We start from the raw sequence: 58,967 nt of genomic DNA on the forward strand, positions 1-58,967 counted from the left end.
CAACCAGAAGAAGAAGGTTTGTGACTGTGGATTTATCCCATCAGTGACATTCTGCAAAGTGCAAATAGATAAATGTTAATACAAATGATAATTAGCACATAACATTCTTTTCAAATGAAAAATGAAGATTTCACATAGGCTGACATAAGGTTATTCCCATCACTATATCAAAGTGAAGCCAAAATTATTCACAGAATTCAAGTCAAAGTAAATACCTAACAAATTTAAGACAAATTTATAGTAAAAAGCTGCACAGCATAACAGATTATGCATGTAAATATATACTCACTTAAATTTACTGTTCATTCTTTTACCCATTGCCCATAAGAGCAAAATTAAGTAATCGTTTCAGGCAAAGGTGAGACTAACATAATATACATCTGTATACAAGGTATCAAGATGCTCTTCTTAAGGTAAGGCCATTAACTAAGCTTTAGTTGTAGAAAACAAATATTTGGATAGATATTCCTTAAAAATAACAATTACAAAACCATGATCAATGCAAAATGAACAAGTCTTATCCCACCAATTAAGGTCACTTGCAAGGATTGCACAATGCCATTAGACTCTATCACAAGCTAACTCTTCATATATATCCTTCACCAACAAATCCTCTTAAATAACTTCCTTAAGTGTTCTTCTTCTCTCTATCTATCTATATACACACACACATAATATATATAATCTTTTCATAGAGCTAAAAACCATTATCAATACAAAAGATAGAAACCAAGAAACTCCAGTAGAAGCAATCAAGACAAGCTCTAAGCTAAATAAAAGCACTCTTCCTGACTATCACTGCAGAAACCAGATTCTAGCGGAATAAATATTATGAATCCAGCAGGAGGATGCACCCTCTACAACTCTACCTGAGATAATGACCAAGTTATCACAGGCCTCAATCCCAACTAGTTGCTTGTGATTAACACTACATACGTGTATTAATCCCTAAGGAAATCAACCACTTCCCATTCTTTAAAACTAAATAGAACCTGACCTCTGATCTCAATATATCAATCTTCACAGAGACGTTGACCGCTTGATAGTCCTCAGTCACCTACAAATAGCTAAGTTTTAAAATATATCCAATAAATTAGTAAATAAACAATGACATTATAGTTAAAGTTGCAAACCCAAAACTCAAAGTTGAAGAGATCATGTGATGCACAAAGATGAAATCGCAAACCCTGCACCAAATAAAGCCATAGTAAGTTTTGCTCCTTCAAATGATAGACCAATGCTGAAATTAAATGCCTTTTTCCACCCAGGAAGTTTCTCACCGTCATTCTACAAACCAGGATAAGTGAATAAACAAAGAGTGATAAATCCCCCTTCCTAATCTTCAAAACTATAAATGGAACAAGTGATACAGGAATAAAGCTCACAATATACCCTATGTACCTTAAAGCTTGCGCATTGCATCAAGCAAAATGGACAAGAAAAGTCCTCAGTCACTGCACTTAAAAAGAGTTGGGAAAATTCAATCAGTATTGCCCGGATCTAATCCCTTCAAGTAATAAGTAAATGCAATTCTTCTCCACAACACTTTCAGCCACATGATGCAACCACAACATCAGTACACGGTAACAAAGACAAAAATGATGAGTTGCTGACCAAATAGTTTAATTGCACTTTAGAAAATATAATTATTGGAGGCAGTGATAAGATGCAATGCAACATTGAACCTTACCAAAGAGAACAAACAATATCCATACCTTCAGTCTTTCGAATCGTGTTGTAACAGTCCCTATAATTGAATATCACAATTCCAGCTCTTAACCTACACACAGTGCAAAAGAAACAAGAAAATTTATAACGTATAAGATAAAGCTTGATTTACAGGTGCTCTTTCATTAACAATACATATATTAAAGAGTCATTCATATTAACTCATCACCAGCATAGAGAAAGATAGTTAAGAGTTAAAGTAGAAAAAAGGAATAGGTACCTCTTTTTATGCCTTCCTCGTAATTTGTAGCGCAGACATCTCCTAAGAAATGAAGGCTGCTAAGAAGATTAATCATAAATCAGAAAGTTGAAAGTTCTAAGAAAATTACACGGATATTCTTGAAGATGTACAACAGCATCTAGGTAAGTACGAAGAGCAAGGTGCCTAGGAGAGGTATCTATAATAAGTAAATGGATAAATTTGGGCTCTAAAAGTTTGTGCCATGAGAATATACCTAAGTGAAATACGGGCCACCCTCACAAGTTTAAATCGTACGGGGTCCAAACATAAAAACATGCAAAGTGCGCTAATAATGTCAATACAAATTTCTAATTCAAGTATTCAACGACAATATACACAAGAAAAGAAATACAGGGTTCTGCTCTTCAATGTGAGACACGCTTTCTAATTATGGCGATTAAAAGTAGCATTCCGATTGTCCCAGCATAAATTATAAACAGTAAGTAGAACGCATTATATTACATTATGAAGAGAACGGCGGGAGAGAATATTGTACAGTTCAACAGGCTTGCAATAAATTAGAAGGCTCTCATCAGCTGCGGTGTCTTCCTCAGTAGAATGGTGTACAGGAGAATTTTGACGGCACATGTCCTCCTCTAAAATAATTATAACCTGCAGAACATTATGTATATTGAGATGAGAACAAGTGAACCTTAATGCCTCGTACATATCGTCACATACTTTTTCCAGAGTTTCGGTCAATCATCAAAAGAAAAATACCCCGTCATCTATTGAGAAGGCTACGTTGATACATAAGATTGTTCACAAAATGCAGAGATTAGCAATTAAAAGGGGGAAAAGCAAAGATAAACACAATTAAGTATTTGGTATGGAAGAATGAAGGTTTCCGTTTTGCCCTTTCATGATCATAAATTAGTCCAGGTCAACCCTCCCGAACATTCATATTAACAATTCAAAGATCGAGCTGATTTTTCCGCTTCCTGGTATATTTCGAAAACAGAAAAGGCGGAAAACGGAAAAACGAAGGAGACAGACTTACAGTATGAAAAACGAGGAGACAAAAAACGCCGATGAGTTGTTAGTCGTCGATGTTGGGATCTCGCGGGGAAGAACAAGAGCCTCAGTCGTTCAAGACTTCAAATCTGGAGGCCTAGAGTTAGACGACAATCCAGTCCAGCAATAGTATAGTGGGCTAAAGTCTGGGCCATAATGATGGGCTTCAGCCTGGCCCACAATAAGATCTGGAATCACAGCCCAAGTCCTTCTTTCATAACGGCCTGACCGTATTTATATTATAAAGTTGACATGACAATATCTCTGTCAAATACTACTAGGAGGGTAATTGGGTAAGAATAAAACAATGATTTCAGAAATACTTTTACGGTATACGAAGTAAATATGTGGAAGAGTTTATCTCGATTTGCGAAAAAATACTTATGGGATTACCCAAACATCTCCTAAGATTAGATTTAATAAAAGAAGCTAGTTTCCCACAACAAAGGCCAACCATCCAACTAGTTTTCCATGTTGCGAAGCAGAGGGAGTATACATTAGAGATGTGCATGGATTAGACTAAGTCGGGTTTGTTATCAACCTGAAGTCTGGTTCAATAAAGACCTCAGGCTGAAAAAGACAGCCCGAGGTCTGGTCCAATCCAGTACCAACTTGAGGTTGGTTGGACTGGACTTGGTCCTCTAGACTGCTTGGACTGGATCTAAATTTAATTTTTTTTAAAAAAAATTTCTTTAATAGGAGGCAAGATTGTAACTTACCATATAAAATTTTGCATATATTTTAATCCAAAGTTTATCAATTTTGATCATTCCCTTTCAATTTTCCAATAATGTCATGTTTATTTATTAATCCTCATTGTAGTAAATATATACACATGCTTATTGCTCAAGAAGTTAATAGATAAATCTTGATTATTTGAATAGATAAAAAACTAATATAAAAAATTAAATCATATTAAAATTATATAAATAATAATTGAAAATTAAAAAAACCGGACTGGACTGGACTAGACTAAATGGTCTGAAGGGCCAATCCCTAGTCCAGTCCAGTCTATCTAGTCTTGTTTCGTACCAATTTTTTTATAATTGGACTGAACTGGATTTGTTCAGGTTAGACCAAACCATATCGGACTATCGGGTTTCTACAGAGCCCCATATATATTACACTCTGAAAGAAAGCAGCTGGGAATAAATGAATAAATTAATTAGTAGAATTGTACTCGGCTTCGCTGACGAAGAACAAGTAGGTGAGATGACTGATCAATCTGGGTCAATCGTCTCTCCCAGCACACATAAGTCATAACGGACCCGCAATCATGTTCACACAATTATCAACTTGACTTTTGAGTTTTTATATTAATATTTTAATATGGCAAAAGCAAGTGTTATGAAAATTATAACAGATTGGCGAGCCAAAAAAAAGAAAAATTATAACAGGTTTTTTTGGGGAAAGTGGGTATAGATCCCAATTTGAAAAATTTATTTGGGCATGGTCCCTAGAAATTTGTGAAGAATAAATGTCCACAATGCCCTTGATGAGGATAGATTGCATACACAAAAATTTTAGTTGCATTTGAAGGAAGATACTTTGCACGTATAGAAGTTCAGTTGCACTAACATATTTTGAATAAGATAAGAGATACAGTGCATAAAAAGAATTTAGTTGCACTTAAAGAAAGATATTTTGCATGTATAAAAGTTTAGTTGCACAAAAGAAGTTAAAATATATTGCACACAAGGGAACTTAAATTGCAGTAAAGGAAAAATGATTTGCACATATGGAAGTTCAATTGCATGAGAGAATGGAAGTTATGTTGCACAACTTCTCTTGTGCAACTGAACTTCCATCCGTGCAAAGCACTTCCGTCAACTACAATTAATTTTATTTATATGCAATGTATCTTCTCTTGTGCAACCGAATTTTTACACATGCAAATCTTGTGTAACTGAACTCTCATATGTGCAAAGCATATTCCATCAAGTGCAACCAAGTTTCTTTTTGTGCAATGTACCTTTCCTTATGTAATTAAATTTTTATACGTGCAAAGCATTTTTCACTTAATGCAATTGAGTTTCTTTCCATGCAATCTATCTCCTATTTTATTCAAAATATATTATGTGCAACTAAATCTCTATACGTGCGAAGCATCTTGTTTAAGTGTAACTAAACTTCCTTATTTATTCTATTCAGAATATGTTGTGTGCAAACAAACTTCCACCCGTGCAAATAATCTTCCTTTAAGTGCGACTAAGCTTCCTTATGTGCAATCTATCTTTGCTAAGGGCATTATGGTCATTTCTTGAGCATATTTTTTGTCTTGAAGGACCTCAATCTTTCACAAAATTGTAGGGACCATTCTCCGGTAAAGTTTTCTACGGGGATTTATCCCCAATTTTCCCTTCTTCTTTTTTTTGGGACTATTCTTCTTCTTCTTTTTTCCGTAGTCAAAATATTGTTCCAATTTCTTTCCACAAATTCTTTGGTTGATAAATGGGAAGGGAACAACATTTAGCTTTCTGAATATCAATATCAATGTATTCGTGCTTGGCCAGTATTTTTGGATATCAATGAATATGTGTGTGTTCCAACAAATTAGGTTATTAATAATTAGATGAGTAATAGAGTCTTATTTTTTAAACAAAGTAAAGTGTTGGTTACTTCGAAAAATCTATGAAGAAACACTCAGTATCTGAAAGTTTTTTTGGCTTGTATACACCTAAAAAGTTTACTTTCGTAACAAAAATATCTTGGTCGTTATCTATCATTAAGTTTTACAGTTAAATTGTGTAGTTTAACTGGTGTTTTTTAACAGTTATTAACACAAATAACAATTCAGAATAGACATGCTAGGAGAAAAATTCTAGGGCATATAAAGAGTTAAAAAAAAAATTTCAAGCGCTAGATGCTCTTTGATAGATACTTTCTGATTATTTAAGCACTTTATCTTTTTTTTTAAAAAAAAAGTCCTTGCAAGGCATAGATTTAGTATTTTATTTATATTTAATAAATTTATGAGTTTCTCTTGACCGAAATTTTATAGTCATGCTTGCAGGTCACACATTGTTTGCATAAGAATAAAATTAAATTAGTAAATCTCAAGAGCCAAGGGCTAAAAGTCATGCTACTTGTTTTTTTCAACCTTAAAAATCATATTATTTGTGGCTTGCTATGAACTGTGATTTTAAGTATTATACATATGACATTATATATCGATGATTGGCTAAGTGAACACCTTGCACCTCATGGCTTCAAGCACCACATGGGCATTTCGATTTTTTCACCAAAAAAAAAAAAATCAGGTCTTAGAAGCTACTCCCTTTTGGTCCAAAATATAAGATCATAAAATAATTGATAGTTTTTCACTTTTACCTCCTGTTATAAGAATGAGAGAGTTTAAATGCAAGAGAAAAAGAAAAAGGAATTTTTTTTTAATTAAAGATAAAATAGGTAACTTTAATCAATTTAAAACACACTAGATGATTTAACTAACATTCCTTAATTTGCGAAAAACAACTTAACTAGGATTTATAATTTTATAAGCGCCTTATATAAATGAATATATAAGGCCCTTATATTGGCAACAATATAATATTTTAAATCCATGGCCTAGTGGGCCATGTAATTTAGCTAAATTTTTACTTGAACCAACAATTTGAGTTAGATCAATTTAGGGAAATTTTCTCCACATAGTACCTAAAACCAAACCAAATCAACAAGTTCAACTGGAAAATCAGTGAACAAGCCAATAGTCTGATCTAGTTTAAGTGTTAAACTGGTAAGAAGTCCTACTAGTATCAACTCAGTCAAACCAATGTGAACTCATGAAACTTGATGATGAACTGGTTTGGATAATTATGTTGCCATTGATTTTATTTTTGCTCATCCAGATCCAAATATTTTAGTAGTTAAATATTTGAATGAATTTTAGTGATGATTTTTGTATCAATGGTTATGAATTTTAGTTATTTAAAAATCGTAAAGATCAAAATTCTCAATATTATTATATTTTGTTATTGTTATAATCAAACTATTCTTTCCTTGTATTTTGTTATTACTAATTATTAATGTTGTTATATTTTGTTATTTTCAATTAAATTTTGTTATTTTAATATGACTGGTTCAATCCCGAGTTGATCTCGATTTGACTCGTTGACCTTTGAACCATGATTTAGTGTTTGATTTAGTTTTTTGTTCCTTGATTATCCGTCAGCCATGGCTTCACAAATAGAACAACTGTTTAGTCATATTTGTTGTTGTCATTTTATTTCTATGTGGAGTCCCCGATTAAAAAAATGAAGCACTATATATTTTTTGGATGAAATGCTTAAATATTTCAAAAATATCCACTAAAAAGCACTTAACATCTAAAAGTTTGCAGCTCTTGGATGTCTTGAAAGTTTTTTTCCTGAGCATTTCTACCCTGAACTATTATTCATTGTTAAGTTTGACCATTAAAAACACTGATTAAACAATATAATTTAACAACAGTAAAACTTAAAGACAGATAATGGTCAGGATATCTTTGCTACAAAAATAAGCTTTCAAGACACATAAGAGCAAAAAAAAAAAATCCTAAGTACTAGGTGTTCCTTCATGGATACTTCCAAAGTATTCAAATATGATTTTTTTTTTTGGCCAACAAAGGAAGCACTATATATGTAGCATAGGTAAGAAAAAACGCAATGCATAGGTTGATTAATATTAAATTTGGGTTGAGATAAGTTAGATTATTTGAAATATAAAAATAAAAGAAAGGGATGGTTGAAAATGAAAAACATATGGTTGTTTGAAAATCTACGACGCGTTCGCGTCTCATATTATTGTCATCATCTTTAATTACGTGTCAATACCGTGTCTGCAAAATGGGAGCGAAGTGGAAAACGAGTTGAACCAAATTAGGACTATGATAATAATACAAAATAACTCTGTTCAGGTCGAAGGTACCGCGTATGAGTCTTTATTAATTAATTAATTAGTAGTAGAATAAAAAGGTTGGTTAAGAAGTATTGGTTAGTGGCTGGCCCAAAAAAAAAAAAAAAGCAGTATTGGTTAGTGGTGGTAAATATTAAAATCACGTTTTGAAAAATAATGAGATTAATTACGGCTTAAACAACTTCGAAGTCAACTTAATTAATTAATTAATTAATCGGTAGAGTCAGATCAAAGAGAGTGACTACGCACACGCATCCTTGGCAACACCAATTAGATGAAATACCAAAATTTTAAATACATAATTATAATTATAATATATAATCACATGATTCATAATTTCATATACATAGTTCGATTGAGGCTACATATGTTTTAGGTAATAATAAATAGGAATAATATAACTTTTAGTCTCTAGAATTTCTCTTTATTATCGATTTATTAGCAGTCCCTGAACTTTAATTTAGTAATGGACATTATAGTTTAAGGTAAGGGTTTATAGAAGTGGCTCAGAGAATTATAAAAGAATCAGTTTATATGTTGTATTCCAAATGTATATGTTCTAATTTGTTTTATCATGCGGCTAATAAATAATAATGATTATTTTCAGTTTTTTTATATTATTGGTTCTTTTTTTTTTATCCATACAAACTCATACATGTTTGTAGAGTTCACAAAGGTAATTGAGAGAATGTCTGATCATATATACCATCAATTGAGATTTTTTTTTTCTGATTTGTCAATGAACAATTAATTAAGATCAAATTTAACCATTTTATTTATAAACAGCAGATACAGCTTATGGGATAAAGAGAAGAGATAATCCTATTCATGTGTTTCAACTCATTGTGACTATCCATTTTAAATATTAATAGGTTGAATGGATGAGTGAGAGGGAAACATTTACGATAGTAAATACTACCTCCGGTCCTTAATATAAGACCCTATTTGACTTTTATTTTGGTCCTAAATATAAGACTCCAATTCACTTTATCTCTCATATTTATACATTTTTTTTCAAAGTAACCCTTCTAACAATGGTAATTCTAGTCAATAGACTTGATTAGCAAGAATATTTTAGGAAAGATAACACCTATTTAGGACAAATAACTAACTCAACTTACTTCTTTAATCTCTTTAAATTAGCCAACTGTCTCTTATAATTAGGACCAGAGGTAGTATTATTTTACATCTGATGAATCTTTTGGATAACTGATTAAGTAGTTGGCATTAGAAATATTTTCTAACCAGTTATAATATTTTAATTAAATAACATACTTTGGAAGATCAATTCAAATATGTGATCTTTTATTTAGACAAAGCTAATTACAGTATTTAACTGATATAATCAATCAATTAATTACTCATTATTTTAATATTATGTGACAGTATTTGATTCGGCTAAATAATCTCATTAAATATCTTTCGCGAATAGATTATACTTCGATCAGACAAATTAAGGTACGACCTAGAATTCTCTTTGTTGCATTAGTTGATAAATTAACTTAATTTGAAAGAATAATAATTAAAACTAGCTAGGGCTGGTCAAAAAACAAACTAGCTAGGGTAAAAACACAAACATGGAATAAACAACACCATTCTTCTTGCTCTTTGACTCTAACTAGGTAATAATTAAGCAAAATCATTGAATAAGCTAAACTGATTAAGAAAAGTCACAAGATTAATGAGAACTTACCGATTCATATTCATAATATATATATTTATATATTTATATATAGTAGCTATGGCAGACAATTTGGATTGTTGGTGTTCATTAATAATGACCATTAATTGAGAGAGAGGCCGTAGCACGTTTAATTTGCTGAGTCGCTTTAAGTAGTGCCCTAGCTACCTTCTTTCACAATGGAAGTATCATATAGGAGTATAATATATGGTGGGTGTGTGGCAAAAGTGGCCGGAATAATGCTGGATGTGTTTGAGTGCACATAAACTGATAAGGAGTTTTCGAATTAATTAATTAATGATAATGATAAATTGGTGATGCCAATTGCACACCCGGAAGTGGTGAGAGTGGTAGGATTCCAATGATATATCCATTCGGTTTTATATAATACTACCTCATATTCTTAATATAAGATATCATTTTATTTTTATTTTGGTCCTAATTATAAGACCCCAATTCACTTTGTCTCTCATATTTAAACATTTTTTTCTAAGATAATCTTTCTAATAATGGTAGTTCTAGTCAATACACTTGATTAGCAAAGATATTTTAGAAAAAACAATACCTATTTATTACAAATAACTAACTTAACTTATTTTCTTAACTTCTCAAATTAGTCAACTAGCTCTTATAATTAGGATCGGAGGTAATACTAGTTCTTCTGGTAACTGGCTAACTAATTTAAATAAATTAATAAAATTAGTTAAATTAGTTATTTATAATAAATAGGTGTTGTCTTTTTTAAAATATTCTGCCTAATCAAGTGTATTGGTTAGAATTACTATTATTACAAAAACTACCTTTAAAAAAATAGATAAATATGAAAAACCAAGTGGACTGGGTCTTATATTTATAATCAAAATAAAAGTCAAACGAACTCTTATTTATAGACCAGAGATAATATATTAGTCTTATTTATAAGTCACATCATTAAATTTTTAACATCAGCATATTGATTTATCATTAATATATTATTATGTAGATTACATTTTCTTAAACAGTGTATATATTAAATAGAGATAAAATTGATAAATTGCTAAATTTTAAGGTAGAGTTATAGGGTTTAAGACTTTTCTTAATTCTAGTAAAACATGTTCAAAGTAACTTATAAATAAAATAATAAGAGTATAATAATTTTTTTTAGGAATAGCTTGTTTACATTTATAATAGACACTAATATTCTATCTAAAATTTTTAATACCACTTTTTATTTTTACGATCATAATTATTGGTTAGTATTGCATTAATTATCTACACTATCTTCCCCTCACACAACTATTTTTCTTGTGGATATACAAGATGTTGATAAAGTTGTTCATATCTATTATGATAAATGTTCCAATTAGAGATGTTTTGCTACTTTTACTGTTAAAATGCGTATGTACACTTATTGGTATCTTATAGAAAACTTGGATGGAGGAGTACTGTATGTTTAAAAGCTTTGAGCACAATTTTTTCATGCGATGGTGGCGAGTACAATTATCACCCGCCCACCATTTTTTAATTCGGAGAACGTGCATCAATATAATAATTAACTATTTCTTTTTGTTCATAAAATCAAAGATCAAATCATCACTCCAGCATTGCGTGCTTATCTTCTAAAACCTCATCATCATTTGCTTTTGAAACTACTGCTTTCACTTTTTATTTGCATCCATTACTTTATTCTTGCGAAAATATTCTAGAATAAATTGATTAATTAATATTATGTTTTATTCGGTCATTTAGAATTATACTAGTATATTATTTCAGATTATATTTGAATATATTTATCATGTGCCTTAGAAAAACAAATATGAGATATTAGGATTGGATTGAATTAGTTAATATCCTAAGGTTAATTTATTAGCTTATTGTACATTTCTTATTCAACGATTAATAATATTCTAAGACCTTTATTTTTCTCAACTTTCAATCCTTCAAATTGTAACAATTTTAAAATGTATTAAGTGGGCTTAATTAAATGTATATGTGTGTACATTGTATTTAGCCATATACAAGACAATTATTGTAATCTCTGTGAGATCAAACCCGAACTCTTGTACTTATAGTTTCTTCTCTTTCAGAAACAAAATTTGATGTTGGAAAGTCAAGTATAAGATTATGTTAAAAAGGAACTGAAGAGAAAAATAATCTCATATTGAATAAAATTGAAGTCAAATATAAAATATAAAAGGTATATAAATAGAATAACCCATAACAAACAATGCTTTAAAGTTTTGAAAAAAGATATATTATATGCATATATTAGGACCAAGGTTGATCTAGAATTCTAATAAGAGTATATTTTTTTAGGCATGTATAGCATATTAAAATATTTTGTAGTTCATCTAGCTTTTTGAAATATTTTTTCAAGTATATCTAACACCATAAAATATTTTGTTATTCATCGAGCAATCTAAAGTATTTTTTCAGTTGCACCTAACATTTTTAAATACCCTAAACTCTAAATTAGGGTGCTCGAAGCATCCAAAAAAAAAATCATTCAATGTTTTAGACGTACTTGAAAAAATATATATTGGATGAATCACTAAATACTTTTGGGTAAGGCTATTCACAACATGAAACTAGACCAAGACAAGCCAATCCAGATAAATAGGGACAAGACAAGATTTCCGTCACATATCCCATCTCATCTTGTAAATTTTTATCCCATGTCCTATCCCATCCCATTCCATCCCAAAGCCGATAGGATCAGGACAGGACACGAGATAGGATGGGGCGTCCTGTTCCTTCTTCTTTTTTCACTATCCATTATACTTTTGGGCCTGAATCTTTTTTTTTTATTTTATGTTGTAATGTTTGTTTTCATTGGGCCTTTGTACGGAAAAAAATTATGTAGAAAGTTTAATTATGTAATGTAAAAACAATATTGTAAAAAAAACTATAAAACAAATACTATATAATAGTTTTATGAATTATTTTACTGAGAAAAAAAATTTGTTGAGATAATGGTGCAACTTAAAAGATGAAGAATACTATAAAAATACTACTTCTGGTCCTAAATATAAGAGCTGGATTGTATTACACTACAATCCAATTCTTATATGTAGAACCAGAGGTAATAACTATTATTAACAAGTGAATTGAATAATCTAACAATAATTATTAACAAATAAATTTTTTAGGAAAAAAATACTTGGGATGGGACAACCCCCGTCTCGTGTCACATCCTGTTCTAGTTACTGTTTTGCCCTGTCTCATAATAACTATTATTAATAAGTGAATTGAATAATCTAACAATAATTATTAATAAGTAAATTTTTTAGGGAAAAAAACACTCGGGATGGGACGACTCCCGTCTCGTGTCACGTCCTATTTTAGTCATTGTTTTGTCCCATCCTATAGTTATTATGTTCCAGTTCCAAATTTTTTTTTGTCCCGTCCCATCCCATCCTAAATTGATTGGCACTCAGACAACGTCCAAGTAAAAAAAGCAAAAGGCATTCAATTTTCAATTTTGAATAGTATTGTGTAGTGCAACGTCACAACGACTTTTTGAAGCGGAGAGTAACAGACAAGGAAGACAGAAAAACAAAGAGAGATTTGGCCTTTTGGTTACCACCATTCAATGGTATTTGATCATTAATGGAGGAAAAAGGTGTTGGGTACAGTTCTCAGCATTGAAAATGATGTTCACATACACTCCCTTTCAAACTGTATTTCTTTATTTTAAGATCTCTTTTATATTTTAAAATGGGAGTACTTAAATAACTTGAAAATGAATGAGTATTCAGCATCTATAAAAAGTTTTTTTTGACTTTTATATATTCTGAAAGTTTTATTTCACGACATTTCTGTTATGAACTATTATTTATCATTAAGTTTGATTGTTTAAGAGAAAAGTTAAATTGCATAATTTAACAGTTAAACTTAACAGAAGATAATAACACCCACAAGTATGGGTTGAAAAGCATCTCCCTCTATAATGTTAGTATCCTAAAGTTTTGAATTTATATACACAAATATCAATCCTTACGTGAATGATTGGTAATAAATGAGTATTGTCTTTCATAAAATAACATTGTTAATTATGTGCATTAGAATAAAAACCTTTTAACATGTCTAATCAACCATTTGGAAAAAAAGGAATAAATATGAAAAACAATATAAATTAGAGTCTTATAGTTAAAATCAAATTGTATTTTAACTAACTCATGTATTTAAGACTAACATATCTTAGAGAAGCTTTAATTTGATTAGACTTTCATTTAGAATGGTCCCTCGGGATCCCGCTATAGACTAATACAAGGGTTTTTGTGCTTTTTTTTATTAATTTTTCTATTGTAATCTGATGTTGGAGTTATGTGGAATTTTTTTGGAACAAAAAAAAATCTTATCATCAAATACACGTATTTCTAATTTTATTAGGGAAGAAAGTTGGTAAAACGGTCAAGTTAATTTCAATCTTACTCTATGCCACTGACCCTTAAATTATTATCTCAACTGATTTAATGTTTGGTTTGATTTTTTTTCTTGAATTTTATAGAAGAACCTCTTTCGAATCAAATTATATTTGTTCATAGCATGTTATAACAAGACGCGGAGTATGGTTAAGCACTCGAACCCAATAAAAATTGCGCTAAATTTCAGCCAAACTTTGACTCATCTAATTCAAACGAGAGAAAGCCAATTATTAGATACTTGCAAAGCAAACCTAAATTATCATTTTAATTTTAGGTACACAGCAAAATTAAAGTTCAGCTGTGTCGTGCATGTTCTCGACCAAAAAAAAAACGAGGACTAGGAAAATAGCAAATAAAAATAATTATCAAATAAAAGAAAAATAAAAGAATGGAGAAGAATATAGACCAGAGCACAATGGTCACAGCATACGGCGGCTTCGCGGTCAAAAGCCCAACAAGCGCCTGCTGAAAAATATACACCCCGAACATAAAAGCAGCCTTATTTTAAAAACAAACGGACAAATTACGTAATCCATCGATTTTTTTCATAACAAACAAATAATTAAATAATATAAGGATAAAATTTAGTTAAAATTAATTATATATGTAACTTATTTTCAAAAATACCTTTGTCTATGGAAAGAAAGTGAGTGAGCAAAGAAGATAAATAATGTAGTGAGACATATTATTGGGAGTAAAAATAAAAAAGTTTTATTAAAAATTTAAGACAAACTATATTACTGCCTCTGATAAATAAAACATCATTTACTTTATAAACTAATTCAAATTTAAACCAAGTCAAGACTCCAATTGAAGCTCCCGACATAAAGCTATCTTTCTTGTACAAATAATATATGAGAAGTGAGCGTGTGAGTGCATGGTATGACTTCAATTAAATGGAATATTCAATGCTACCAAATCTAGCTCATACATTCTGCGTAAACGCGTACAAATATATAAAAAAATAATACTATTTTCAGTCCTTAATATAAGACTTTATTTAACTTTTATTTTCGTTTTAAATATAAAATCTCAATCCATTTTGTTTCTCATATTTACTTAATTTTTTCAAGATAATCCTTCTAATAATTTTAGTTTTAGCCAACACACTAAACTAGTAAGAATGTTTTAGAAAAGACAATACCTATTTATTACAAATAACTGATTTAAATTTTTTCTTTAATCTCCTTAAATTAGTTACCTAGCTCTTATAATTAGAACCGGAGGTAGTAAGACATAATTTTTAGACCAACAAAGAAGAAAAAGATATTATTTTGCCGATGAAAGTGCTGACTTGTTACAACTTGAAAGAAACGTACGACTGTATATTTATCCATGGGAAATTATTTTAATTACTGGTTTATTTGCTATATTTATAATTGAGGTAATGGTTCATGCAATGAGAATTGTGAATATACTATGACATGAATTCAACAGAGAACATTATTTAATTAAATGAAAATATCTGGCATGCAAGCCTAAGGAATTTGAGGGTTTTTTGCCTGAGCCGCAAGGAATTGACTCTTGAATTGCTCAACTTTCTGTGTGTTCAATGTTCAAAGTTTTTACGACAAACATTCCACCTATGAAATGGCCAATTATATGCTAGCTCGGATGATTAATATAAGAAGAAGTAGATGGCTAATTTATAAATATAAAAAAAAATTAGTTGAGTTAGTTATTTATAATAACTAGATGTTTTCTTTGCTAAAATCTCCTTGATCATATATGCGTTTAAATTTCTCCTTGATAGTAATTTTATAATATGTGTAATTATCATAAGAATTACTTGAGGATAATTTGGCTAAATATTGAAGACAAATGGTTTGAGATTTTAAATTTAAGATCAAATTAAATCTCTAACTAGCTCTGATATTAAGGACCAAATATAATCCTTTTTAAGATATTTCAAAGCATATATGCACACAATCATACACACGTCAAAGAGCTTTTTTTTTTTTTGGGAAGCCAAGCATTACTATTCAAATATACATATTTTCTCATACGTGCAGGAGCTAATTGAATAATTTGTTGACTCCGAATGGATTTAAAACTTCAATTTATTTTATTTCCTAAATTTATTATCCCTATTATTACATATGTTAACCTGAAAGTGGTTTTCATTGTAAATGATTAAAGAGAGTACCTTTAAAAAATCACTACATATTTTTTCTCCAAATAATCAATATAACTAATCTTTTTAATATGTATAATTTAATTATCTATTATATTTATATTTAGAAGATAACATGTGATATTTTTATGTGTGTGTGGGTAAACGGACTTTTACCAAATCTATTTGGAGCTGGGCATAAAAGAAAATTCCTTTTTTGGAGATGGCCCCAGCAACTTGATGCCGTGATGAGTCTGACCTCAAAAAAGTTTCATTATTGCGTCACACGCGCACATATAGGAATGTTTACATATTCAACGACAAATATTTAAAGAAATTCCTTATTAATGTCTCCTTTTTTTACTTCTGTTGGACCAAAAAATTGCGTGTAAATTTTGATTTACACTTAAAAAATTGCTACGATTTTGAACCGGGTGACACACTCGCACACAGGACATTGTTCCTAATTACTTCTAATCTTAGGTGGAGAATGTTGATATTTTGTTAATATTGTAACAGTAATGTTGTCTTATATTATCATGTTTTTAATATAAAAGTTAGATAATTAATTTAAAAATATTAAAAAAATAAGTTAAATTGGTTAATTGTAATACATATGTGTTAATTTTATATTTAAAATTTTATATTTAAAATTAAATCTGACACCACTAATTATAATTAGGTCAGGGCAGTATATTGGGGAATGGCAAGTGTCAATTGTCATTACTCACCCCAAGTAGCAATTTACTATTATCACATTAGAGCTTAGTAACGTCAAGTGACGTAAATCTGATGGGCAAAATGGTCAATTAGTAATCTACCATATTCAGGCGTCTCAACTAGACCGGAATGGTAACCTATTTTAATGATAACATAATCATTAATGCGAGTTTATTTGCAACAAAAATTAAGGGAAAGAATTATTTTCACTACAAATTAAAAATTTAAACGAGTGGTCATATTTTTTAATTTATAAATTTATAAAATATCTGTTCGCAAGATCCAAAACTCAAAAAACAACAACCAGTCGCGGGGGCTTATGGACCGTACTCGGATTGACTTCATTTTTTTGATCCAAAAAAGTCAAACCGCATAATTTCCAAACAGATTGCTCTGACATATTTATTCCCTCAGGGACAAAACAGTCAATTCTGCCAAAGCGAGTGACGCCGTGAGCCCGCTGCGACGCCCTTCCCCGCAGACTTTCTTGGAATGAGCTGTTCACCAAGAAGGAGGTAACATTTATTACTCCGTTTCGGAGAAGAGGTCATCATCAACGAATTTCCTCATTTACCCCTCTATCCGCTTCTATCGTATTATTTTAATCCTCCCAGCTTCGTAATTATCTCAAAATTCAGTGGCAATCCTAGAACAACAGTGTTTAAATACGTGCCTTGATCATTTCCTCTCATTAGTTGGTTTGGCTTGTTCAAGTATTGACGCTGTCCTCCCCTGCTCTCTTCTTTTTCTTCTCTCCGAATTTCAAGTTCAAGCACACAATCGAAGTCTTATTACATACAAATCTTTACGATGTTGCAGGTCAGTTCAACTATTCCATTGCACAACCCTCACATGTTTCAGGTCAGACGTGCTAGCTTTCGATGCCAATCCTCTCCGTTGAATCCTTCGACGAAACCGTCGCCGCCGTCTTCCATCGACTCCACTTGCTTGCACCTCGCAAACCTCGACAAACTCCTCCAGAAGCAGCCGTCTCCTCCGATCACCCAATTCGAACAACAACAACAACAACCACAACCAAAGCCTTTCCAGAAGGAAACTGACAACGAAAAGAAAGTGAAGAACATAATTGAAGGCCTCAGTCTAGCGAGGCTATGGCCAGAAATGAAGGCCACAGAAGAGATGTCTCCGAGGCACCTCAACCGCTTACAGCGTCTGTTATCCATGACGGCAGAATATTCCCCTCGGAACGTTCTCGGAAGCCTTTGGAGGGAATACCACGGGAGTAACGATTGGAAAGGACTCCTCGATCCGCTAGACGAGAATCTCCGGCGAGAGGTTGTACGGTACGGCGAGTTCGTACAAGCTGCTTACCATTCGTTTCACTCCGATCCCGCCATGTCACCGGAGGAGCCGCCCACGCCCCAACGGGTCGTTTTGCCGGATAGGTCCTACAAAGTCACGAAGAGCCTCTATGCCACGTCATCAATCGGGTTGCCCAGATGGGTGGACGACGTGGCTCCGGATCTCGGATGGATGACCCAGCGTTCCAGTTGGATCGGGTACGTCGCCGTTTGCGATGATAGGAGAGAGATCGCAAGGATGGGACGGAGGGACATCGTAATATCTCTTCGCGGGACAGCAACGTGCCTGGAATGGGCCGAGAATATGAGGGCCCAATTAACTGATGTCTCACCAGAGAATGATGATAGCTCAGCTCCGGCCCAAGAAAAGCCCAAAGTGGAGCGTGGGTTCTTGAGCCTGTACAAGACCCCAGGGGCTCACGTCCCAAGCCTAGCAAAATCTGTGATAGAAGAAGTGAAAAGGCTCACGGAAGTGTACAAAGGCGAGACACTCAGCATCACGGTGACAGGTCATAGCCTCGGTGCCGCGCTGGCATTACTCGTGGCCGATGAGATCAGTACATGTGGCGCTGACATGCCGCCGGTGGCGGTAATCTCCTTTGGCGGGCCTCGAGTGGGAAACAAGGCATTCAAGAATCAACTAACAGCCAAAAATGTGAAAGTATTAAGAGTCGTAAATTCTCAAGATGTGATTACCAGAGTTCCTGGCATGTTTGTGAGCGAAGAAGTTGAACAAAAGCTAAGGAAGTCTAAGGTAGGAGAAATGGTAGAAAACATGGGGTTGGGATATACGCATGTGGGAGTAGAGCTGAAAATAGATACGAAGATGTCGCCGTATTTGAAGCCGGACGCTGACATGGCATGTAACCATGACCTAGAGGCTTATTTACACCTGGTGGATGGGTATCTGGCATCAAATTGTCCGTTCAGAGCAAATGCCAAGAGGAGCTTGGCGAGACTGATGCAAGATCAAACATCCAATATGAAGAAACTATATACTAGCAAGGCAAACGCTTTGAGTGTAAATCTTGCCAGAAAAAGCTCTTTCTCTATGCCTAGTTGTTTACCTAGTCCATCTTAAACTATACTATAACCAATTAAATGTGAATATACAAGATTTCACTCATATTCTGTGTTTTGTCTCTTCATTTCTGTACCTCTATCATACCCAGATATCATGCTTGAAAGACATATTAAACTGCACAAAACTTAAAGCATATGCAGACTTCAATTCTATCAATACAATATCAAGCACACAAGCAAACGCTATAGTTTTTCCCTCCCAATCAATGAGTATCTCAGAGAGAGTTACTTTCAATAGTTCTGATGTTTGCTTCTAGTTATGAGGCACATTTGCTTTTGCTTGTTTTCAGTTAAAACATCCTGAATGTGTTCTTAAAGCACCTATACCTGGTTTTAGTACATATAAAAATAACTAGACCATTGCACACACATCTATTCATAACTAATCAATAATGTGGCTGGCAAAAAAACAAAACTAATAAATAGTGTGATTTTTTCATATACTACCTCCGATACTGAGCCAGTTGACTAATTTGAGAAGATTAAAGAAGTAAGTTGAGTTAGTTATTTGTCCTAAATAGGTATTTTGTTTTCTAAAATATCTTTGCTAATCAAGTGTATTAACTAAAACTCTTATTATTAGAAGGGTTACTTTGAAAAAATATATATAAATATGAAAGACAAAGTAGATTGTGGTCTTATATTTAGGACCAAAATAAAAGTCAAACAGGGTCTTATATTAAGGACTGAACGTAATATTAATGTATTTATATATGTATCTACTAAAGAAGTAGGATTGTGTCGGTGATTTGGGCAGAAATATTAGAATTCAAACAATGCAATTTTGGTGCGGAGTTGACACTTGATTAAATTTCAATTGAACATTTCAAGATGTGACTGTATACATGAAGAGAGAGAGGAAAATAACCCTCCAGCCTCCAACAACCAACCAACCTTCAACTCATGAAGGTGTGGTGAGGATGACGTTGAAAGCGTAAAATGGCCAATAATTCAAAACAAAGTTGAGACTGACTCAGTTCCCATCTTTACATTCTTATCATATGCCTTTGTCTCAAAGGCTTCTGCTTTTGCCATTTATCATTTTTCAATGAAATATTGCTTTTTTTCAAGTCAAAAGGAAAAAATAAAAAGAACAAGAAAAGAAAGAATACTCATTTCAAAGGTCGATATTTTTGTACACGGAGACTTTTCTAATTTTGTAGAAAATCAATACCAGACTTTTGAGGAATGGATAGAAGTCAATTGAAAAAATAAATATGATTTTTTAAATATCGTTATCTCAAGTTTTTTAAGATCTGAAGCAAGTGTTTCTTTGAAATAGGTGCATTTACTATTTGACCTAATTACTGACAATTGCATGAATCAAGTGGGATTAACGTATAACCAGACAGGAAATAGTCCCAAATAGTGACCGCTTTAACTTGCCTAGAATGATATCCACCAATGCGATTACCGGTGATACTCGATTCATCCAACTTTTGAATCTGCTAAGAATATTTTGTTAAATATTTCGAAGATATTTTTATAAATAATGTTTTATATCAATGACTCTAGCAATTGGCAGATGAAAAGGTCTAAAGACGAAGGGCGATGCCCTAAAAAGGACGAACAAAATAACGAGTTTGGGAGGACTAGAAGATGGGGTTTCAGAACAGAAGGGAGGAAAAGCTAGTTCAGCGCGATGCTTGAGCATTGGGGAGGATCTCATTTAGCACCCGTCAAGGACTTTATTTCCAGCTATCTCATGTAACGTTTAAAAACTATGGTCCCATTTAGTATGATTGAAAATAAAAAGTAAGGATTGAGATTGAGATTTAAAAAAAAATATTCAAAGAGTATTTAGTATTAGTGATTGCTTGTTATTTGGGATTGGGTAAATCTATATACGTGGAATTGAAATATATCATAGAGGGATGTAGTATTCTCCAATTCCACTTACATGGGAGCGTAATCCTATGTAATAAGAAATCATTTGTACTAAATATTTTTTAATGATTTTTCTCAATCTCAATCGTAATCCTTGGCCAGACCTATACCCTTTTCAGGGTAAGGTAAAATTAATTTCTAAAATGAAAAGACAATAATAAACTCAGAGAGAGAGAGAGAGAACGCAAATTCACATGTGGCCGGGGATGCTCAAGAGGAACGAGTTGATTTAGTGTTCGTTTGCTTCACTGAACCCTTGGCAATATAATGAAATGCAATACAATGCAATGAAATGTAATGCAATGATGATTACATAAGTTTGTTTAGTACATCATTGAAGAAAGATGATGCATAGGCATAAAAACGTTTAGTTGGATTATAAAGAACATAAGAATAGATAAACATAATATATCAAAAGAGAAAATTGTCCTTATTTACATATACAAATGTATAATGATTTAAAGTTCTCTATTTTTTCTCCAAATATACATGATAACCCTATCCATATATATATAATAATAAGTTCAAGCAAAAAAAAAAAAGAGAGTATATAATACACAAACAAATATGATAATATGTATGTATGCTTTCCCATTATCAAATTCTCCCTTGCAACCAATTAATATGTACATATATATATCACCAAATATGTAGCAAACATTCAACTAAAGTTTAGTAATAATATGTAGCAGTGTGTGCGATTGCCAATAATAGATAAAAACTTCCATGAAAGCAAAACAAAAAGACCATCAAAAACTGGAATTTTAAGAAAGAAAAAGACGTGACTTTCATTGTAAAAGAAACATAGCAGGGTTAATGAATGAAATATTAGTCCGGCAATGGACATAATGGCAGCAGCAACAAAATGATTGCTGATAAAGATGATAACAGCAGCAACAGAGATGACCAAGTAGCGATGACTTCTGTTCCGAGGTGCTAGCAGTAATGACAAAGACGGTAAGAGTAGCGGCAAAGAGAATGGCTGAATGGACAGGCTATCAATAGGGTTTATCTATGGGCACGTTGGTCAATTTTAAAAATTACAGTGACAATATTGTCTTTTTAGCTCAATTACAAGAAGTATGCATTTCCATTCATCAGTTTTAGTAGTATAATCCAAATGCATTCATTTGATGTAATCAAGATTACAAAATATAATCTCTTTTACATTACATAAGTCTAACCAAATGTATGAATCAGCCCATTATACAAGGATATGTAATCCTCTCTCACGAAATCCAACCAAACAGCCTCTTGGCTTCCACAAAAATTAATTCTATTTTAGTCCTTATGAGTCCAGTGAAATTCCGAACTGTTTTGTGGCTATTGAAAATTGCATTACTTTCGTGGAGGGCTACATAAAATTCTCCCTTAGCATTATGTTTTGTTACATGAAATAAGGATAGATTTTGTGTCTTTGACGGCCTTAATTTTATTGCTCAGTGAACAATGCAACTTCTTACACTAATATTTTATGTTAATGACAAGTTAACAAATGGAAATTGAATTTTGAAAACTAAAAAGAGGCCTATGCATTGCGACTTCTACTTTTGGAGCGGACTTGTGAGTTTCCGAAAGACTTCAATAGAAAAGACGTCCCTATAATCAAGATAAAATAAAAGGAACAATAATAATAATAATAGCTGATGAATGTTTTATAAACAAAGTACTGCATTCTAATCCGGACGACTGAAGGAAACAAAACCACAATACTATTGAGAATTTGCAGAAGCTAAAATCAACTTGCCGCTGTTTATTTAAATACTGGACTAGAGCTATTCAAATTAAATTGCACAAGCTGCTACTACACATGTAGAGAATGGGGCAAAGAATAAGGTAAATACTGCAGCTTACCAATTCCTAGTTCTGTACAAATGTATTTTAAAATCAAATACATTGAAAAGAATGGAAGTTTTAACAACGAGCTAAATCACAAAAAGCAAAGCTTGATGAACAAATTCTTCATATGATGAAAGCATGATGTGAAACGAACTAGTTTTACATGCCACGCAGACACATAAGCCTTCGCTTCAGACCACCAATACTTGCCCTCTCTAATTGGAGCAGCAACCACTCTTCTGATTCACAGGCTGTCCCCGAATCTGCACTGTTGGAGGCCTGGCATTGTTCGTTGGTTGGCTTGCCATTCTGTGCAGAATGAAACAATCAAGGACGACAACACAAACACACAAAGTGGTCAAATATCCAGAAAATGTTCTCAGAGTATTTACAACTCCTATTGGAAAATATAAATCTTGAAAACCACACACCAATGACTACCAGAAAATCAATATGAGAACACATAATAAATCACCTGTTTTTAATTTCAGCAGCCATGGCCATGAAAGCCTGTTCCACATTGGTGGAATTTTTAGCACTAGTTTCCATGAAGGGGATCCCAATTTCATCTGCAAATGCCTGAAAAATGAAATGAAATGAAATAGCAAGCTCAAACATCAGACAAGAATAATAGAGCACCTTATAGGATTGCGAGGCTTCAAAAAATGAACCGGTCCACACAACGTAGTAGTTCAAGGATCAATGGTCAGACTAGTCATAATTAATCTAATACATTTCTAATTATATATCTTAAATTAGGTGTAATATTTTATAAAATTATACTTTACAAAATTAAATTTATAGGGCAAGTTTAAATAATTTTTTACTTTTTTGTTATTAAATATTATTTCAACAGCACATAAAAATTGAATGGCAAGAAGGTAAGAGGTTGCGTTCTCTTCAATCTAGCAGAAATATTATTATTGGCCTTCAAGAATATAGGAAATAATTATGAGATGTGATATTTATATAGTATATAATTATTTTAAAATTTATAGTTTCATAATAAATATACATATGTCTTACGCATTTCCACACTAGTTTTTCTTTTTCAATGCCTAAACGTATAGATATGCATAAAATATAGCTTAGAAACATTATTTGAATTTTTTTTAAAATTAAAAATTAAAAAATTTCTGACCGGTTCATATGAATTCCTGCTTCACTGGTTTTCTGACGGTTCAAATCAATTCCTGATTTTATCCCATTACTGACCAGACCGTAGGTCCATTCCTGGTTGAACTAGTCAAGCTGGTCTGGTCCAGTTTTAAACATGGTAAGATTGTCTTTTGTTTTCTATCTAGAGTAAACCAATGAATGTAAAATCACCTTTGCAGTCTCATAGGACACGACTTTATTTGCCGTGAGGTCACACTTATTTCCAACCAGAAGCTTGTTAACATTTTCACTGGCATAACGGTCAATTTCATTCAGCCATTGTTTGACATTGTTGAAGCTCTCCTGGTCAGTAACATCATAAACAACCTGCCAACACAAAAGGAGGATCACCAAGGTCACCCAAAATCCAGAAAAAATATATCTAGATAAGGAACAGTTTGAAGACTCACAATAATGCCATGAGCCCCTCGATAGTAGCTGCTTGTGATAGTACGGAAACGTTCTTGACCAGCAGTATCCCACTATGTAACCAAAGAAATGCAAGAAACCTCTCAATAATAATTAAACTGAGAACAGTACATTGGAAAAAAAAAAACATAAATTTCTTCCTTTCTATGGCCCCTGACTAACCAATAATTAAAGGCAAATCCCTCCCTCCCAAAAAGTAAAAGACCCCCCCGCCCCCCCCAAAAAAAAAAAAAAAGATTTCCATCAGGCTGTTTAAACACAATTGGCAAACAGATGCAATTTATAATGAGATAGTGAGCACAAAAAAGATTATTAGATGTCAAAAACAATCAAGGGGATTTTTTTTTTTCTTTTAATGAAAAAGGGACAGTGATTAAATTTTTTAACATCAGAGTTACCTCCAAATTGTGTTTTATAAAAGTAACTGACAATTCAAAGTCAATAAACATTACTTGGATTCTTCTTAAAGCAGAAAGACTTGACAGTAACTTCAAAAGGTGTCCCATCAAAACCAAAAATGACTAAGATTTAAGCTTAGAATCCTTTGTTTAAGCACCCCAACAAAAGTTAAAATTCCGAATAATATCAACATTGTCAAGAACTTACAATTTGAAGTTTAATAGTCTTCCCGTCTTGCTCAACAGTACGAATTTTCTACAGAAGATAGCACAGCAGATAATTGGTCACAATATCTGTGTAATTAATAACATGAAATTGAAGCTTCATGTTAAATATAAATGCTTACAAAGTCAACACCAATGGTACTGATATAGCTGTCAAGGTATGAATCATCCTGGTAACAATAAATTAAAATATTAGCAAGTATATTTCTTTCAATTCTCTGCAGGTGTGTGAAAGGAGTGTGTAAAATTTAGATTATTATAGCAACATACATCAATATGTAATACCACGGCTCTAATATATTATGGTTATCATTTTCAACATTCGCAAACCTTCCATTCTCTAATTCTTACAGCAGAGTTCAGCTTTTATAATATATAAGGTACAGTGGACAATTCAATTAATTTTTTAATTGAGAAAAGAAAAAGACAACCATGCCCATAGAATTAATTAGAAAAAGTACAAGCAAAAACTTACAGCAAACCTCAGAAGGAGACATGATTTCCCTACACCAGAATCTCCAATAAGCAAAAGCTTGAACAAATAGTCGCTGCAGTGAAAAATAGTGATAGTCCGTTCAAAGAGAGAAGACATCAAAGAAATCACTAATCCTTTTGCCAAACAAGGAACACTAGCACAGCAACACAAAGAAGCAAATAAGCATCATAGAAAAGAACAAAATTTGACTGCCTTAAAGATGGCACATATTCTGCTATGAGTTTATGACAACATTCATAGAACATAGAAGATTGCAGGAGAGACTAAAGGCTTTAAACAGAAATGATTGGTCTGTTTTCTTGAGGTGTTGACAGGTAGAACATGGTGTTGCTAAAACTGACTTTGAATTATTAGATTGATTATTTTAAGGAGGACCAAATGTTGTTAGTTGGATGAATTTCAACAATCACTGAATCACCTTCTTTGCACCAGTGGAAACTGATAAACCGGATGAAAATGATTTAAAGTTAAGATACCATGTCACTAATTATTGTCACAGAATCGGAAACACATGGACAAGACCGTAACAACTTTTATAAGATGGACATTTAAGACTCATTTGGAATGACTTATAAGCGGATTTTCAATCGTGATGATTTACAGAATAGGAAACTTGTATCCAAACAGGCACCTGGCTATTATGTTTTTTTTTTTTTTGGATCTGCCACTTTGGCTATTACTCCCTCTGTCCCTTTTGTAAGCAACAACTACCATCTCCCTCTTATCCCTAAATATAAGCAACATTCGTAAGTTGTATCTTAAATTTTTGCAACAAATTTCCTATTTTGTCCTGATTAATTATTTATCTTAATATATTTATTATCTCATTTTCCAAACTATCATCTCTCTCCATCACACATTCTTTTTCTCTCATAACTTTTTTTACTACAATAATTTTCTTATTGCCTTTCTCATACTCTTCCCCCCATAAATAAGGCATTTTCAAGAAATAACTTTCAATTTCTATACTTTTATTGTCTTTAACCAATTTTAACTAACTTTTTGATCAAGTCCAAATTGCTTATGAAAAGGGACGGAGGTGTTTGTGCATCAGTGTGTTTTTCCAACATCACTTGTTTTCTTACTAGATGAATTTTACAAAATTTACAAACATCACTCAGAATTATGAAAATTTAGTTTGCTCATGGACAAGTTCAAATCTCCAACTACATGCAAACCCAAGCCATCCAGTTTTCCCCCTTTTCCTTCTTCTTTTCTTTCTTTTTGTTCCTTTTTCTGTGATTAGCTATGTGGTTATGCCGTGTATATACAAACAGGTCACTCTACAATACAAAATTCCCAAACGCGGAAATACCTATTGAAGAAGACATGTATAAATCAGATCACAGAAATATTTATATAAAATTTCCCAAAAAGCAATTCAGATGTGCCAACAGATCTTCCAAATGCCAGATCCAAATCAGCAAGAAAAGTTCAGAGTCAGGATCTATACACAGACGGAAACAAATATAATAAGCCACGATCAAAGGGGGGGAAAAAACCTAAGAAAACAAGACGGATCTAACAGAGCTTGAAAAGGTGGGGGGGCCTAAACGGAAATTTTTCAGAATTCCGTACTAAAGTTAAGGACTTACTATTCAGGATTCATGGCGGAGCGAGGTTGAGAGCGGTGTGAATTTCAAGAAACAGAGAGGAGTAAGGGGTAGCCGGCGAGGAATTTGACCGAACTCTGAGACAGTCGCCGGAGGGAATACAGAGCGAATGAAAAAAATGAGCGAAGGGAATGCGTAATAAAACGAGTCAGATGTAGGAGCTGAGTACGATTCAAGGGTCGGAGTGTGATGACGTGTCAACTTCAACTGTGCCTTGCCACGTGTATCCCACTTGCCCATTGGTATGCTTCTCCCATCCTTTTATTTCTTTTTTAATTAAATAAACACAACGGGCATTTATTTTAATAAATATAATTTTGTAGTATTTAATATTATCAGGTGATCAAAATTTAAGTATTATCAAATTTTCTAGTAAAAAAAGTATTATAAAATTTAAATGAAGTTTCATTTACAATTTCTAAATTATCAATTGAGGTCATTTCCACTTTCAGTTCTCTACCATCCACCATGCTGTCCCCATTTTTTTTCCATAATTTTATTTTTCATGTTTTTGAAAATGTCCATTTCCCACCGTTTTAGAATGTGTTGACGTATAATCTATATCCAGAGAATATAGGATCCATGATAACTGATAAAGCCGTTTTAAATAACAATGAAAATTTGAAAATTAAACATACGAGGTTTCTTAGCAGATTGAGTTAATGATTAAAAATTAACCAATTTGATTAATAAGAAGTCAATGAGTAACATCTTCAGTTATCAACCTGATTTTTTTTTGTTAGTTCATATTCTCATTTAAACTTAATCCTCTCATCCTACTTATAAGATATAAAAGGTTTATTTTCCCTATTTATAAGTCATCTAATTAAATTTTTAGTAACAATATACTTTTTTATTCTTTGTTATTATAGAATAAGTGATTATTTCTTAAAAAAGTGTATATATTAAATAAAAATAAAATTTTAAAATTGTTATATTTTAAAAAAAATCAATTTAAAGTTTTCTTTAATTTATACGAAATATGTTAGAAATCCCTTGTTAGAACAAGTACTTCCAAAGCTCTAAATTAAAGAGAGAGAAAACATCTTTTGTTATTATAACGAATATAATAACATACGCATTCTCATCACGTGGATTTGAAGCTTTATGCATTGTTACTTTTGATTGTTATCTGATAAGACAATAACAGAGGGGGGAAACACAAAAAGAGAAGCAGGGTATGATCTGAAAGCAAGCAATTGACTGCCTTTATTGATAAATAATACTCTTCCGGTTCTTAATATAAGATCCATTTGACTAATTTGATTAGATTAAGGAAGTTAGGTAAGTTAGTTAATTATGAGAAAAGGGACATATTTTTCCTAAAACACCATAATTATCTTTCTTAATACCCCATTTCCCTCTTCTACTTGACTATAGTTAAGGGAATATCCATAGGGGTAATTTAGAGAAAATTAATAAATATGAGAAATGGGTCTTATATTTAAGACCAAAACTAACTTACTAATTGGGTCCTATATTAAGGACCGGAGGAGTAAATTAATAATAATAATAATAAAGGAAGAAGATGGAGTATGCTGTGTTTCAATGTTGCTTCTTCTTCCTGTAACGAGAGACGTGTACGTCGCCACTTCTGCAAATGCATACCGGATAGAAATTCTGATCATTACAATAGTCTAATATGATAAAACCGGTGCTTCCAGGTGGTAGATTCAGAAGCCAACTTACCCCAAATAACAATAACAAGATGTATGATCTATATCATATTATATTATAGAGACTGACTAAATTTGATGCAGTTACTAGAAGTTGCTCACAAGGGGGTCACAAGTAAAATTTGTATGTTCCAGCAATGGACCAAGCCTAACAAGTTTAGGCAAAACAATATTGTTCCTAACAGAGCACACCACTGGGTTGTCCCACTGCAGAATAGACCCAACAAGGTTTGCACGTATGGTCAAGGGAAACACACGGGGCCATCTCTCCCTCCCATAAGACCTAAAAGCTGCTTCAATTTCAACATCGTTATTTTCAGACTTTATTGCCTTTGCAAGCTTCGTAGCAAGAACCACAGAATCCTCAAGTGCACAACAGGCACCCTGACCAAGGTTCGGAGTCATGGGGTGCCACGCGTCTCCCACCACCACCACCCTGCCGGAGGAAGCAGCCGGGTTCAGGCCTGGCCATAGCCACCGGTCTACCAGTGGAGTCCTACTTACCGTCTCATCTGGGCTGCATTCCATTATGTTCATAAGCTCTGAAGGCCACTTTGCCACTAGTTTCTTCGCTTCCTTCTTTAGCACTGATGGGTCAGTGATTCTTGGACCTGATGTTTCAGATATTATTCATAAGAACCAACAATTTTGTTTTGTACACGAATGAATGGTTTCAAATTGAAGTTTTGAGGTAGGACCTGGAGACGGAGAATTGAAGCAGATGAACCAGTAAACTTTGGTGGGAGAAACAGGGACATATCCAGCACGAAGTCCTCGTCCGTAGATGTAGTTGACATTTGGGCCAAAGGGCTGCCCTTCTGGATAAAACCCAAGCCCACGATATGCACAGTGGCCCGAGTATTTGGGCTCGGAGAAGCCCATCCGTTTCGCAATTGGCGATCGAATCCCATCACATCCTATTACTATCTGTTTCGGTCACACGGAAAATCAAGTTGCAGAAGATAGAAAATCGACGAAGGACGAAGAGAAAGGGAAAGAAAACGATGAGAAAGACCTTTGCCAGAAGCTTGGAGCCATCGACGAGGTGCAACAAGGAGTCACCGTTTGGAGTGGATTCAATGTTCGATAGCTTTGAGGAGAATTGAAGGGCGTCCTTTGGGAGCTTCTCGCTCAAGGTTTCCAGTAGTACTCGTCTCTCTACTGCACGGACCTCTTGGCTGCACATTGCGTCGAATGAAACATTGTGCAGTGATTGTTTTGATCTTCAATAATTTCAACATGAAATTGAGAGATATTGTGATATAGATTGAATCCGACGTAATACCTTTGATCTTCTTGTTTGAAATTGAAGGCGCGAAGCTCCCTTCCATCCTCCGACTTCACCACCATCCTGCACAGCTGATATTATGAACAAGTTCAGCTGAAATAATCTGAATTATTCCGCAATAATTGTACCGAAACAACAAATTCATCAGTACACAGTACACACACATGATTCTGGGAGCAAGAATTTAAGACGAGGGGGATTGTGTGAAGATAGATTAACGTACCCTTGAATTTCTAAGAATTGGGGTCTGAGATCGTTGGCTACTCCGATGGCATCAAGGACCCTCCATCCATTCTTGAAAAGAGTGAGGGAAGTTCCAGTAGTTCTTAAGGACTCTGCCTGCTCAAGCACCATTGAAGAAACTCCGAGCCTGATCATTCAATAATAAATCACTACAAGTGAGGCTACGAGGAAAGTTCAATTCAATATATCTAGTTCTATCCAAAATGGATACTGTACCTGTGAAGGGAGAGAGCGGTGGCGAGGCCCGCGATGCCACCTCCGACGATGACAATATCTTGCTTGCGCACATTGGATTCAGATTTTACGACTGAGACCCTCCCAGCGGATCTGCTTCTGAGAATTCGGATTGCAGATTGGTGCCGGAAATTAAAAGGTGCTGAGCCCAGAAAGGAAGAACTGCTTGAAGCCATGGAGGTTCAATCCTACTGACCAGTACTAATGGTTAGCATGAAACGAAGGGAGCGAGTATGTTTGGGCGCGTGTTGAGCCTTCAGCCATATAAACAAGTGGTTAAGAACTGTTAAGAGGCTTCTTTTTTTTTTTTGGGGGGGGGGGGGGGGGGGCGAGGGTTGGGTGTTCGGCGAGTGGGATCATTATTCTTTTCATCAGGAAATATGTATGCCTACCCAAAAAATAAAAATGAAATATGTTAAAAGCTAAAAAATCCTACCAAAAGACAAATGAATACACAAAATAATGTAATTTTGGGTTAAAAAAAGAGGGAAATTTTCTTTTACGGATCACAGTACACAATTAATTTCAATGAGCCCCAAAACTTTCTGAAACTTCACTGCAGGATCAAGAGGGCAAACTAATATTAATTTCACAAGAAAATGACACTATTACCCCTCATGTGAACAAGAATGAAAGAACATATTTGCAAGTGAAACCAGACAATTTACAATATACATACATATATTTACAACTGGAATTAGTCCATTTACGTGTTACTTCCTTCACCTGAAGAAAGTGTATGTGGGTGAACAAGTGTGGGAGAGCCCATTTGCAAGTGTAACTAGACAATTTGTAACATACATACATTTATTTATAATACATACATTTATTTATAATTGGAATTAGTTCGTTTACATGTCACCTCCTTCACCTGAAGAAAGTGTTCATAAGTAAACAAGTGTGGAAGAGCCTATTTGCAAGTAGGACTAGACAATTTGCAACATACATACATTTATTTACAATTGGAATTAGTCTATTTATATGTAACCCCGCAATAAGTAGTATGAGGGGCAATAACATCATTTTCTCTGTGGAATTAATATCAATTTGCCCTCTTGATCCTGCAGTAAAGTTTTAGAAAGTTTTTGGGGTTCTTTAAAATTAATTCTGTCCTGCAGTCCTTAAACAAAATTTTTCCAACAAAAAAAAAAAAGAACTGTTTCTCCACCTGTTTGTCTCTTGGCCAATTGTCAGATGCTTTAGACTGGACAAGTCGCTAGTCCTCTGTCCGCTCGTTCTTTTTATTTTTCTTAAGGAAAAAAGTAGTGCTAGTATCTCTTTAAGAATTTTCACGCAAATAAGCATCCTCAGATTTCATAGTTTTGTATGAGGATTGTTTTAGCCCAAAAAGGAAAATGTGAGGATTGGGCTTATAATGTTAGCATTTTCTACTTTATGGGGTGGCTGGGTTGCTCTCTGCTAGCCTTGCGGTACCTCAAAATTAAAGCAATAAGCCCATTTCTTGCACGCCAGATCAGGCACGCGCACGGAAGAATCCATTTCCATTTGGCAAAATTTTCAACGCAGAGGTACTGGGTCTAATAAAAAAAAACTAGTCTATTAAAACATGATAAATTAAGGTTCATGTTCCTGTTAAGAGGGATACTCATATTTGGTGTTTAAAATATCTCGAATAGGATGTCAGACAATACGGGAAAAAAAAAAAAGTTCCTTTTGCATGAGACTCGTAGCTTCTACAGAATTGTGGAAGACTTCGACATTTTTTTTCATTCAAAAGCGAGAAAACTCACAAGTAACAAAATCCATCTTCCCTCGTTAACCTCCACCTGTTGTACGTACAGGATCACAAAAATTAGCCTCCATAAGATGGGACTTCGACTTTCCTGTAGCCCTTATTCAGCCAAGCCTTAAAACTTCTATTTTACCTCAAAAGGGTCGGAGTTACGATTGACAAGTCAGAAGTACTCCCAACCATACACGAATGGATAGAGAGTAAAGAGCTCAACCACGTTGGTTCAACTCATGGACTAGAAAAGGATAGCATATCTGTCATCCACCTAAACTTACTAAATGTCTTGCTAATTTCTCTGTTTTTTCAAGCGAGGAATATAATGTCAATCCTTAATATTCCTCCCCGGTATTATGCTTGCAGGCTAAGTCACATTTTTCTAATGGTGATGACATTTGAGTATTGCTATATTTAATTGATAAAAGAGTATTAAAAAATGTCAATAAAATACTTGTTAAATTTTAAAATGATAAATAAGTGATTTTGCCAAATTTTAACATGTCAAGATCATTACAAGAATAATTTGTTGGCAAAAAGATGTTATATTATATTAAAAAATAATCTTTTTAATTTCTATTTTAATATTAATAAATACTAAGTAATATATATTTTAAACTTTCTGAATTAAATTTAACAATGAAAACATATATATATCTTGTTGACCAGTTAAATAACACATATAAACCTAATATTATGATGATAATAACAAATTAATGCACGCTATATCACCTCTACAAAAACAAACACCATATACAGTACCAAACCTCTTCCTTTTTCTCACGATATATATGCTTCCACATACCTCTCTCTCTCTCTCTCTCTCTCTATCTCTCTATCAATATATATATAAAAATATATATATTATTGGCAAGAATGGAAAAGAATCAATGGTTACTTGCAAGAAATGAGTTACATGTTGTGAAATAATAAGAGGTTGAAGGTTGAACAAATTCGTGAGTTTACCAAATCTGGCATACTTACCCATAAACTTCTCCCTGTTTTGTGTTGTGATGCAAGGGTTAGGTTGATCAGCCTACCAAACTACACCCACGTCACCATTTAATATTGCATTAATACTATTTCAGTCGCAAAATTATTCTTTTCATTTATTTTAACAGTAACATTTTTTTTTTGCTATACACGAAGACAGATGCCTTTGGATTAATGTCCTCAAACCATTTTTATAAATAAATCAGTAATCACATGCATAGATATGGACAAATATAAAGATGAATGATTTAAGTTAATTTTACTCAAAGTTATATCAATTTTTTCGTTCTCTTACCATCTCTTTGGATTAAGATTCGTACTTAACCTGTCTTCCAACAAATGGGGAAAACAAGAAAAGAAAAGAGAAACGGATGTTGACAAAATAGCATTACATGATATAGAATTTAAACATATTTTTGTGGAGAACTAGAATACTAAAATAGGGATACCATATACTCCCTCCCGTCCTACTTATAAGTTTTAAATTTGAATAGGAGTATAATTTATTTTATAAGCTTTAATTTATATTTATCTTAAAAATTAATGTGTTTTTTTAATTTTGCTTTTAATTATTTACTCTCTCACATTTGCTACACTATTTTTTTGTTATTTTTTCTCTCATTTACGTTTTTTATAAATAATCTCATGTATTTAGAAAAAGATATTTTTTTTTACATATTTATAACTTTAAATTAATTTTAATTGTTTTTTATTTTATGTAAGTTAATTATTTAAAACTTATAATAATGACACGGGATGGTAAGATATAACATAATGGGATCAGAGTCCAATAATCTATGATTTTGCAGTAAACTCTGCCTTGCATCACTCATAAGTGATAAATAGTATGACTCTGAATTTTTTTTTTATCACATGTGTGTGTATATGTCATAAAAATATAAATATTTGTAAGATGCACCATATATTATTACCGAGAAGTTTAGCTTATGGTAAAAAGATCCGCTGGTAACTCATGGTGAGTTCAAACGATTAACCGGTGAAAGCCGCGGTAAAACTTTCCTTTATAAATACACTAGAATGGAAACTGGAACGCGTACAGAGAAAAGAAAGTATGGGAATAATGGGAGCGGCAAAGCCGCGGATCGAAGCAGTGTTAACTGTGTCGCCATTAAAGGTGACTGAACCACGACAGGTTCGTCAAGTTCAGGCGACCCACAACCCAAAAGCTATTTCTGGCTGTCACCACATAGTTCTCTACTTCACCAAGTCGAGGAAAGATGATGATGATGGTGAGCCGTTTCTGGCTGGGTGGGCCGTGGAGTCACTGGCCATGGTTCTGTCGGAGCACCCACTTGTGGCAGGACGCCTCCGGCGAAGGGAAGACGGCGGAGAGGAGGACGATGGCAGAGCATTGGAGATTGTGTCCAATGACTCAGGCATCCGAATGGTGGAAGCTCGAATCCCCATGAGCATGTCTCAGCTTCTTGGACTGAATCGAGAGGACTTTGTCGGGGTTGAAGCTGATCTTGTGTTCTGGAAGGACGTGGATGAACACACCCCTGATTTCTCTCCTCTCTTTTACATCCAGGAAAGCATATCATTTCTTGATTATATATATATAACTCTAAATTCATTGTAACTTCTTCAAGTCCTGAACTTGAAGCTATAACACATATATATATATATATATATAAATGTGTGTGTGTGTGTGCATATGTATATATGGCGTCATCTGAAGACATTTATGTGTGTTTCAAATTCTCAGGTGACAAACTTCGAATGTGGAGGATACTCTATTGGAATAAGCTGCAGTCTGCTGCTGGCAGAGTTTCTGATCGTTGAGAATTTCCTCAAGAAATGGTCGGACATACACAAGAACCATGTTAACCTAAAAAGCCAGAACGAAGAAGACAGTACTAAAACTGTGACACCCATATTTTACCATCCTCGTCTCAAGAATCCAGAGTCGCCTCCCCCCGACATAATCACTCGTACCCCGACAAAGAACCAAGTCGTGAATCTCATGTTCAAAGTCACATCTCAAGACGCAGGTTTCGACGAAGATGACGAGGAACAGAAGTGGAAAGAATTAGGCATGATTTGCGTGAAGAAGGCAGAGCAGAAGCTTGAGAGAAACATGGCGAGTGAAAGCTTTTGGTTGATGGTGATGAAATGTGGTGAGGTTATCAGAGAGGTGGGAAGTTGCCGTAAGAGATCAACATCATCATCGGCTGGGCTGATGAAGAAGAAGAAGGAGGAGGTGGTGTGGGCAACGTGGGATGAGTTTGGAGAGTACGAGGTAGAGTTTGAGGAAGGGAATAAGGCTGTGTTTGTTTCTCGGTGGATTAATGGATCAGTTTGTGACGACGATGAGGCACAGGTCGTGGCTGTTCCGTGTCCAAAAGTGGGTGTCTCTGCTTTGATTATGGTTTCTCTTCCTGTTTGATTGTATAATAATGATTTGGATCATTGGCTTATTTGTTTCTTTAACGTACTTTTATCTTGCATTGAAGTGAAACGTGTTCCCCTTTAGCAGAAGTAATTCATAATATTTGATGATGCTTTTCTTGCTTAAATATGTACAATACATCTATATTATATATGACTTTGCATTTTTCAAGAGAGTAAAGAGGAACGAAGAAGGATAAAACAGGCTCCAATATTCACTTTTTACAGAAGTTTTATATTTAAGAAACTCTGGATCGAGTTCTTTTTATATATAGGATCTCGCTCTTCATAAACACACACACAGAATGAGAAAGAGAGAATCAAGTGTTATCCTTATTTTTCTCGAATTCCATAAGGAAAATAAGAAATTTGAGGCACATACATGCATAGGAATTTAAGTATTGTTAAATACCTCTGATCCTTAATATAAGACTCATTTGACTTTTATGTTGGTCCTAAATATAAGATTCAAATATATTTTGTCTCTCATATTTACTTAATTTTTTTTCAAGATAGTCCTTCTAATAATTGTAGTTTTAGCCAACATATTTGATTAGTAAGGATATTTTAGGAAAGACAATACATATTTATTACCAATAACTAACTTAACTTTTTTCTTTAATTTTCTTAAATCAGTCAATTAGCTCTTATAATTAGGACTGAAGGTAATATAATTTCAAATGAAAAATACATTTTAGTTTATTATCGTTTGTATTGCATCCACAAAATTTGCACCATGAAACATTAACATCTCTCTCGTCTCCCTGCCATGCAACCTAACCAACCCAAATGTGGATGTGGGTTGGTCTTGCCTCCGTTTCATGAACATCATTTAATGCATACTTTCTGGAAGCTAAAGCTAGTAGGTGAGAAGACAGGAAGGTACCATTTCATTTGAAGCATTTAATTGAATCAGAGCAAAATGACACTCGAATTTTTTTTTTTTTTGTGTGGTAATGAATGAGGGCTGAGCCCGAGAATAAATTAATAAACTCAGAAGGGAACGGGTCCCATACAATCACTTGATAGCAAAGTTTCTAAATGACTAGGACAGGAATGTAAAACGGAGTTAAATGAAAGTCCTTGTTTGGCTAAAGCATCAGCCATCTGGTTTTGTTGCCGAAGAATATGAGTCACCTGCACCTCCCATGAGTAGTCAAGCATGTTCCATATCTGGAAAAGAGTAAGACTACTGCTATAAAAGTTATCCTTGGTTTGAACCATCTCTGCTAGAATCTTTGAGTCTGATTTCATAATTATTTTCCTGAATCCACATTCCCAAGCCAATCTCAAACCTCTTAACATGGCCCATTCTTCCGCAGCAAGGATAGTACAATTTCCAAGAGTTTGAGTAAACCCCACAATCCATGACCCATCATGGTTTCTAATAATTCCACCACAGCCAGCTTTGCTCCTAGTTGCTGAAACAGCACCGTCTACATTCAGCTTTAACCAACCAGGCTGAGGGGGTATCCATTTTGATGACAGTCGAATTTTAATTTCATTGAAATATTCAAATTAGTCCATCACCCCTGTTCTTTAGTTTGGATTGGGTCTCTAGCAGTACATAAAGCCCAACACTTGAGATTTCCCCATTTGCTTCTGTTTTTCGGCCTTTCCAAGCTTGGAATAGCTTGTGTATATCAAGATCATCCATACTGGGTGGAAATCTAGTCCTTGATGTTAAGGTCTTGAGGATCCGATTGCTAAGAATTACAAAACAGAATGTCGCTATGCTTCCTCTCAATATTTTTCTTTGTATGCTATTTGGAATATTAGTCTGATCTAATGATTGAGAAAGAAAAATTATGCTTGCTCACGGTCAGTTTGGTACGGGAGAAAGGAAGTGAAGGAAAAATTTTAATGAGTTTGATTTAAAATATTGAAAAAGATATGGTTTTTAATTAAATTTGTTTGGCTTTTATCTTGTATATTCTTTTTATCAACATTTCATAATCTCAATTTCCCTCCCCTTTCCTTCAGTTCTTTCATACTCCTCCGGTCCTTAATATAAGACCCATTTAACTAATATGATTAGATTAACGAAGTTAGGTAAGTTAGTTAATTATAAAAAATGTGACATGTTTTTCCTAAAATACTATAATCATCTTTCTTAATACGACCTATTCCTCTTCTACTTGATTATGGTTGAGGGAGTATCCATAAGGGTCATTTAGAAAAAATTGATAAATATGATAAATGAGTCTTATATTTAGGACTAAAATTAACTTAATAATTAGGTCCTATATTAAGGACCGGAGGAGTACTAAACAAGGGGTAAGAGCCTTCATTCTTACTCTAACAAAAAAAAAAAACTCATACATAAGCCCCAAATGTTAGTAGCTAGTCGGTAGGTTAAACTCTTAACTAATTACATCGTAGATTTAATTTCCGCTATTAATGTGAGGAACTTATTAATGAACGACTATAAATAATGTTGGAATGGCTTTTGAGCTTGGATGAACACCTTAAACCTATTGATGAGTAATGTCTCTCCTGCTTAGATGAAGCGGACACTGCAAATTAAGTTAGAGAGAAGCATTGAGGTTTGAGAGAGTTTAGAAAAGATTTAATTGCTAGAGATTACTTAACGGGCTCTTAAGAAGTCCAAATTCAGATGACCCTGCACATATATTAAAGAAGCTAAGCAAATATCGTATAAACGGCGTCCACTCTCTAGGAGGGGAAATTGATTTGCTCCACTTGGCTGAGGAATTGATTTCGATGGTTTATATAATTTTAAAAGTATAAAATAATTTGTATCCTTGAATTTTAATCTAAAAGATTCAGAACCGCAGTGAAGTCACGGTTAAAACCACAACGCGTTGCATTTTGCTTGAAATTTGACCACAAACCAGTTTTTTTTTTTTTTACACCCCCAAAATGCAGGACTTTGACGAAGGATAAAGAATTTTCTCACGTGTCTTTGCAGTGCAATAAAATAGGAGAGAAATTGAGGAAGTTAGATACTGTTTGGTATGAAATATTGAAAAATAAAAACTGGGATTGCAATTGACAAATAATTAAAAAAATATTTAACATAAGTAATTGTTTGTTACACGGATTAAACAAACTCATGAATATGAGATCAGAAAACACAACTTTCCCACATGATATTCCTCTATATGGATTTATCCAATCTCATATAATAAACAATCTCTTATGCTAAACACTTTTTTAATAAATTTTCTCAATCCTAATCTCAATTCTTACTTTTCATTTTTAATATTTTGTACCAAAAGGGATCTTAGATCTTTTAGGAGCACCTCTAAATTGAAAAATAGATAATAAATAATAATAATAGATAAGTAAAAAAATTCAATTCGTTAAAAATCAATAGAACTATTTTTGGCCCCAAGAACAGAGATTACCAGGGAAAAGAAAAGACTAACATCTGGTAGGAGTTTGCGTCTTTGCGATTAAATTGACAAGTTTTAGCATATTTCAGGCAGAGGTAAGGAATTGGAATCTCGTTATTATTAGTGTTTTTCAACATTCTCCCGGATGAATATTTATTCACATGAAAATTAAGGGGAAAAAAAAGAATCAATTCTGAGCCCCATCACATGCATTATTATTGAATAAAAATCCAAATTTGGGATACTTCCTTCCCCCCCCCCCGGGGGTTCCCCATGATATGCGCACAAAATAATGAAGTGAGCAGATCATACTGGAAAGAGCTCTATAATGAGATGCAACCTCTGTTTAACTGCTTTACAGAAGAAATAAACCGACATAAATGCTACGCTTGGACAGACACAGGCGCGCAGAACTGACTTTGATCATAACCACGTTATAAAGTTCCTACAACTAAAGGCAAACACATCTTCTGACCAAAAAGGGAGAATAAAAAAAGGCAAACACATCTTCAAGGGATGAATTCCTATGCTGCATTTCAAAAGAAAGAAATTGGCTTTTTCATCATTTAATTTTAAGAGATATATATGCTTTGAATTTTAACTATATATATACACACACCACCTCTCTCTATATATATATAAATTATAAATGCAAGTTGTGGGCTTGTTGTAGAGTAAAATAAAACAAAGAGCATGTGATCACCACTTTCTCCACAGCATGTGAAGTAAGCCCCACCAATGGCATCCTTTTCGTATTCTTCCACTACCAGTCGTCCCATTTCTACTTTACCTCTTTCTTCTTCACCCACAGCTACCACACCTAACCTCTCTCTCTGTTCATCACAATTCATACGCTTACCTACCCCATTCATCTCTTTTTAATAGCAGAATAGCCTTTCTATTTTGCCTTCGTAAACCAAAAACTTTCAGAAAATTAAAGTATACAGATCAGTTCTCCCACCATCAGTTTAAAATATGCATAATTACTACACTAAGCTAGCTACTAGAATTAAAAAAAAAAAAAGAAAAAGAAAGTTGCGAGTTATGTTAGTCTTGACGACAGCCAATTGTGTTGCAGGAATTTAGTTTGAAAATTATCAGGGACAAGAACATTTGTTGTTGTTTAAGGCTTGGCGAGCCATATGATGAACACGGGGACATTTAGCATCAACTAATAAAAAATTAGACAAAAGGCACACAGAAATTTGAAGAAAACCAGAGAAGGTCAGAATGGCCACGTCCCTCTTATTCAGCTACAATGTGACAAAAGGATATGGCGTTCAAATGAAAGCTCCTAATGAAAACAGATCATTAAAAATGGTGCACCCAAGTATCATCGTGCATGAACATGAAGCAACAAAACAAAAGGGAAACTCAGAACGCTACACGAATACATGTCTCATCAATCTACATCATGGAATCCAAAAACTAAAACAATTTTAATGATTTATTCAAGCAAGCAGCACCAGAGCTCCTCCAAGCATAAGAACTAGCATTGAGAAGCTGGTTCCAAGAACAGAGGCGTCGCTGCTGGGGGTAGAAGCCACAGGGGTCTGTGACATGGGAGACAGGGATGGACCAGACCCAGGTGCAGGCATCGGTGAAGGCGATGAGGACTCGGGAGAAGGAGCTGAAGGTGAAGGTGGTGAAGAGGTGGCGCTGCTAGATGGTCCTGGGCTTGGGCTTGGGCTGAGGGAACTTGGTGATGGTGGAGGTGATGAAACAGGGGAGGTTGCAGGTGCAGGAGCCGCCTTTGGAGATGGCGGTGACATGGTGCTAGATGGCGCCATTGCCATGGGTGCAGGAGAAGGGGCTTGGCCATTAGAGAATGCTACAAAAGCCAAGGACATGGCTAGCACGAGCATGGCACGTGCAGGCGCCATGACATAACAAAAAATGAAGATTGAGCGAACAGAAAGCAGAGACAGAGAGGGAAAGAGAGAGGCAGAGGCAGAGACAATGGTTCTGGAGAAGAGCAGGGGAGGTAGGGGTTGGGAGAGATAAATAGGAGGGAAATATTAGAAAGTTTTAAGAGAATCTAGTCCTCATCTTTATTGGCATGACACTGAAATGCACGAATATTCCATGCCCTTGAAAAGAGTTTGACACGCGTTGAGAAAGAGTCTGCGTGAATTTTAAGTGGAGAGAGCATCTCGTCGTGGTGGTCATGCATCCATAGAATCCGAATAAGCCACTGGGGTGTTAAATATGGAATTAAAGTTTAAGACTTTTGATTACAACTGCCAAACATGCCTTCGCAAATGAAGCCATTCAGCACATCCTTTCATCTTTTTTACAATTACAAGACTAAAAGACAAACTTGAGTAATTTGATGATCACAGTTAATATCCCCCAGAAATAGAAAATCATTAAAAAAAATGCTTGGCTTATAATCATAATTATAAGAGAGATCAAAAAAAGGCAGAAGAAAAAGAGAGTAAATTGCATATAGAATCAGGTATGCAAGTAATGGAGGGTAAAGCAGAAAGAATCCAAGGCAGCGAAAGGATAATATTTGTAAGGAAAGAGAAAGAAAGGAGTGGCTGATGACACACCGCACACACAACACACACACACACGCGTATATTTTATTCGATAAATACAGTGAATGAATATGGAGAAAGAGGAAGTAGTGCTGATGATGATGATGATAAGTGGCACCACGTGGTGGGTTGAGTAAGGGCAATAAAAAGCAAGGACACAGTGACCCCATTTCTACATGACATTATACAATACTTGCTTTCCATTACTGTCTCCTCCTCCCGCAAAGCCTGCAACTTTTTTTTTTTCATCTCCACCGTACAGCCTATTCCTCCTCTGACACTCATTTCTCGGTCTGTCCCGCTTCCTACGGGTTACTCTTAGTCTTTCATCTGCTACATTCCAACTTCTTATTAAGTTTGCTAAATCCTCTGTTCAGAACACTCTTGTTTAAATCCAGTATTCGTAGAGACTAAAAAGGTTGTTATTTTGTCTAACGCCTAGTTAACGTTGGAAGTTTGGAAAAGGATGCGTAACATGTTCGTCAATGACTCTGCCTGTACCACTATTAATGTCCGGTATGATATATGATATTTGATAGCTACGCCCATTTGTCCACATATTCCTCTAATGCGGGATAAATACCACACAGCTGTTTACAGGTTGGTGCAGAACTACTTATTGTCCCTTTCCTCGCACATTCAGATACATGTGCCACACCTTATCGCCATACACTGCAGGGTATACATTCTCCAACTTCACAGCTTTAATATACTTTCCTAGCTTTCTAGGTCAGACCGGCAAGCACAATTATTCCATCTATTAAATAACTTTTTTGCGTGAAAAAATGAGCAATATGGAAAAAATCAGATCAGATTAAGAAATGGCTTACAACATTCATTTTCAGACTTCGTACGTCGCCCAAAGACTCATACATGATTAAGCAAAAAGCCATAATCCAATTAAGAAGTTATGTTCTTTAGTTGAGGCCTCAGTTTCTCTGATGTTGTCCCTCCATCAGTGAGGGAGATAGATTGTATCTATGTTATATCACGGGTCACATACTGACATTGGGAGTTTAGGACCACTAGCAGAAAATGTATTCCCCAAAACTTTTCCCCCTTATTCAACTGTCAAATAAAGAGGGGAAGACAGATTTAACATTTGAATATCTCTTCCACCCTCATCTACCAGCTAAACATTACTTCCCCATTTGAAATTTATCATCTTAATACTGAGATGCAGATGAGAAAGACGAATGTCTAATTTCTATTTATACAAAGACACATGATGGTAGTTCACCAAAAAAAAGAAAAAAAGAAAAAAATGACACGTGATGGTAAAAGATACCAGGCTGATCTTAATTCTCAACCAATTAAATGCAAGTATCATAACTGATATGTACTGAAATATAGATTGCGAATATACTATTGAAATTCTAAGCATTCATGTTACACGTATCAATCTTGTTGTTCAAAACCTGATGATAACAAGATATATCTTGGGGCTTAAGTGGGGTTCGGACTAGGAAAAGATAGGAACTTTGCCTATGCCTAAATCAGTTGGTCCAGAACCAGAAAAATAATAAAACTTACCGGGTACACAAACATCTGAGGTCATAACAAGCAAAAGCAATCGTCCTCCGCGTATCTCCAGACCAGGAAGTTGCTTCACGGTGAACAGAAATCACATTCGGAATTTGCAACCCTGTAGAGTCTAGACAAACTGATAAAAGTCCAATAACGAGTTAAATGACTACCGCAAGCTGCAGTTAAGAGCCACTGACAAAATCTTTCCCCATTCTTTTTCTCATTACAATCTTCGTATTAAGCAATACATTTGAGGGTTCATTGTGTCAAACCTGAATATCACCTGTCCCCGCTCAGCAGTGGTTGAGAAGCTGGGGCTGCAAAAATAAAATACAACATAAAAATAAAAAAACACAAGTTAGTCCAGAGTGCTATAAGCATTACTCGGATGGTCAAAAAGACAAATTCCTAATTCAAGCATTGGATTTGACATGGCTCAGAAACAAGTATATAAAGCGTGAGAATGTTCTTTTTTCCCCCCTCACACATACTTGTACATAGAAAAAGCTTCCATTTAAATCTACAAAATAATGCTCAGAGCTTCCTGGCATACTTAATTCGATTGCAGAATTTCAATAATTTATACCTAGACTCACTATGGTCTGAACTATGGAGTTTCTAACAGACAATGACTACTTTATATGGAATAGATACTGCCATAAGCAAAGTAATAGGTTGATAAAACCTGTGCAAGATAAGGAAGGATAGCAGCTGACCCTATGATTACATATCTTCTTAGAAGAAGCTCCTTAAACAAATTTATTTATGCAATTAACCCTTTTTCTAACAACAAATATTTAATAGGGGGAACATTTACCCCCAGGATTTTGCTGCCCAATGGATACAGGTTCTGGCCTGCGACTTCTTTCTGCAATTTCAGCTACGACCAAACGAGATAAAAGAAGCCCAGCGATACAAGCCCCAAGCGCTAGCATAGCAAAAACAGCATTCCATCCCATTGTTGAAAGGAACCCAGTGAGAAGAGGACCAAGAGCCGCACCAACTGATCCAGTGCCATCTATTATGGCAGTCACTGTAGCTAGAGCTCGAGAATCTCCTCTAAGAGAACTGTGTGTTCCCAAGTCCGCAGAAACAGCAGTAGTGATAAGCGCATAAGGGCCGTTCACAAGCAATCCAGTGGCGATCATAAGTGCAATGTTAACATTCATAGAAATACTTCCATAGATTCGGTATAAAAGCATAGCAGGAATTGCAGCATACATGAAACTGGCCGCAGTGGTAGCACGGGCATTGAGTTTATCAGATATGTAACCAGCAAGAACACCTCCAAATATACCCCCGACATCAAACAAAGTAGAGAGATTGCCAGCAGATTCAACAGAGACATACTCTCCACCAATTTCTGCAAGATTATCAAAGGAATAAAAAAACAAATTCAACCTCTCTACAGGCTAAACTGTGAATTACAAGAAAAAGAAATTAGTATAATAAAAAGGAGCCCACGATTGATGACGATTGAAAGATGCGGTTTACATTGCCTAAGAGTTGGATACAGTTTAAACAATGACAGAAGAGGTTATATCATAATTTTTAACCAGTTTCATTAAAATGAACCGTATTTTGGGAATCACAAAAGCTACTTGATCAATTCCACAAGAGATAATTCTTCCGCAATCATGATCACAATCCATTTGTCCCGGGTCATAAACGTCCACTTCCCAGTCAAATTCCAGTCATAGATTATTATGAAGAAGAGACTCCGTTGGATTGCCAGCAAAGTTGAAAACATAAATTGATCCATCATGTGATGGCTGTTTCTATAACTTAACCACCAAAAGTAAAAATATTACAGTAGCAATGATAGATGACGAGCTCCAAGGAACAGAAGGTTTTGAAGAAGTTGTCATATATGATATGTCAGAAAAGAACACTCTTCAGTCCCACAATGTCACTGTGTGAGAAACAAATTGGCCAAATAAGATATCCTAGTAACCAAAAGGTTGGGTGATCACAAATGCTCTGAGCTTAAGCAGAATGTGACCACATCAAATCATCTGTATCTAAACTACAATTCTCTAAGTTAATTTAGAAGAGAAGAATCAAAAACTCCCTAGAATCTGGGAATCAAATATCAACAATTTCATCAGTTAATCGAAAATCACAGTTCATGAACTGACCAACTCCTTAACCGTCATTTGCTTATGTAATTATGCGATCTCGCAATCTCAAGTAACGTTAGTATGTTCCAAAAAACATGGTAAACCAAGCATGACGATCATGATAATTACCTGTCTGACTCAGATAAAATGGTAGCCAATAGAGAAACGTGTAGGCAACAAGCTTGGCGAAGAAAAGGCACAAGGCATATGGTATAACCCCTGGGATAAAGCATGCTTCAAGAAGCCCAACACTCTTCGTACGTACTGAAGCACCGCTCAAGGTACGTAGTGACCCCGGCGAGAAAGCGACGGTTGTCACTTCCCCTTTCGTTATCTGAGCTTCTTCATCAGGATGCATTGCTGCTAATAGATCCGAATCTGAGCCATGAATCGAAGTAAATCCCACATCCTCTGGATAAGCAGTTAAGAACAAGTAAACAAATAATCCTCCAAATATGATCAAAGCTCCTGGTACGATGAAAGACCAGCCCCACCCATATTTCAAGACGCTAACTGCAAGAAGAGAGCCACTTATATTACCAACTGAAGTGTGAGCATTCCAAACACCCATTATCAATCCTCTCTTCCTCTTGCCGAACCAATTACCAATCACAGCAACAACAGAAGGCCAACCCGTTGCTTGAAACAATCCAGCAATCATTTGCATAATTAGATAATACGAGAAAGCATGAATTTTCCAGAAATAACCCATCCCAAAAAGCCCAACGAATACTCCACTTGCAATCATCCCCATAGTCAAGAACAAACGAAGGTCTAGAGTGTCCCCCAAATGCCCAGATACGTACATTCCCACTGAATAACATGCGAGAAACGCAACATCAATTTCGCCTAATTTCGAAGTCCCATCAGGTTCATTAAAAGGGGCCCAACCCTTATTCTTCCCACCAACAATGCCCCGATCCTTAACGAACACCTCCCCCATGGGCCAGGGTTTGAGCTTGATGATATGGCCATTGGGTTCCGGATACAGTACACTCTTAACAATGCCAGTAGGTTTTCTGGAAGCATGGAAACATACGTATGCCACGAACGTAACCAACAAAACTATGTATCTATACGTTTTGATTTTCCATCTCCTGCCACTGATGATTAAAAACCCAGGCGGAGGTGTCCTAGTTACAAGAGAACCAGGCGGGGGCATCGTCAGAAATCAGCCAAATTACAATACGAATCTATTATCAGAGCTATGTATTCGGCGAATGTTAATACGTTGATCCAAGCGAGACGGGTTTTGCAGGGAAGAGAAGATGATACGCATTAGGGAGAGGGCAAGGTGAGAGAAGGGAAGAGAGTGAGCAGAGGGAGAGCGAAAAGAGCGGAGGCGAGAGGAGAGACCGTTGCTGAAAATTTGCAAGTGCTTTCCTTCATGTCAGGGCTCTCTCTCTCTGGGTGTCGCATTTGTTTTGGAGAGGAAGGTTTTGGCGGTTACATGTGGCATTCTACTCGCGCGTTTGACCGTTTTACGTTACGTATTTATTCTGGAAATAATAATAATTCATTAACAACTTTGTTCCGAAAGCATCCATCATTAATCAAGTGTGAGTTTAATTATGGATTACTATTGATGAAGCGCGTTTAAAAAAAATCATCCTATATTCTGCGTGTTACGTTTTTGCTCATGTATTTATCTGTCATTGCTATACTACTTCGTTTAATCTGCCATCTTCCTTCTTCATTTTCCAGAAATTTCTCTTCTCATCTTCTCTATTATGCTCTCATCATATATTCAGCATGTTATGCTATTGTTTCTATAAAACGAGACAAACTTTTTTTTTATATTTATTTTATATATTGTAAAAATACTTTTAAAATTATGATTTGGTTTCCATTTAAACACTGTATCTACATTCGATGCTCATCAAGTAGCACTCAAAACATCCCTGCTGTGCAATTAACATTTTTTTAATGTTTTTCTTTTTTTTCCAATGTGACAATGAACATTTTTTTTCAATGTCTTCCTTCTTTTTTTTTTTTTTCAATGTAACATTTTTAAGCACATGCAGTCTTCCAAACTTCCCCAGAGTATTTGTATTTATCCATATTTTTTACTTCAGCAAAACACTACTGGAAGATATCCTCTTTAATTCCCTCTTTAAATTTAATTACTTTTTTATTTTATTCATATTTAATATATATATATATGTTATCACAATGATACTTGGTCTAATCATATAATAAATAAAGAGTAAAATTATACATTCCTATAAAAAATTTAATGATTCAACTTATAAATAATTATACATTCATATAAAAAATTTATTGATTTAACTTATAAATAAGACTAAAAAAATTTTCTTTAAATACATAGGACCGTATGAGTATTTTAGCATTTAATTAGAAATATGATTATCTATTATTACTTTCAATCCTTAATATAAGAGCTAATTTAATATTTTATTCAATTTTAAATATAAGATCTCAATCCTCTTTGTTTCTCCTATTTATCTATTTTTTTAAGATAGTTCTTATAATACTTGTACATATTAAATGTTTCGTTAAACAATATATTTAGTTAATACACATGATTAGTGGGGGTATTTAAGGGAAGATAACACATATTTATTAAAAAGAACTAACTTAACTAATATTCTTAGCTACTCAAATCAATCAATTGGTTCTTATATGAAATGCTGGAGATAATATTTATTTTTATTCTTAACTATTCTTCTTAATAAACGTATTATAAATCTATAAATTTTTGGGTAAAGTAACATCAACACTGACATTATCAGTAGTATCTAATATTTTAATTTTATTTATAGTGTATTGTTTTTAGTACTTTTGAAATTATTTTTCAGTTACATTCAAGACCAAAATATTATTCATGATCTAGAGGTGCTAAATATATTAGAAATAAGATTAGGATGTAGATGCATCACATATAACATTATGGTATTAGATCTACGAAGGAAAAAAAGTATGAGGATACTAAATACTATTTTACCCTAAGTTTTTTCGCCCATCAATATCCTTTTATTTAATTTGGATAATCTTGTAATAAAATCCGATGAAGTGAAAAAACTAAAAATGAATAGAACCTGATTGAGAAATTTTGAGAAATTGTTAGATCTTACATGTGAGAAGAAAAAAAAGAAAGTGGTGGTAAAAAAAATAAAAAATTAAAAAAATGGGGAAAAAAACTATTGGTTGCCCAACACTCGATGCTCATCAACTTTATGAGCATCGAATGTGGATGCTCCAAACACCCCCTTAATATTTTTTTTCTTCTATTTTTAGGTTTTCAAATCACCCATTTACCATTCTCAGGACGTTTATCATGAGTATAGTTTTTGGTTTGGCAGTCCATGCGTGGCCCTGACTGTATATATGTATGGGGATGATCTCATCCCCTAGGCTAATCCTCATGTTTTTACATGGGTCATTTGTTTTTATTTGCTCTAACATTGCATCTATGCAGTTGATTCTCAGCATTTTTAGTATTTTCCAAATGAAACGGTACTAATTTCACGATGAAGTAGTATAGGTTTTAAAAGTTCAATTGTAAAAATAAAAACAGCAATAAATTTAATTATAAATTGTGAAAGTTATTGAATTTTAAAAAAATGTTAAAAACTCTATATATAACAGTTTTATCAACATCTCATGTGAGACCTTTACTTTTAGGACTATTTTAAATGTTCGCACTATTGCAACTACAAAGGGCATTGTTTGTCATTGTTTTCATTGACTTCATTCTTTCATACATGCATGTAATGTTCACATTGGTTTGGTATTGTTTTAGTTTTATAATTTAAATCCTTACTTATTTTTAGAGTTAAAGTGTAATTTTAACAATTAAGTTTTGCGTCAAGAGCATCTGACACTATTTAGTTTTGAAGGGTGCAAAATTAGACATAATTATTAAAAAAGAGAACAATTTAACCACTCCCGTTAAAAGGCAGCAACGCCCGTTTCTTTTCCTCAAAGTGGGTCCCATTAGTTGTCACTTTGTTCTCTCTCTTGGTCATTCTTCTTCCACTTCATTTTTTTTTCTTTTTTAATTTTGTTATATGCCAGAATGCTCTCTACTCTCTAATGACACATCACTCTCGCAAAAACGTTACCTCTCCTCTTTCTCTCATCACCTCAAATTATTTTAATAATATCAGTTCCTCTCTCTTTTTCTTGCTTTCTCTCCTATCCACCCCATTATTATCTCTGCTTCACTAGCGACGATTGCCAACAACATTCTTGGTTTCCCTTTGGCTACTTTCTCAAGCATCACCTTCTGAAGCGATCACAAAAAAACAGGCCTCTACCATGAAACTTCATCATCTTCCATAAAGCTCCAAGCATCAACCTTCCTCACCGTTGGCTATCTAGTTCTCACCCAAGTCCCACCAAACATCGATTGCTTCATCTGCTTTGACGCCAACCAACCCAACCACCGCTACGTGGTTCCCATGGGAAAACTTAGTGGGATTAGGTTCATGAGCATTTTCAAATTCAAGTTACGGAGCACATAGTGGGTCAAACTAAAGGAAGCAATGTGAAGAATCAAACCCAAATGATGATGCTTGAGAATTATGATCGTCCCTACGTCCTCCTTCTTCCCCTCAATGAAGGACCTTTTAAAGCTTCTCTACAACCTAGCCTTGGAGAGTGGGTCCACACACCTCTCTGGTTCTAACCTTAGAAGTAGCTGTCTATACATCCAGTGGAAGATTATCCATGCCACTCAACCGTTATGAGCTTGTCGAACTTAACCACCGAAAAACTCTAACTCATTGGTTTGTAGATGCAAGATGCTCGCTTGCTGAAGAGTAATAGAGAAAGAAAGATGAGAGGTGGAGGTAGATAAGGGGAGACGAGAGATCGGAATTGAATATGAGTTAATAGGAGAGCGAGTTTGAGAATCTTAAGAAGGCTAAACAAGACAACTGTCAACTAGAGAGCAAGTTTGAGGAAAAAATGACAGGGAGGAAGATGACTAATGAAGAGAGAGATAAAATGAGTGAAAAGAGTGGGACCCATCTTAAGAAAAACAAACGGCCGTTTAAAGCTTTTGACGGGAGAGGTGAAATTGCTCTCTCTCTTAATGATCATGTCTAATTTTACACCCTTCAAAACTAAATAGTACCAGATGCTTTTGATGTAAAACTTAATTGCTAAAATTGTGCCTTAAGCCAATTGTGACCCTACTTTAGTCTTTACTTTTATTTTTTATGTGTTGTTGTATTTATTTATGATGGTAATAATTTTGTTGGTACCAGTCTTACTCAATGTCATTGTTAGGTCTCTTTAGTTTGAATTTGAATTGCTTGTAGAGGGATATTTCATTTTCTTAAATGGAGCATAATCTTTTATATATCATTTTTTAATAAAAATTGTCTTACAATAAGAAAAATAATTGTTGAGAGCTTTGAATTTAAAAATACATTTTCTTGACCTTGTATACTAATTTAGCATCATAGTCCAATTGTTTAGCATCTCAAACAAATGAGCTTTAAATCATATCAACGTTTAGGTCAAATGGAAACAAATCATTCAAAATGTAATTTGTTTTTGTAACTTTCTTTTTTTTAATTGTATTTTTGTTTTAGGGAGAATTTATAAAATACCAATGACGAGATTTAATTATCAAAAAACTTTACACATTAAAATTTGTTATTATAAACTCTTTAATTGTTAACAAATTTTTAGATAATTAAATCTTTTACTTATGACTTAACAGTAATTTTTGTTTTGTTCATTGTCAAAGGCATAATTCTCTGATACTATATTGTCTATGGAAAAAAAAAAAAACTTCGGACTTGTTTGTCTTTGTCTTCTTGCTTTTTTTTCTTTTGTTCTCAAAATAAATTTATAAAATTCTTTTCTAAAACACATTTTGAAGGAAAAAAAATCTGATTAGATGATTGTTTCAAAAAGTTATTTTTAAAAATTAAAAAAATAAAAATTTGTCTAGAGTAATTATTTTTAAAATCACTTTAAAGATATATAATTAATTAAAAACAATGAACATTTTAAAAAGTAATGAACATCCTATTTGATTTATTTATTTTATATAGTTGATATTGACAATATTTTTTACAATTACTTAATATCTTCTTATAATATAAACTAATTTAATAAAAAATCAAATAGAGTGACTGAGAAACAACACAAAAACCATTTTCTATTAACAAACATAACATCTATTATAATTAAGAAAAATGATATACGCCAACAAAAATCAATATAGTTAGTGAGAAATTAGCTCATGACTTATAAAATTATGAGTTTAAATCTTACTGTCAATGTAATGACCTTGTTGATGAAAGATTTGTAAATAAATAATCTGCTACCTGGCATAAAAGCTACAAGTGCAAACATGTGACTGTAGTATTTCCAACTCAGTCTCCTTCTTTTCTAAAGGCATAGTCATAAACAATTCACTCTCATCTCATTAAGAATTGCAATACAATCAATAAGTAAAAAAAATATTAATAAATGACCGGATTCTAACACTAATTTTACTCTTTTCCTCAAAACTTGTTTTAAAAATATAATTTCATAAAACTATTATAAGAACAAAATAATTAAAAAACAGAATTAAACAAAGCCTAAAATTTTTATTGTGCGGGGACTAGTTCCATCCTGTCCAACTACAAAGGTCAAGGGATGCTGGAGAGGGAAACGTGCTATTGTAATCTAGGCTACATGCCTTCCTATTTACCAAGGAAAAAATTATACGCACCAAGAAAAAAAAAAGGAAAACATGTTTGTCAGTTTGCGTCTAGTGGGTAAGCTCGAGCATACCTTTCTGGGCTTATGAAGGCCAGGCCTAAAAACCTTTTTATGCATATGGACACAATTCTCAAAGCCCAGATTTCAAAAAGAGTAATTCCAGCCTAAACAAGTAGCCACTAGCCAACAGGTGGGGCTCAAATTGCCAGCTAAGAACTTACGTGTCGGAGCATATAACATAGTAAAAGGTAAAAAGTTGTCATCTACATGAATTCCTTAGGCACAGTTTCCCGATGTCAGCTTACATTTCTAGCGGTGTCGTCGAGAATCATCCACCGATGCAGGATCCTGAATTACATGGTACTCCTCCTATCCTTAATATAAGATCCATTTAACTAATTTGATTAGATTAAAGAAGTTAGGTAAATGAGTTAATTATAAAAAAAGTGACATATTTTTCTTAAAAAAATATGAGAAATTGACCTTATATTTAGGACCAAAACTAACTCAAGAATTGAGTCCTATATTAAGGACCGGAGGAGTATCACGGATGCGAATTCTAAGAGACTTCTTGTTATTCTTACAAATACTGAATCAAAATGGCAAACTTAATTATTATTACCTCTAGTTGTAAATATAAAATTATAAATATAAAATTTCAATTCATTTTTATCTCTTAAATTTATAATTTTTTTCAAAATTATTGATTATAAAGGTTATATATGATAAAAGATAGTAGTTTAGAAAAGTCAACACATTTATTACAGAAAAATAATTTAAGTAATTTTTTAATCTCTTCAAATTAATTATATATAGCTTTTATATTAAAAACTATAATTAGTAATTTAAAATTAGCACCTATGATAAAAGTCAAGATCCCTGTCAATGGCAGGTTTATAAAATTAGATGAAAGTATTGCATCAATCTTTCTTACTTGCTATTATAAAGAGCTCATTTGAAATGGTTTATAACTAACTTTTTAATCATGATGTATATAATACAGTATAAGTATGTGAGAAAAATTTTGTTTTGATATATATATAATGTGCTTATAAATAATTTTAAAAGTGATCCCAAATTATCAATGTAGCAACAACTTTTTATTGGGACGTATTTAGTTTGAAGTGGCAGTGGCGCTTGCCATCAGATTATGCCCAAAGAACATAAAATTAAAACTTGAAGAAACAAAGTCGTCCAATCATATATAATCTGATCTAATTTTTAATTTAATATGAGTCGATTTTCTATAAATTTTATAAAATATATTAAAACTACAATTACTTTTGCCTCCGCGAGGTCCAGGTTATCCGTGACCGTTAGGGGGGGTAATTATCCGTTTTTTTTTTTTTTAAAAAAAAAAAGTATCATTCAACACCAAGCAGTCGCCTTTTTTGGAAGGTGAATAAATAGTACATTTTGGATTATAACTTAAAATAATTCGTTAAAACTAAATTATAAGCCATTTTTTAATTGTAATAAGAGCTGTGAGTCCTTTTATATGTCAACTCCAAACAAGCTGCCCAGCCAGGTGGGATAGGCCTTCTGACACGTCATGCGGGACCCACTTCCAGTCTCCGCTTGAGTTTCTTTCAAATGTCATCACAAAAATAATTAAAAATAACGTCATTACTACCACGATCGGACACGTGTAACAAACTTCCCCGTCCACCTTCCTCTCTCTCTAACCCATCGGAGGTTGTCCAGAAAAACCAGAGAGAGATATGGTGGTTCAGAGTTCAGACCAAGCAAGCGATCTCAGAGGCTAAAAAGCTGGAAACAAGAATCACTATTTGGAGCGAGCCATTGGTACTCCATGCTCCTCGTTCCACCACACATATTCCAATCGTCATTCCTTTTCTCTAATCTCCCTTCAACATTTTCAGCCCTTTCTCTATCCCCCATTTTGCTGGAGCTACAATTTCTCATACTGTGAATGCCATGCTTTCATGTTTTTGGTGATTAGCCTCTCAGAATAACAGCTATCTGTTACCGCCGACTTACGGATTCGTCATGAATGCTACTATTGGGAATCAGCTAATCTCTGTGACCCCCGATGAACTCAGGTTCAATTGTATGTATATCTCTTCCCACTTTTTATTTTTCTTTAGCGGTTTCTTTTTCAATTCTATTTTCGTTCCGACTGAGCAGTACTCAATCAGGAAATTGCATGCGAAACTTGCTTTTGTTTGATTTCTGAATTGAACTTGCGGCTTCACTATAGGAAATTTTTGGGTCAAGGGTAGAACTGGTGTGAAAGCCAATTGGAGGGGATACGAGGACTTTCTCCTCCCCTTGTCTTCTATTTCTCTCCTCCAAAAGTGGGGGATTTGGAAGTATCGCTATCATCCTTTTTGTTTCTTTCTCTCCATAAAATTCTTCCCCTCTTCTTCTTTCCATTGAATCAAACACTGTATCTGTCCGTGTCAAATTATTCAATGAGTTTCTTTCTTTTCTTGAGTGCAGTACTTTATTTATCATATAGTGACGCTCACAAAATCTATGTAAACAGTTGAGCTGGAGAAGCAAGCATTTTGCGACCTTAAAGTTTTAAACAACACAGAGCACAACGTTGCCTTTAAGGTATTGCCCCCCACCGGCCACCCCGCAAAAAAAAAAAAAAAAAAAAAACCAAACGCGCACACGCCAAAAAAAATGTTATTCTCTTTCAGTAGACACCTTTAAGGTATTTATTAACTTAATGCATGGGAACGACTTTAGCGTTGTGATTACAATTGATTTCGATGTTATCCTACTCCTTTGCTAGGTCAAAACGACTTCTCCTAAGAAGTACTTCGTACGACCAAATACTGCTGTTATACAGCCCTGGGACTTGTGTATCATCAGAGGTGATGCTTATTACTTTTGCGAAATCATTTTTTTGATCTGAGGGCTTTTATATTTTTCTGCAAGATCTTCAGTCATCTTCTCTATTGATGTGAAACATTAATCTTCAGGAGATATCCCAGCAAAGGAATTTCAATGTCTCAATATAGAAATGCATGCTAAACAAATTCTGAGATGAATCTGTAATATAATTAGGATCTTATTAAAATATGTAATATGCTGCTATATTGATTTTTTTTTTACTGTCCCAAATTACCACTAGTACTCGGCTTCAAAAAAAGCATACGTGTTTAATGTTTCTGGGATGTTATCATTGATTATATTCTCCAATTTTTGGTTTATACAGTCACCCTTCAACCCCAACAAGAATATCCTCCAGATATGCAATGCAAAGACAAGTTTCTCTTACAGAGTACAATTGTGGGTGCAATTACTGATGTTGATGAGCTTCCACCAGAAACTGTAAGAAAGTCAGCACTATGCTTATTTCACAGTATGGATTTTACTATCTTATTTCACCATACTGAAGTGGTATATATTATTTGGCTTGCAGTTTAATAAGGATAGTGGAAACTCAATAGAGGAGTGCAAACTAAGAGTCGTATATGTCCCTAATGCCTCTGCCTCAGAAGATGAGGCCTCGAAGGGCACAACACCAAAAATTGATACCAATTCTGTGAGTCTTGTGTTCTCTCATCCTTTATTCAGCAATTCCTTTTGCATGCTTCTTCTTAAATTTGAAAGTTAATTTGTTGAGCCATCTTTTCCATCATATAAATGCAGCATATCTCACATATTTGCAATGACAAAACCCTGAGAAATTGGAACAAAAGGATTTCTACGGATCACTAGCCTAAAGATAAAAATGAACAAATCACTCCAAACCTCACTGTATTTTAGATCTCCACGTATTAGGGTGATCATTCATGTGGATGGGGCATGATGGACTTGGAGGAAACAATAAAATTTGGGTTACATTTGGCATAGAAATTCTTTTAAATTTCTCTTGAAACTAAGCTTAGGAAACCAAGAATACCATGGTTGGTGTAAATTTTCTTATGTGGTTTCATGAATCTTAGTTTCCCTCGGAATTTCATTCTCCACAAAATTTGGGCAACTTAATCTAAAAGACGCCCATGGGATTTCAATTTCTTGTATTATTTTCTTTGAATATTGGTTCTGAACATGATTTTTATTGATTGTTAGGGTATTTACTTCCTCGGATTAATGGTAAAAACACATTCCTGAGATTGAATTGCCTTGCAAACATTTCCCAGTGGAAAATTTAAAAACTTTATAACAAACATCCCCACAAGGCTCTCTTTTGAAAATAACTGAATAATATTCTAATGGGGTTATCGATTGGTTATAAATCTGGGCAAGTGTGACTTAATTTGAGACCTATTTAACTAATTTGATTAGATTAAGGAAGTTAGGTAATTTAGTTAATTATAGCAAATATGACATATTTTTCCTAAAACACCATAATCATCTTTCCTAATATCCTCTTTTCCCCTTCTACTTGGTTATGGTTGAGGGAGATCCATAGGGGTATTTTAGAAAAAAATTGATAAATATGAAAAATAAGTCCTATATTTAAGACCAAAATCAACTCAATAATTAAGTCTTATATTAAGGACCGGAGGAGTATATATGTTACAGACCTAGAACATTAGTGATCAAGTGATGGATTTTACGAAACATTCATGCGTCCACTATTCCAATACTTTTCCAAACAAGGTGTTAACAAACTATCAAGCATTTTCAGATTAATTAGTCATGAGAAAAACCAGATGATATATATTTTACCTGTGCTCATATATGGACACAAAATGGGTGATTACATGATGAGTTTATCTAAGTTTGGCGATCACCTCTGAAAGGATATGAATACTGCATATGTTTTATCTATTTATTTTTGTAAAATATAAAAAGTATTAGAATGAAATTAAATAAAACAAAGTCTGGGCCACAAAGTCATAGCTCAGTTATCCACTAGGAATGAAACATCGGACAGGAAAAGAATTCCAAAACAACATAATTGTCATGTGACATGTAACAGCAATATTGGCAGTTGGCCAACAACATTAGCTATTTGTTTGACTTCCCCAAAAATGTGGCCCCACTTTGGATTCCCACTCTTGCTGTGCTTTAGCTTCCTCCATAGAAATGAGGTTATAAGAGGCAATTATTGAGCTTTGTCGGCATTTCTCATCATTTTCACTACTATTAAGGCATCCAAGTCGACAAAAATAGGCAGAAGATTATGCAGTAGCTGCAATGCAAGAAGAAGCTAAATTTCAGCGGCCATGTTGGTTGTGTTGCCTAAATTTTCTTGGGACTTGTTTCCTAATTTCCAGAACCACTTTAGACAACAGCTTCTCCAAGTTGTGGGCCAAGGTTGCCTTTAGCCTTTATCTGCGCTATCAAAGTTAGTTCATAGTGGCCATATGGGGTAGAAATCCTGTTTAACTATCACCTTCCTACGTGTCCGTACTTATTCTCACCTCAGCGTGTTCACGTTTTCCCTGGTGAATTATCAAAATTTCTGTGAATCATTTCCCGCATTATAGAATTTCTTCCCCCATATTGCAAGTTCATTAAGTCGCACTACTGTAGTCTATCTGTATTTGCTAGATGTGCTTGAATTAACTTTTACTTTTTTACAATGAGTCAGATTTTACAGCAATTGAAGGAAGAAAGAGATGCTGCTGCCAAGCAAACAGTTCAGCTGAAACAAGAATTGGTAACTAATTATGCAAGCTTCCTCGCATTACCCCCTTTATAGAAATTCGATTAAGAACTAAGCCTCCAAATATTTTGCTAGACTGTCTAAAACTGTCAATAATTAGTACAAGTCGCCCCCCCCCCCAAAAAAAAAAAATAAAGTAAAATGGAAACAACATAGGCAAGTAAAAAGCAGAGGGTAAAAACTTGGAGAGGCTTGTGGGGAGTTACTTCACTGATTCAGGGAGATGCTGCTTTGAGAAGAAAATGAGTTGTGGGGATCAATTAAAGCGGGATGGGTTCTGATGATGAGGTGTAAAGGAGGCAAAATTGTCAGTAGAACCTATCAATATCTGAACTCACATTTGCTCAACAAAGGGTTCTTCAGAACGGTTGAATCTGAAATTGTTGACTGCCCTTGCAAAAACACTAACCCAAGGGTTTTGTCAATGTGCAGGACATGCTGAAAAGGCGAAGAAAAAGAAACGATCCCGGCTTTTCCTTCACCTTCGCCATTGTTGTGGGTCTCATTGGACTTATACTAGGCTGGTTTTTTAAGCTTAGCTTTGGAAGGTCTTCACCATCTACTGAGTTTATACCACCTGCTGGGTTTTCGCCATCTACTGAATGATTTCATACAATTCAGAATCTTTATTTGTTCCGCTGTTGTTCACACTGTAAATCTATTTCTGAATGGATATTTTATTAAGCTATTTTTTTTTATATCATAATATAAATTAATTTAAAGCATCTTCTACAGTCTAGGCCCAACTAACCCATATGGCAACTTTGAGTACATCCCCAAAAGATTTAACCTTGCGCGTATCAAAGGAATTGCTTCCTTCCTCCTACTGTCGAGCGCTTTGTTGTTGACATCAATATTATGTTGGGAGAAGCAGAGAATTACAATGAGATCAAAAAAAAAAAAAGAATACAAAATAAGTCAGAAGTTATCATTTTTTATTCTGGATCTTATCATTACAAGCTACTTAGATTGTTATTGAGACTTTTTAATAATTATTTTTCTTTATTGAGATCTTATTATAATTCTCCTCTCCCAATTTTCATTATTTATAGTGATGGAAAATGTAATTATATCCCAACTCTTTACAAATGCTTTGAGAGCATGCCCAACCCTCACAAATGCCAACATTAATTAATGTTTGTTCAGTCGTGTAAGGATATTTTGAATTAGCAGTGGCATCATGAACAACTTTTTTTCAATATGATTTTTATATATAATATCATTTATATTTGGATTGACTTTTAAAAAAGTATCAGTTTTTAAAGTAGAAATTGTTTGGATTATTACTGAAAAAAT

The 58,967-nt window shown here is 34.1% G+C and overlaps 7 protein-coding genes across 10 annotated transcripts; 3 read left to right on the plus strand and 4 right to left on the minus strand.

Moving 5' to 3' along the window:
- Nucleotides 1-6: 6 nt before the first annotated feature.
- On the minus strand, nucleotides 7-3,052 carry LOC114751705 (polycomb group protein EMBRYONIC FLOWER 2-like; the record flags this gene model as incomplete). Its single annotated transcript, XM_028940379.1, has 8 exons — nucleotides 2,970-3,052; nucleotides 2,432-2,581; nucleotides 1,949-2,004; nucleotides 1,716-1,780; nucleotides 1,402-1,454; nucleotides 1,134-1,187; nucleotides 998-1,057; nucleotides 7-51 (listed from the first exon to the last, which is right to left on the minus strand). Coding segments are annotated over exons 2-8 (459 nt in total), but the record flags the coding sequence as incomplete, so codon positions are not given.
- Nucleotides 3,053-12,613: 9,561 nt separating this feature from the next.
- LOC114751698 (phospholipase A1-Ibeta2, chloroplastic-like) lies at nucleotides 12,614-19,244 on the plus strand. The gene is made up of 3 exons (XM_028940370.1): nucleotides 12,614-12,618; nucleotides 17,338-17,342; nucleotides 17,570-19,244. Exon 3 carries the CDS (start codon nucleotides 17,607-17,609, stop codon nucleotides 19,197-19,199), a length of 1,593 nt encoding a protein of 530 aa, XP_028796203.1. The 5' UTR covers nucleotides 12,614-12,618; nucleotides 17,338-17,342; nucleotides 17,570-17,606; the 3' UTR covers nucleotides 19,200-19,244.
- A 3,534-nt stretch (nucleotides 19,245-22,778) lies between these two features.
- LOC114751701 (ras-related protein RABD2c) lies at nucleotides 22,779-27,276 on the minus strand. The gene is made up of 8 exons (XM_028940375.1): nucleotides 27,229-27,276; nucleotides 25,613-25,685; nucleotides 25,260-25,307; nucleotides 25,121-25,168; nucleotides 24,496-24,567; nucleotides 24,257-24,412; nucleotides 23,403-23,506; nucleotides 22,779-23,236 (listed from the first exon to the last, which is right to left on the minus strand). Exons 1-8 carry the CDS (start codon nucleotides 27,240-27,242, stop codon nucleotides 23,143-23,145), a joined length of 609 nt encoding a protein of 202 aa, XP_028796208.1. The 5' UTR covers nucleotides 27,243-27,276; the 3' UTR covers nucleotides 22,779-23,142.
- Nucleotides 27,277-28,887: 1,611 nt separating this feature from the next.
- LOC114751699 (monooxygenase 2-like) lies at nucleotides 28,888-30,887 on the minus strand. 3 transcript variants are annotated; one of them, XM_028940372.1, is made up of 6 exons: nucleotides 30,670-30,887; nucleotides 30,434-30,580; nucleotides 30,208-30,273; nucleotides 29,938-30,100; nucleotides 29,621-29,849; nucleotides 28,888-29,533 (listed from the first exon to the last, which is right to left on the minus strand). In XM_028940372.1, the coding sequence occupies exons 1-6, from the start codon at nucleotides 30,861-30,863 to the stop codon at nucleotides 29,010-29,012; spliced, it is 1,323 nt and encodes a 440-aa protein (XP_028796205.1). In that variant the 5' UTR covers nucleotides 30,864-30,887; the 3' UTR covers nucleotides 28,888-29,009. The 3 variants fall into 3 exon arrangements, with proteins under 3 accessions (XP_028796205.1, XP_028796204.1, XP_028796206.1); XM_028940371.1 differs by having other exon boundaries at nucleotides 30,434-30,583; nucleotides 30,667-30,880; XM_028940373.1 differs by lacking the exon at nucleotides 30,670-30,887 and having other exon boundaries at nucleotides 30,208-30,281.
- Nucleotides 30,888-34,487: 3,600 nt separating this feature from the next.
- On the plus strand, nucleotides 34,488-35,882 carry LOC114751700 (protein ECERIFERUM 2). The gene is made up of 2 exons (XM_028940374.1): nucleotides 34,488-34,976; nucleotides 35,154-35,882. Exons 1-2 carry the CDS (start codon nucleotides 34,500-34,502, stop codon nucleotides 35,832-35,834), a joined length of 1,158 nt encoding a protein of 385 aa, XP_028796207.1. The 5' UTR covers nucleotides 34,488-34,499; the 3' UTR covers nucleotides 35,835-35,882.
- An 8,180-nt stretch (nucleotides 35,883-44,062) lies between these two features.
- LOC114751704 (putative glycerol-3-phosphate transporter 4) lies at nucleotides 44,063-46,547 on the minus strand. Its single transcript, XM_028940378.1, has 2 exons — nucleotides 45,515-46,547; nucleotides 44,063-44,628 (listed from the first exon to the last, which is right to left on the minus strand). Exons 1-2 carry the CDS (start codon nucleotides 46,545-46,547, stop codon nucleotides 44,063-44,065), a joined length of 1,599 nt encoding a protein of 532 aa, XP_028796211.1.
- A 7,235-nt stretch (nucleotides 46,548-53,782) lies between these two features.
- LOC114751702 (vesicle-associated protein 2-1-like) lies at nucleotides 53,783-58,367 on the plus strand. Of its 2 annotated transcripts, XM_028940376.1 has the most exons (7): nucleotides 53,783-54,146; nucleotides 54,585-54,655; nucleotides 54,840-54,921; nucleotides 55,266-55,381; nucleotides 55,473-55,595; nucleotides 57,597-57,665; nucleotides 58,104-58,367. In XM_028940376.1, the coding sequence occupies exons 1-7, from the start codon at nucleotides 54,086-54,088 to the stop codon at nucleotides 58,275-58,277; spliced, it is 696 nt and encodes a 231-aa protein (XP_028796209.1). In that variant the 5' UTR covers nucleotides 53,783-54,085; the 3' UTR covers nucleotides 58,278-58,367. The 2 variants fall into 2 exon arrangements, with proteins under 2 accessions (XP_028796209.1, XP_028796210.1); XM_028940377.1 differs by lacking the exon at nucleotides 54,585-54,655.
- Nucleotides 58,368-58,967: the final 600 nt, after the last annotated feature.

This window comes from Neltuma alba, unplaced genomic scaffold, assembly GCF_004799145.2.
Source record: "Neltuma alba isolate B1F8T4 unplaced genomic scaffold, ASM479914v2 tig00007034_pilon, whole genome shotgun sequence".
Lineage (NCBI taxonomy): Eukaryota > Viridiplantae > Streptophyta > Magnoliopsida > Fabales > Fabaceae > Neltuma > Neltuma alba.

Bases quoted from the DNA above. Each gene is read 5' to 3' on its own strand.
- LOC114751698 (XM_028940370.1), top strand. From the start codon at position 17,607: ATGTTGCAGGTCAGTTCAACTATTCCATTGCACAACCCTCACATGTTT.
- LOC114751701 (XM_028940375.1), bottom strand. The intron at 25,169-25,259 runs GTAAGCATTTAT...TATCTTCTGTAG, and splicing joins GTACCATTGGTGTTGACTTT to AAAATTCGTACTGTTGAGCA. The intron at 23,507-24,256 runs GTGATTTTACAT...TTCATTTTTCAG, and splicing joins TGTCCTATGAGACTGCAAAG to GCATTTGCAGATGAAATTGG.
- LOC114751699 (XM_028940371.1), bottom strand. From the start codon at position 30,863: ATGGCTTCAAGCAGTTCTTCCTTTCTGGGCTCAGCACCTTTTAATTTC. The intron at 30,274-30,433 runs GTACGTTAATCT...TCAGCTGTGCAG, and splicing joins CAATTCTTAGAAATTCAAGG to GATGGTGGTGAAGTCGGAGG. The intron at 29,850-29,937 runs GTCTTTCTCATC...TGACCGAAACAG, and splicing joins GCTCCAAGCTTCTGGCAAAG to ATAGTAATAGGATGTGATGG.
- LOC114751700 (XM_028940374.1), top strand. From the start codon at position 34,500: ATGGGAATAATGGGAGCGGCAAAGCCGCGGATCGAAGCAGTGTTAACT. The intron at 34,977-35,153 runs GAAAGCATATCA...TCAAATTCTCAG, and splicing joins CTCCTCTCTTTTACATCCAG to GTGACAAACTTCGAATGTGG.
- LOC114751704 (XM_028940378.1), bottom strand. From the start codon at position 46,547: ATGCCCCCGCCTGGTTCTCTTGTAACTAGGACACCTCCGCCTGGGTTT. The intron at 44,629-45,514 runs GTAATTATCATG...ATAATCTTGCAG, and splicing joins ATTTTATCTGAGTCAGACAG to AAATTGGTGGAGAGTATGTC.
- LOC114751702 (XM_028940376.1), top strand. From the start codon at position 54,086: ATGAATGCTACTATTGGGAATCAGCTAATCTCTGTGACCCCCGATGAA. The intron at 55,596-57,596 runs GTGAGTCTTGTG...ACAATGAGTCAG, and splicing joins CAAAAATTGATACCAATTCT to ATTTTACAGCAATTGAAGGA. The intron at 57,666-58,103 runs GTAACTAATTAT...GTCAATGTGCAG, and splicing joins TTCAGCTGAAACAAGAATTG to GACATGCTGAAAAGGCGAAG.